General features: G+C 34.8%; 2 protein-coding genes and 1 pseudogene across 2 annotated transcripts in view; 2 read left to right on the forward strand and 1 right to left on the reverse strand.

The window, feature by feature from the left end:
* The first annotated feature begins 15,109 nt into the window (after positions 1–15,109).
* LOC136123028 (U6 spliceosomal RNA) lies at positions 15,110–15,208 on the forward strand (annotated as a pseudogene).
* Positions 15,209–27,432: 12,224 nt separating this feature from the next.
* On the forward strand, positions 27,433–57,799 carry PIK3CA (phosphatidylinositol-4,5-bisphosphate 3-kinase catalytic subunit alpha). The gene is made up of 20 exons (XM_065876112.1): positions 27,433–27,784; positions 28,318–28,527; positions 31,492–31,742; positions 33,467–33,712; positions 34,437–34,522; positions 38,384–38,489; positions 38,970–39,122; positions 39,216–39,350; positions 44,577–44,701; positions 45,602–45,683; positions 46,272–46,436; positions 46,654–46,757; positions 48,139–48,310; positions 50,471–50,577; positions 51,068–51,189; positions 52,023–52,101; positions 55,267–55,437; positions 56,051–56,168; positions 56,566–56,717; positions 57,529–57,799. The coding sequence occupies exons 1-20, from the start codon at positions 27,433–27,435 to the stop codon at positions 57,797–57,799; spliced, it is 3,207 nt and encodes a 1,068-aa protein (XP_065732184.1).
* A 5,722-nt stretch (positions 57,800–63,521) lies between these two features.
* Positions 63,522–72,089, reverse strand: part of KCNMB3 (potassium calcium-activated channel subfamily M regulatory beta subunit 3) — a 21,628-nt gene continuing 13,060 nt past the window's right edge. The window contains 5 exon segments of the mRNA XM_065875822.1: positions 63,522–63,590; positions 67,960–68,090; positions 68,093–68,158; positions 69,939–69,988; positions 71,449–71,690. Coding sequence (XP_065731894.1) covers positions 63,522–63,590; positions 67,960–68,090; positions 68,093–68,158; positions 69,939–69,988; positions 71,449–71,690 — 558 coding nt within the window.

Here is a 72,089-nt window from a genome sequence, read left to right on the forward strand (position 1 = left end):
TAAAGTCAGCAAACTGGGGTGAAGGCAACTTTTTCAACTTGATAAAGAATATCTATGAAAACACAACTAAAATCATACCTCATGATGAATGATTTTGTTTTTCCAATTAAGATCAAGAACAAGGCAAGGATGTTGCTCTCACCACTTTTATTCAACATTATGCTAGAGGTCCTAGCTGATGCAAAAAGAAAAAGAAACGAAAGGACAATACAGAATAGAAAGGAAGAAGTAAAACTGTTTTATTCACAGCTGGCACGTGTGTAGAAAGTTCTAAGGGATCTGCATTAAAAAAATTATAGAACTAATGCATCAATTTAGCAAGGCTGTAGGATACAAGATAATTAACAAGGATTAATTATATTCCTATATACTAGTAACGAACAATCCAAAAGTGAAATTAAAAAATAAAACCACATTAGCATTATGTAATTACTTAGAAATAAATTTAACAAGATATGCAAAGCCTGTGCACTACAAATTTTTGCTGACAGAAATTAAAGAAGATCTAAATTAATTGAGAGTTACATCATGTTCTTGAATTGGAAGACTGAATATTGTTAGGATGGAAGTTCTTATGAAATTGATCTATAGAGTCAATGCAGTTTGAATCAAAATCTTGTCAGTCTTTCATAGAATTGAAAACTGGTTCCAAAATTTATATGGAAGTGCAAGGACATAAAGCAGCCAAAAAAATTTTTTTTTAAGTATGAAATCTGAGGACTTAACAGTACCTGACTTTTTGGACTTGCTGTAAAGCTACAGTAGTCAATATAGTACAGTATCGGCATAAGGATTGACATATAGATGGATGGGGAGAAAATGAGAGTCTAGAAATAGAACCATGCTTAATGTAGTTGATTTTTTACAAAGACACCAAGATAATTCAAGGAGGAAGGAATAATCTTTTCAAAAAACGGTGCTAGGATGACTAGATATCCATATGGAGGAATTTTTTGAATTCTTAACACTATCTTCACACTAAACCCCAAAATTTATTTGAAATGGATCCTAGACCTAAACATAAATGATAAAAAAAAATCATGCTAAGCGAAAGAAGCTAGACACAAAAGATTCCATACTGTATGATTCCATTTATATAAATCTCTAGAATAAGCAAAGCTATTGTGACAGAAGCCAGGTTAGTAGTTACCGAGGACCTGGGGTAGGAGTGGAGATGGACTGTAAAGTAAGAAAACTTTTCGTGATGAATAATTGAAGTGTTTTTAACTTGATTGTGGTGGTAGTTTTCGCAACTGTGTACATTTGCCAAGACTCCTCGAATTGAATTTTAAGTTATACCTCAAATAAAGCTGAAATAAAAATAGTACAATCATGTATTTTTAAAATACTATGAAAAGTTAATAAAAACAGCAGTTTACTACCCCTTGTTTCTCCTGTCCTGTCCCCCTAACCTGTCTTGTCCCATGTCATTCTTCAGAAAAACCATTTTCAACTATTTTATCTACTTTTTCTATTTACCACCTTATAATAATGGGGTACGTATACTCCTGTCTCTTGGTCCACCAATGTTTAACATACATTGATTTCCTCTTATAACATGATTTTAACTCTCAGTGCCTTCCTTCACCTTATCTTGTCATCCTGATGTATTTAACTATTACTGGTTAACCATACTTAGTGCTTTCATTATTATGACCATAAAAGTGTTGTTCAACAGTGAAGCAAACAGCACATATGGTTATGTCTTTTCTTGTACAACTTTTGTTGTTGTTGCTGTTTCAATTAAATAATTACGTCAGTTTAAAATTTTGCTTAGTTAAGGTTGCATCTGAGTCTGTCTTCCCAGAGGCTTCAAACCATCTTTGTAATAATAACTTTCACCTGTGGGATAATTAGTTTGGTTATTTTCCTAAGATACCTTCCTAGAGTCTTCAATTTTTCTGATTTAATCTTCACTGCCCTCTAGGTCTGTTTCACAGCTGTTGTCTTATGACTTCTCTATGCTCTTATCCTGAAAATTCCCTACCCCTGCTTCCTGTGTTGGAGGCTTGATTTCCCATGTCCCATACCTTCATGGTGTACCCTCTCATGTACAGGACCATACCCTCTAGTGGCTTCCTGAAAAGGGATAACTGAGGGGTAAATTGTTTGAGATTTTACATACCTGAATATGTCATAGTCTACTCCTGTAGTTATGTGGATACTTTTGGTGAGTGTAGAATTCTAGATTGAAAATCATTTTTACTCAGAATGTTTAAAGTATCGCTGCTGTAATATATTCTGGCTTCCCGTTTTGCTATTGCATGATCTAGTGCCATTCTGGCTCCTGATCTTTTATTTGGCTTGTGTGGGGGGTTGGGGGGTGGGTGGGTATCTTTAGAAGTTATTATTATCTTCCCTTCAGGCCTGGTGTTCTGAAATTTTATGGCACTGTATCTTGGTGTGGGTCTCTTCCTTTGTTGTGCTATGCACTCAGTAGGTCCTTGCTTTCTGCAGACTTACGTCTTTCAGTTCTTGGACATTTTCTTGCCTTTCTTTTTTGATATTTTCTCTCTTCTGTTTTCATTGTTGTTTCTGGAATTCCTACAAGTCAGATATTAGACTTCCTGAATTGCTCTTTCTAGTTTTTTACCTTTCCCCCCTATTACTCATCTCTTTTTATTCTGCCCTCTGGAAAATTGCCTTGACTTTAAACTGTTATTGAATTTTTTTTCCAGCTCTTATTCTCTGATTCTTTTTTTCTTACTGGTTCTTCTTCTGGTTAATGATGCAATATCTTCTCTTATCTGAGAATATTTTAATTAGTTTCTTTGACATTTTCTTCTGTCCCATCATTCTCTTTGTTTCTCAGCACTCCTGTTTTGTTTTGGTCTCTGTCTTTAATATTGGAGGCTTCCTCAAAAGCATAAAGATCCTTGGCTGTCATTCATATTTAAAAAGTATTAAAAGCTGATAAAAAGCTCTGAGTTTGAGGGCAGAGCTCTTGTCTGTTAGTGGACTGTGCCGTAGGAAATCCTTAAATGTCATGATCTTACTCTATGTTAGTCAGTTTTGGCTTCTTTTCTGGAGAAAAATCTACCGTCTCTTATGTGGGGCTACTTATATGTTCTAGAGATTTACTGAAGAAAGGGGCTTTGAATCTCATTAGACTTTCAGATAATCCTCTGGTTTTAGTCACAACTTTACCCTTAGCTATTTCTGTGTCTATTTAAGTCCAAAGACTTTGGGGTTTAGTTTTTCCAGAAACTATGCCTTCTGATTTCTCAAGGATTGGGAAGCCATTGACTACACTAAGAGGAGTTGGAGACCTGAAGTTCTAATAGTTCCAGGTATTTCCTTGTCCTGAACCTTTCTTTCTTTCTTTTTTTAATAGATCTTTATTGGAGTATAATTGCTTCACAGTACTGTGTTAGTTTCCGTTGTACGACAAAGTGAATCAGCCATATTCATACATATATGCACATATCCCGTCCCTCTTGAGCCTCCCTCCCACCCTCCTTATCCCATCCTTCTAGGTCATCACAAAGCACCAAGCTGATCTCTCTGTGCTATGCTGCTGCTTCGCACTAGCTAACTGTTTTACATTCAGTAGTGTATATATGTCAATGCTACTCTCACTTCACTCCAGCTTCCCCCTCCCACCCCGTGTCCTCAAGTCCATTATCTATGTCTACGTCTTTATTCCTGCCCTGCCACTAGGTTCATCAGTACCTTTTTCTTTTTTTAATTCCATATATATGTGTTAGCGTACATTACTTGTTTTCCTCTTTCTGACTTACTTCACTCTGTGTGACAGTCTCTAAGTCCATCCACCTCACTACAAATAACTCAGTTTTGTTTCTTTTCATGGCTGAGTAATATTCCATTGTATATATGTGCCACATCTTCTTTATCCATTCCTCTGTCGATGGACACTTAGGTTGCTTCCATGTCCTGGCTATTGTAAATAGAGCTGCAGTGAACATTGTGGTACATGACTCCTTTTGAATTATGGTTTTCTCGGGATATATGCCCAGGAGTGGGATTGCTGGGTCGTGTGGTAGTTCTATTTTTAGTTTTTTAAGGAACCTCCACACTATTCTCCTTAGTGGCTGTATCAACTTACATTCCCATCAGCAGTGCAAGAGGGTTCCCTTTTCCCCACATGCTTTCCAGCATTTATTGTTTGTAGATATTTTGATAATGGCCATTCTGACCAGTGTGAGGTGATAACTTATAGTTTTGATTTGCAGTTCTCTCATAATTAGTGATGTTGAGCATCTTTTCATGTGCCTCTTGGCCATCTGTATGGCTTCCTCGGTGAAATGTCTATTTAGGTCTTCTGCCCATTTCTTAATTGAATTGTTTGTTTTTTTTATATTGAGCTCCATGAGCTGTTTGTATATTTTGGAGATTAATCCTTTGTCCATTGTTTCATTTGCAAACATTTTCTCCCATTCTGAGGGTTGTCTTTTTGTCTTGTTTATGGTTTCCTTTGCTGTGCCAAAGCTTTGAAGTTTAATTAGGTCCCATTTGTTTCTTTTTGTTTTATTTCCAGTACTCTAGGAGGTGGGTCAAAAAAGATCTTGCTGTGGTTTATGTCAAAGAGTGTTTTTCCTCTAAGAGTTTTACAGTATCTGGTCTTACATTTAGGTCTTTAATCCATTTTGAGTTTATTTTTGTGTATGGTGTTAGAGAGTCTTCTAATTTCATTCTTTTACATGTAGCTGTCCAGTTTTCCCAGCACCACTTATTGAAGAGGCTCTCTTTTCTCCATTGTATGTCCTTCCCTCTTTTGTCATAAATTACATCACCATATGTGTGTGGGTTTATCTCTGGGTTTTCTATCCTGTACCATTGATCTGTATTTCTGTTTTTGTGCCAGTACCATACTGTCTTGATTACTGTAGCTTTGTAGTATAGTTTGAAGTTGGGGAGCCTGATTCCTCCAGCTCTGTTTTTCTTTCTCAAGATTGCTTTGGCTATTCAGGGTCTTTTGTGTTTCCATACGAATTGTAAAATATTTTCTTCTAATTCTGTGAAGAATGTCATTGGTAGCTTGATAGGGATTGTATTGAATCTGTAGATTGCTTTGGGTAGTATAGTCATTTTCACAGTATTGATTCTTCCAATCCAGTAACATGGTATATTTCTCCACCTGTTTATATCATCTTTGCTTACTTTCATCAGTGTTTTATAGTTTTCTGAGTACAAGTCTTTCGCCTCCTTAGGTAGGTTTATTCCTAGTTATTTTATTCTTTTTGTTGTGATGGTAAATGGGATTGTTTCCTTAATTTCCGTTTCTGATCTTTTGTTGTTAGTGTATAGGAATGCCAGAGATTCCTGGCATTAATTTTGAATCTTGCAACCTTACCAAATTCATTGATTAGGTCTAGTAGTTTTCTGGTGGCATCTTTAGGAATTTCTATGTATAGTATCATGTCATCTGCAAACAGGACAGTTTTACTTCTTCTTTTCCAATTTGTATTCCTTTTATTTATTTTTTTTCTCTGATTGCCATGGCTAATACTTCCCAGAAATATGTTGAATAAGAGTGGCGAGAGTGGACATCCTTGTCTTGTTCCTGATTTTAGTGGAAATGCTTTCAGTTTTTCACCATTGAGTATGATGTTTGCTGTGGGTTTGTCATATATGGCCTTTATTATGTTGAGGTAGGTTCCCTCTATGCACAATTTCTGGAGAGTTTTTATCATAAATTGGTGTTGAATTTTGTCAAAAGCTTTTTCTGTGTCTATTGAGATAATCATATATGGTTTCTATTCCTTAATTTGTTGGCGTGGTGTATCACATTGATTTGCGTATCATGAAGAATCCTTGCACCCCTGGGAGAAATCCCACTTGGTCATGCTATATGATCCTTTTAATATGCTGTTGGATTCTGTTTGCTAGTATTTTGTTTAGGAATTTTGCATCTATGTTCATCAGTGATATTGGTCTATAATTTTCTTTTTTGTGATATTTTTTTCTGGTTTTGGTATCAGGGTGATGCTGGCTTCATAGAATGAATTTGGGAGTGTTCCTTCCTCTGCAATTTTTTGGAAGAGTTTGAGAAGGATGGGTGTTAGCTCTTCTCAGAATGGTTGGTAGAATTTGCCTGTGAAGCCATCTGGTCCTGGACTTCTGTTTGTTGGGAAGATTTTAAATTACAGTTTCAATTTCATTACTTGTGATAGGTCTGTTTATATTTTCTACTTCTTTCTGGTTCAGTCTTGGAAAATTGTAACTTTCCAGGATTTGTCCTTTTCTTTGTGGTTGTCCATTTTATTGGCATATAGTTGTTTGTGGTAGTTTCTTATAATCCTTTGTATTTCTGCAGTGTCAATTGTGATTCCTCCTTTTTTATTTCTAATTTTATTGATTTGTGTCCTCTCCCTTTTTTTCTTGATGAGTCTGGATAAGGGTTTACCAGTTTTGTTTATCTTCTCAAAAAACCAGCTTTTAGTTTTATTGACCTTTGCTATTGTTTCTTCATTACTATTGCATTTATTTCTGCTCTGATCTTTATGATATTTTTCCTTCTACTGACTTTGGGTTTTCTTCTTCTTTCTCTAGTTGCTTTAGGTGTAGGGTTAGATTGCTTATTTGAGGTTTTTCTTGTTTCTTGAGGTGAGATTGATTGCTGTAAACTTCCCTCTTAGAACTGCTTTTGCTGCATCACATATGTTTTGGGTCGTTGTGTTATCATTGTCATTTGTTTCTATGTATTTTTTAATTTCTTTGATTTCTTCAGTGATCTCTTGATTATTTAGTAGCACGCTGTTTAGCCTTCACGTATTTGTGTTTTTTACAGGTTTTTTTCCTGTAATTGATTTCCAGTCTCATAACGTTGTGGTCAGAAAAGATGCTTGATACAATTCCAATTTTCTTAAATTTTCCAAGGCTTGATTTGTGACCCAAGATGTGATCTATCCTGGAGAATGTTCCGTGTGCACTTGAGAAGAAAGTGTATCCTGCCACTTTCAGGTGGAATGTTCTATAAATATCAATTAAATCTGTCTGGTCTATTGTGTCATTTAAAGCTTGTGTTTCCTTATTTATTTTCTGTTTGGATGATCTGTCCATTGGTGTAAGTGGGGTGTTAAAGTCCCCTACTATGATTGTGTTACTGTCGATCTCCCCTTTCATGTTTGTTAGCATTTGCCTTATGTATTGAGGTGCTCCTATGTTGGGTGCATAAACATTTGTAATTGTTATATCTTCTTCTTGTATTGATGCCTTGATCATTATGTAGTGTCCTTCCTTATCTTTTGTAACAATCTTTATTTGAAAGTCTATTTTATCTGATATGACTATTGCTACTCTAGCTCTCTTTTGATTTCCATTTGCATGGAATATCTTTTTCCATCCCTTCATTTCAGTCTGTATGTGTCCCTAGGTCTGAAATGGGTCTCTTGTAGACAGCATATATATGGGTCTTGTTTTTGTATCCATTCCCACAGTCTGTGTCTTTTGGTTGTGGCATTTAATCCATTTACATTCAAGGTTATTATCAACATGTATGTTCCTATTACCATTTTCTTAATTGTTTTTGTTTTGTTTTTTTGGGTCTTTTTCTTCTCTTGTGTTTCTCACCTAGAGAAGTTTCTTTAGCATTTGTTGTAAAGCTGATTTGGTGGTGCTGAATTCTCTTCACTTTTGTTTGTCTGAAAAGCTTTTGATTTCTCCTTCGAATCTGAATGAGCTCCTTGCTAGGTAGAGTAATCTTGGTTGTAGGTTTTTCTCTTTCATCACTTTAAGTATATCCTGCCACTCCCTTCTGGCCTGCAGAGTTTCTGCTGAAAAATCAGTTGATAACCTTATGGGGATTCCTTTGTATGTTATTTTTTGCTTTTCCCTTGCTGCTTTTAATATTTTTTCTTGGAATTTAATTTTTGTTAGTTTGGTTAATATGTGTCTTTGTTTGTTTCTCCTAGGGTTTATCCTGTATGGGACTCTCTATGCTTCCTGGACTTGGATGACTCTTTTCCTTTCCTGTGTTAGAAAAGTTTTCCACTATAATCTCTTCAAATATTTTCTCAGACCCCTTCTTTTTCTCTCCTGCTCCCGGGACCCCTATAATTCGAATGTTGGTGCGTTTAGTGTTGTCCCATAGGTCTCTGAGATTGTCTTCAATTCTTTTCATTCTTTTTTCTTTATTCTGCTATTTTACAGTTATTTCCACCATTTTGTCTTCCAGCTCACTTATTTGTTCTTCTGCCTCATTAATTATGTTACTGATTCCTTCTAGTGTAGTTTTCATTTCAGTTATTGTACTGTTCATCTCTGTCTCTTTGTTCCTTAGTTCTTCTAGATCTTTGTTAAACATTTTTTGTATTTTCTCAATCCGTGCCTCCATTCTATTTCCGAGATTCTGGATCATCTTTACTCTCATTACTCTGAATTCTTTTTCAGGTAGATTGCCTATTTCTTCTTCATTTATTTGGTCTTGTAGGTTTTTACCCTGCTCCTTCATCTGTGACATATTTTTTTGCCATCTCATTTTTTTTTTTCCCTTTTTTTAACGAGTGCGATTGTGTTCCTGTCTTACTGGTTGTTTGGCCTGAGGCTTCCAACACTGCAGTTTGTAGGCTGTTGGGTAGAGCTGGGTCTTGGTACTGAGATGAGGACCTCTGGGAGACCTCACTCCAATGGCTATTCCCTGGGGTCTGAGGTTCTCTGTTAGTCCAGAGATTCAGACTCAGAGCTCCCACTGCAGGAGCTTCGGCCTGACCACTGGCTTGTGAACCAAAATCCCACAAGCCGCGTGGGGTGGTTTGCTTGGGGGTTTTTCCTATCTCCTCGGGCGTCAGGGTCCCCCACCAGCATCTAGCAGGTGCCCTAGTTGTCGGGAGATGTGAACTCTGCGTCTTTCCACACTGCCTTCTTGACTCCTCCCCTCCCTGGTCCTGAACCTTTCTGAGGTTCTGTGAGAATTGGCTTGCTTATTATCTATAGACAGTTAAATTTAATATTCCTTACTTGACTTACCATTGTTTATTCCCCTGTCTGAGCTATTTGTAAATTACAAAAAAAAAAAAAAAAAATTAGCCCTTTGTCATATATGTTGCAAATATATCTTCCCAGTTTGCCAATGGTCTTACAATTTGATTTATGGTGCTTTTGCCAAAAAATCTTTGACTTTTTAGTCATATTTCTCTATCTTTTTCTGTATGACTTTTCAGTATTGTAGCATTAATATATAAATAAACCATAGTTTTCCTTTATATGAACAATAACCAATTATATAATGGAAAAGAAGAACCCATTCACAAAATTAACAAAAAGATCACTTATCTGCAAACAGTTATCTGTTATCTGTAACAGTTACCTGTTAATAAGCCGTAACAGAACTTACATAAAGAAATCTTTTAAAATTCTACTGAGAAGGCAAAAATTTCTTGGACAGGATACAAAAAGCACTAATCATAAAAGAAAATTAGATAAATAGGACTATCAAAGTTAACATTTTTTGCTCATCAAAAGACAACAGGAGGATGAGTAGACATGCCACAGAATCAAAAAAAATATTCTTAGTACTTACAAGTGACAAAAAAACTTATTTCCAGAATATATAAAGAACCTGAAATCAACATTTAAAAAAATCAACTACATGGGGCTTCCCTGGTGGCACAGTGGTTGAGAGTCCACCTGCCAATGCAGGGGACACAGGTTCGTGCCCAGTCTGGGAAGATCCCACATGCCGCGGAGCGGCTAGGCCCGTGAGCCATGGCCGCTGAGCCTATGCGTCCAGAGCCTGTGCTCTGCAACAGGAGAGGCCACAACAGTGAGAGGCCCGCATACCGCAAAAAAAAAAAAAAAAATCAACTACTAAATAAAAATGGGTAAAAGACACAAATAGACATTTCACAGAAGATATACAAATAATAACACATGAAAAGATTTTCAACATTTACTAATGACTAATGATTTTCAACATCATTAGTCATTAGTAAATGCAAATTAAAACAATAGTGTTTTAATTTGTAGAGCTATCACTACCTACCCAGTAGAATAGCTAAAATTAAAAACTGATACCACTAAATAGTTATGAGGATGTAGGGCAGCTGGAACTCTCTTTTATTGCTGGTGGGAATACAAAATGATCAACCACTTTGGAGAACTGGTAGACAGTTTCTTATAAAGTTAAAAATAACATTTACCTTATGTGTCAGGAGTTTACTAAAACCACGTTTGATGGTTTGCTAGGAGGACTCACAGGACTCAGCATGTAGTCATACTCATTGCTGTGATTTATTACAGCAAAGGATAAAAGCTCAATCAGCAAACTGAAAAGGTTCGTTGGGAGAAACCCAGGGGAGACCAGGTGCAAGCTTCCAAGGGTCCTCTCCCAGTATAGTCACGCAAGGTACATTTAATTTCCCCAGCAAGGAGTTGTGACAACATGTGAAATGTAGCCAATCAGGAAAGCTTGTTAGAGATTCAGTGCTGCACAAGTATAGTTTTAGAGACTGATCCCTCTGCCCAGCACATACCCAAATTTCAGAAGGAAAGCAGGCATTAGACGTAAACCATATTGTTTCCAATGAACAGTTCAGGTACAGTGAGCCACTCTTATCAGTTAGGGGGTGGAAATCCTCCCAGTATCCAACATCCAAATTCCCAGACACTAACCAAGGGCTAACTTTGCAAGCAGAACTTTTTAAGGATAAGCAGTCAGTCTATACTCTGTAGAACCCAGCATTTCACTCCTAAGTATTCACCAAGAGAAATAAAAGTATATGTCCACTAAAACAAAAACAATAAAAACTGATGTAAGAACGTCCATAGCCAAAACTGGGAATAGCTCCAACAACTGGAGAACAGATAAACAAGTTGTAGTATATTTTGGAATGCTACTTGATGATTTAAAGGAACTGATTAGTGATACATTAACAACATGGATAAATATCAAAAATAATGATGGAAAAGAAGTCAAATACAAAAGAGTATATATACTGTGTGATTTGATTTACATGAAGTCAAGAACCAGAAATACTAATCTATAATTACAGAAATCAAAATGTGATTGGGGCATAGAGAGAAGTTAACTGGAAAAGAGCATGAGGGGACATTCTGGGGTAATAGAAATGTTCTGTATCTTGTGTGGTGGTTACACAGGTGTAAAAAGCTATTAAAAATCATCAAACAACATTTACGATATAAGCAGTTCATCGTATGTTAATTATAATTCAATTTAAAAATAACTACTGAGGAACATTGAAAAATAGATGTGGAAATACATACTTGAATAGGAAGATTATTTTGTAAACATGTCAGTTCTATCTCAGCATAAATCAGGTGTTCTTAATCAAAATATGACCAGGTTTTGCTTTGAGCTGTTTTTGAACTTAACAAAATGATTTTAAAGTTCATCTGGAATTGAAAGTCAAGTTTAATGAGACTGTGAGGGACTAGAGGGAAGGCATTTGGGTTGAATTTAAAGAATGATTGAAATGGCAATGAATAGGAATGGAGATTGAAGAAAGATCATGGACCCTATTTACAAATGCAAAGAAGACTGAAGAGAAAAGATTGATCCAGTAGGATTAGAGTTTGGAGTGTGGGTCAGGAGGGGGAGAGTAAAGGCAGACCATTGTAATGGTTCATGAGGCTTTGAGTTTGAGCTATGTTTTGTAGATACTAGAGATTCATCATATTATTTTAATTGAGTAATGGTATAATTAGATGTGTGTTTTAGGTAGCCACTTCTAGTGACACTGTGGATAATGAATTGGGAAGGGGAAAAATTAAATAGTGTATGTTTTCAGGGCTTTTTGCCTTATACTGGGCAGTTTATACTGCCCACTTAACCTGCTGTGCCCTCTGTACCTGTCAGAAATTCTTTTCATTTCATCTTATAGAAAGCAATTGCTTAATGAATGCTCGTTGAATTATAACCAAGTCATTGTTCCATGTGAGAACTCTTTAAGGCCTAATAGTGATAGAGAAGATGGCCAAAAAAAAAAAAGATGAATTTGAAGGCAGTTTAGTGGATGGAAGTGACGTCATGCAAGAGGAGTTGAGAATTCCAAAGGTTCTAACCTTGGAGATTGAGAGAGTGGTGATGTCATGAAAAATCCCCACATTTGAGTAATAAGCAGAGTAAGAGGTACCAACAAGAGAAACAATTAAAGGAGTCCAGAAAAATACCACAGAAAGATTATTTTGACTTTTTATTGAGGAAACTTTGGGGAAAAACTTTAAATCATTTATAATATTAATAGTTTCTTACCTTTGTAATTTTAATTTTTTAATTTTGAAGGTATTTTAACATGAGATATAACATATGAACCTGAGAACTTTTTGACATTTACCATTGTAGAAATATCCACTTTTAGCATGTTCTCTATGTATACTGTATTGTAGTGACTTTGTAATAGATGCTCAAATAGCGAGAGAAAAGTAGAGAATGTGTGAGTGAACACATGTGTGTATGTGTCTGTATTTTGTCCTGGGAAAATGACATCCTGACAGGACAGAAGAACAAAAGAACAGTATTGAAAATAGCTAGAGTAAAGGTTGTTTTTCTGTCACCACATAGCAGATATGGAGAGTAGTAAAAGCAGACAGATGGACAGCTGTGCTAGTTTTGGAGTGTTCTAATAGAGAAAAGAAACATTCTGTTCCTTTTATTCAGAAAATGAATTTCTAGGCTAAATTACTAGTTTCAGTAATAAGTTTCATATTCTGACCAAAGAAACATTTTTTTTTACCCTGGGGATAATGACTCATGCTCTTCTCAGAGTTTTGCTTTTGTGGAAACTAAAGTGCAGTCATAAATACAGCACTGTTATTTGGATCTTAGTGTTAATGATACTATTGTGAGTAGACTAGTGATGAGTAAGAACACTAGTATTGTAAGGCCACTTGTAACAAAGGAACCAAGCACAGGCTTTAATTAGCTGATTCCTAGAGATGTAAAAGTCGATTAAAGATAAAAACTAATAAGCTAGTTATCATGATTTTGTTGATTATGCTATAAAAATAGAACATACTTTTATCTTTTTTAAAAAAAATACTTCATTGTTTTAAAGACTTTGTGACAGAAGGTAAATTTCTGACTTCCAGTAGTTACAGTGGAGATACTTTATTTTCTTCTGGACATTCTTTTCTTATATCACTGAAAATTGGTATGAGAGTATCAAATTATAATCACATAGACCATAAAGCAACTATCAAATAATAGAGATTATTAGTATTGACTAGATAAGTTAAAAGTTTATGTTCCAGTTTTAGTTTAACCTTAATCTTGCAATTTAAGAAATAGAGGTTTAAACGTGCTCTTTATGTGCCGTAATAAAAGCTCTCATGCTGAATTTTCACCACATCAGGATTCTCCAATGTGTCCATTCCTGTAATAACCATTATTGAGCACATACACAAAAGTCTCTGTTAATGTCCCCCACAGTGTCTCTCTTCAACCTAGGAACTGTCCTGTATCTCTTCACTTTAATCTTTGCAATCATTCTTTCTTGAGATACTACTCCCTAGTGAAGGTTTAGAATTTTAGCTCTTTAAGTTCCGTTTTTCAAACTTTCTTATGGCTCCCTCTATGCATTTATTTTAATTTCAGCAAAATTAATGAATCATAATGTGTGAAGCAGCTGTTGGGATAATAATTTAATGACTTACATTCAGTAACCAGTTTTAAAGTTTTTGTCAGTTGATACATATTAAAGAAGCACTTTAACTTATTGAATTATAAGGTAATTTATTTAACTTTATGCCTTAGGTGATCAACTGATGACATATTAAGCAGCAGTGGATAAAATGGAAATATTCTACTTACTGATCACTTATTTTGCTGTTTATACACAGTTACACCCATTTCAGTTTGTCATTCTCATTGCTCTCATGTTAAGGTATAGTAACCATGATTTCCCAGATACTTGGTACATTGTACTATATCAAGTATACATGAATAGTGTTTGAAAAGGCAAAGTGAAACCCATCTACTAATATTTCTCTTCCATCATTAAATGGATTCTAAAGTATCTTACCCATATTGTGTTGGCTAAAAAATTGAGTTTTTAAAAAAATATCTATGCTTACATGACTATACATTGTTGTTGTTATCATTCGTAGGACTGCTTCTCTTCACATCTTGACTAGGTGATGTTTGTGCTGCGGTTAAGCTACCCTCTCTCTGATTGCGCTTCTGGGAGATCTGCATTCCTTTGCTTGCCAGACAGCTATCCTGTATTACTCCAAATTTTGCTTTAGTGAAGTAGCCCTTTTTACCAGATATCAAATACTGAAGTATGATAAATCACTATTAAATTTGGTCAATAATTGCTTGCAGGGGAGTTTTTCACTATTACTAGTATAATACTAAAGTATTCTGTTATTGCCAGAAAATGGAGCAGATGGCAAGGAGTTACATCAGAATATAATATTACTGTTTGGTCTTTATCATTGAAAAAGCAAAATTTAAAAATCAAGTTTCTACTGTATTTCATGTCTTTCATCCAGTGTTGTAGCATCCCTCTTGAACTGTATTGTTACCTGTAGATAGACTTGGGTGGCACTCATTGAACAAATAATACAATATCTTACATTTATTAGAGTATAGTTTGAAGAAAATGGAACGTATTTTCAAGTAGCTCTCTATAGGTTTATTTGATTAAGTTCAGTAAAACTAGGAACTGCTTGTTTTGGCCAGTAAATTTGGCATGTGAAATAAGCAGATTAAAAATAGACATTATATGATCATCTTAAGTGAAATTTAATGAAGTAAAATGTGAGTGCCCTATGCATTCTATGCTTTGTATCTATTCGTAGAATGCCAGTAATGTATCAATAGATATGACATAAAAGAAAGAATACTTGAAGAGATTACTATAATGGCCTCTAAGAAAGGTAACCAGTTCAAGGAAAAGTGTGAGATTGTGATATTGGGACTAAAGGTTAATAGCAAGGGCAGATAAATACCTAGACAAAAATGTCAGGGACCTATGTATTGATATGATAACCAAGGTTATGCAGTACATCTTCGGCCAGATTTCCCCAGTCTAATCTAAATTAAAAACTAAAATATATTTTCATGACACTGTATTATACTGATGCTTAATTTTGTAATACAGCCATTGGGGACTATGCCTTAGGATGAATGAAGCTAAAGGTAAGACCCTTCTAGTATTTTTAGTAAAAGTTCATTGGATAGTACCTGTTTCCACAGAAAATATACTAAAATTAGAATGACAGCAGAAGACTAGCATGGTCCCTGTGTAAGGCTGATACACACATTCAAGAAGTACTCCATATTTTTAAGTTAATGTTTTTATTTGACTCACCAGCAGGCTGTTTTCCTGCCATAAAGGAAATTGGTGGAGTCCAGTTGTACTTTCTTCTTAGCCTGTGAGTATTCCCAGAATCACCACCATCATCATTGCAGCACATTCCAGACCTTGTCATTCAATTTTGAAAATATTGGCCTTGCAGCAGCCAGTTACAGCAATGATATATAAATATATGCTTTGTTCATTATTTGTGTGTGGTAGTATGTAATAATAGTTACAGACACCATAGCTTAAGTTTAATGACACTGCATAAAACTCAGGAAGTAGAGAAATCCATTGGAAACTGTAGAACATAATGAAGCTTTATGATTGGCCCCTCATTCTCTCTCCTAGATAAGTTTGGCCTTGTGACAGATAGTACAATCTATAAAATTTGGAATGTTAAGTTGGTAAAAAATGAAAATAATACTACCAAAGTAAAGAGACTTTCTATGAAATATATCTGGATGCAATTAGGTGAATATATTATGTCTGCTAGTACCCCTAGTCAGAGTTGCTAGCTCCAACTTTATTGGATCAAACTAGAGTGAAAATTTACTGTTTTGGTATTTAGGGTGTTTTTTTCCTTTCTCTATGGATTCTAACTACTTGTTCTGTACAAGGAGGATAGAGCAACTCATTTTACTGAGAAATCTGTAGCTGACACAAGTTTCACTTTGTTTATAATGATAGCTTAAGACTTGTTATGCAGGACTCATCTTTTCATCATTGTCAGGAAAGACCATAAGGTTAATCAGTGGGGTGCAGACAAGTTTCAATACATCTAGACACTAGAGAGGTACCACCAGAAGGAATAGTAATTGACTAGAAGTCCCAATAGTGACCAAATTATGTCTTTATCCTCTGACATAAGGAAATAAGGTAGCTGTTCATTCTTGATAAAGAGAAGACAAAGAACAGTGTGAAGCAAATGTTTTCCAAAAGTTCATCTGCCCTCACCCATAGTAGCAGGAGAGCTTGAAAGATGACTGTTGAGATATTCAAAGCCACGGAAAGGCTTATGAGGGCATTATGCTAAACCAGAAAGAAACAAAAATAAAAGAGGAAAAGCCATTTGTAAACTTCAGGAAGAGAAGTTCTCATTCCTGATGACTTACGGAAACATCTTGCCTTCAGCTTATTACAGGTCTTTAAAAGAATCAAGTCAAGTGAGCTAGAAGACACATTGCTATTGTTACCTTTTTCTAGATGTTTTAATTTAATTAAGATGTTTACTGAAGATATTCTTAAACTCTTTAATGAATTTATCTAGATGGGCCCTGGATGATGTACTCTTTTGTCTCTTCAAAGGAGTACATCCAAGTCCCTGATAGGTGTTAGCTTCATTAGCGTAAAAAAGAGTGAAGTTATGTTTTGTGAAGCCCCAGACTTTTGAAAGAAAAAGAGGGAGAATTAATTTTGATACTGACTTTAAGTTGGAAAGTAGATCCCTTTTATACTTTTTTAAATGAACCCATCAATCAAGAAAGGAACAGTGTGTAGTTAGCATCATCTATATAACTCCAAGTAATAAATAGTAATAAATAGACTTTCTTTCTGAAATATATGGGACATGAGTCTCATTTGTAAAGGGGAATTAGAAAGGACTGTGAGGCCTATTTTTTGGTTATCATCAGTAATAAGTTTGGTTATAAACTTTGACTTCTAAGAGATTAAGATTTCAGGACCTTTTCTCTTCATCTTCCATGGGAGCTAAAATTTTTGCTTAGCAGGAAATTGGAGTAACATTTCAAGAACTGCTCCATATTTTGCATTTCTTTGTAGTAGGCCATGCTTCCTTACTGGGCTGTTCTCTTCATTGATCTCACATTGGTTAAATTTTCATGGAGGCAATCAGGTGCATAATTAAGCTTCTGTTTTCACTGTTGTGTTGAAGTATACTCTTGACTCTTAAATGTAAATACAGCTGCTAAACGTAAATATAGAGTTGTTTCTCTCTGTATATAAAAGATACTACTTTGTAACCATTTTTCAAGGAAAGTATCTTTTTTCTCATTAAAAAATTACCCTTTACATTATACCAAATTTTCTTTAAGTATCGCTTCTGTGAACTAAATAGTATCTTACTAAATGTACATGAGCTATGTTGTTGGTTTTTAGCCCCAAAGATCATCGAACATCACTGCTTATTTCCAGTCAATCCAGATATGATTAAAAGGCATTTATTTTAACATGAAGAGAAAGTCGGTAGTATGGTCTATTTCATTCCCCTTTACTTCTTGCTTTCCCTCACTGGTCATTATTTTTTTTCAGTCCAAAGAGCCAAAATTACTTGTTACCATGACTTTGAATTTTTATTTCTATTATTCATTGCAATTTTCCTCCTTTTTCTTTAAATGAGAAAAACCAGTAGAATCTCATGTGTAAACTTAAAGAAGTAGATTTTACAAATTATGTATAGCATAATTCTAAAATAAGAATTTTTGTATTTCCAGCTGCTTTTGTCTTGTGTCTCTTGTGTTTTATCATTATTGAAATATGTTAGATGACCATTTGATGTTTATGCTCTGCTGAAAATGTACGGACTGAGTTAAACAGGCCTCATCCTTTAGGAATTTCATGTTTCAGTGAGAATACAGAGACAAATACAAAGATGGGGACAGAGACATCTGTACAGATATCAAATATATCAATAAAATATTCCGCATCAAAAAATTTTTTTTATCATTAAAACAAATATCTTTCATCTCCTTACAATAGGCCTGAAACAATAAAGTTGTGTCCCTTTCTGGACACATGGATCTAGATAGCATTGATCCAGTAGATAAGAGAGAGGGAACTTTTATTGAATTTTTATGCTCCAAGCACTATACTAAGGATTTTTTTACATGTATTATCTCATTTAATTCTTATAACATCACTATGAGGTAGTAACTTTTTTTTTCACTTTGTGCAAATAAAGAAACTGACTGAAATTTCCTCTCCTGGGGAAGTCTTAATAATTGCAGAGTTCTTCGTAGGGTCAGCAGAGCTGAGGGTGATGGAGTGAGCAGTGATCTGAACCAAAGCAAAACCCTCAGGTTAGACCATTTCTGCTCTGCCATTAAAATAAGACTGTTTTCATATATGCTACTAAATACTGAATAATACCATAATTGAAAAAACGTAGAGGTTTCTAAAACGTTTTCAGGTTCCTTGGTTATTTGTTTGTTACAGGTGTTAAGATGTTAAAGCTTAAGTCACCTGGTTAGATTCTCTTTATGGAATGGTTAGCTTTGTTCGTTTCTTTGGGCAGAAGGAGGCACCCTTAACCGTGTCCACCTGTGTTACCAATGCTTGCTATTAGTCACAAGGTGGCCTGATTAATAAAGAGGAATCAAAGAATTGGAATTTACTACTCTTTTCTACAAATAGAAAAACAAGGCAAGCTATTAATGTATTTTTTATTTGAAGTATTATTCATTAAGTGAATGGGAATTCTAGAGTTACCTGATTTACAGTTTACTTCTGACTGCCTGCTGCCTGTTTTACATGAAGCTGTGATAATCTGTCTTGACTCCCTCACAAAGATGAGAAAAATATTTTCTGGAAAACTGTGTCAGTGTGGAATCATTTGTCCTATTAAATTGTGTGCTACTATGAAATATCTCTTATTGTGTTTTCCACATTGTTTAACTATATTTACTTCATAATCCTATCCTCCCAATTTTCACCTCTATTAATATTTAGGCCCCTTTGAGCTTAAATTTTAAGAAATTTTAATTTATCCTATCACACAGTAAAATTTGAATTTTTATAAGCTCAAACTGGGGAAATTAGTGACTATATTTTGAGATTTGGTATGTTTTCTTTATGTATCTATATAAAATATGAAAATTATAATTATAATTTAATAATCTAAGATCAAATATTTATTAATCTGTATTTCACCTTATTAATGACTTATGTTTGTTTACCACATTTTTTTTAGTTAAGTGCTTTTTTATTAATTTATTTACTTGGCTGCGGCGGGTCTTAGTTGCGGCACATGGGCTCTTCGTTGCGGCGCTCAGGCTTCTCTTCTAGTTGTGGCGCACAGGCTCTAGAGTGCACGGGCTCAGTAGTTGCAGCACAGACTTAGTTGCCCCATGGCATGTGAGATCTTAGTTCCCCGACCAGGGATTGAACCCGTGTCCCCTGCATTGGAAGGTGAATTCTTAACTGTTGGACCACTAAGGAAGTCCCTGTTTACCACATTTGATTCTGCTACACATTTGTTCACATTTATTGATAATCAAAAATCTGTTAGTAGAGGGACTTCCCTGGTGGTGCAGTGGTTAAGAATCTACCTGCCAATGCAGGGGACACGGGTTTGAGCCCTGGTCCGGGAGGATCCCACATGCCGCGGATCAGCTAAGCCCGTGTGCCACAACTACTGAGTCTGAACTCTAAAGCCCACGAGCCACAACTGCTGAGCCCTTGTGCCACAACTACTGAGCCCAAGAGCCACAATTACTGAGGCTGCGTCCCACAACTACTGAAGCCCGCATGCCTAAAGCCCATGCTCTGCAACAAGAGAAGCCACCGCAATGAGAAGCCCATGCACCACAACAAAGAGTACCCCCGCTCTCTGCAACTAGAGAAAGCCTGCGTGCAGCAACGAAAACCCAATGCAGCCAAAAATAAATAAATTTATTTTTTTAAAAAACCCATCAGTATAAACATTGCTGACCTAGACCTTAATTGTCATTATTTTAAAAATCCATTAGCAAGACCCTTCCTAAGCCCATCTATGGACCTCATGTTAGGGAACGCTTATGTTATATAATGCATTAATTAAATCTCTGAAATGTATTTTCATAACACCTTTTTTATAGCACTACAAATTTAATGGTGAAAATGAATTGCATCACCTTCTAAAGGAATTTAAATTTTCTATATCCTGGTCATGAGAACTTGATTTTCCAACCCGAAGTTGTTAAAGTCTGTCTGAATCACTAAAAGAATGAGTTAAATCTGTTTTCTCATGATCTGCTTGTAAAGGTTAGTGAAGGACAGCACTTTGAAAGAAATGGATAATACGCATCCTTCCAGAGCTCCTGTATATTACAGCTGTCTGTTTGGACTCACTCCAACAACAGCTCAGTGACTCTTAAAGGAAGAGAATTTTAGAGGCCCTAACTGGGGCTCAGAATAATTGTACTGAAAGAAACTTGCTTCCCATGCATAACCACTGCAGTGAAATTTGTTTAAAATGGTTTCTTATCCCTTAAATCCAATTGATCTCTCAGTGCTTTTGATTTTCCTTTACAAGGTATCTTCGTCTATCTCTTTTCTTGCTTATTACTGTTGCTACCACTCTTTTGTTCAGGGCCTTATTACATTTTCCCTGGGATAATTTCCTACTTACTCATTTATGCTGTAGGATTATAGTGACCCAAATAAAGACCCTATCCTGGAAAAGTTCACAGTCTATCAGGAAGTCAAACATGGATGTAGATAATATAATAATAATGTATTAAGGTACAGCTATAGAAATACATAAGAGGCTGGGTAACATTAAGAAAGGAAGTAATTAACTCTGGAAATATTAAAGAGATTAATCAAACCATGGAATTACTGAGATTTAAATCATGTTATTTCTGTAGTAAGTGTAGAGGCAAGTTTTTGTTCTCTTGTTCTAAATAAACTAAATGTTCATTTGTAATTTTTTTAAAAAACAGAAAAGTTTATTTTCTAGTTAATGAGCAAATAGATGCAGCTGAGATGCAACAGTGGCAACTGAGTTAGCCACAAAACTACTTTAATGTTTTCCTGTTGACCTATCTGAGAATGAGGGTAGAAAATATCTTGTCAACATATGTCTAAATAGATACACATTTGTAAATGTGTCAGTGAAATCAGATAACATTTGCTAAATGTATCAGTTAAATAAAAAAATGATGTTTGTAAAACCTTTGGTCATTCAACATTTATGCAGCTTCTATATTTTGGGACATATATATCTAGAAAATACAAGGTGCTTATTTTAGCAAATTGTGGCTGTTTGGGGTGATTAAGCTGCAATCGAGTCCGTATAGATATCCCCTAAATTTGCAAGTGTACACTTAAAAATAGCTTTCTTATTTTTAATGACTTTCTGATGCAGATGTAATATATTTTAGAAACAAATAACTATTTTAAACATAATATACTTCTGAAATTAAAATCTGAATTAAAAATATATAAGATATGCTTTATGTATATTTTAAAGTAATCAAGTTAGAAAAGGTCTCTGCTGTCTTAGCCAGTGTTTATAGAGACTCATAATCCACAGTCAACTAATAGTTTTCTGTACTCTGCTTTCGTGATATTGACTCTAGAGTATTGTACTAGATTTTGGTTGCTGCATTTTGAGATGAATATTATTAGCAAAAGAACACATCCAGTGATGGCAAAGAAGATGACAACAAACTGTCTCACCTGAATTATGGTTAAAGGAATTGGGATTAAAAGACCTAGGGAAAATTCTAATCTCTGTCAATATGTGAAGAGATAGAGAAGGCAGAACTGTTGGAATAAAGAAGTTTAGGAATAACAACCTTTAGGAATAACTTTAGAAGTGCTTCACAAAAACTTCTACATCAGTTAGTGAGCTCCTAACACTGAAAATATTTAAGTGACTTATGAGATACTTTAGCATTTCAAGATTTTAACTTCACTGGCTTAAAATTAATGTCTTTGTTTTTGTTTTCAAAGTACTTAGATTGAAAGTATAGGGTTGTGGTTGTAAAGATAGGGTTGGGATGACTTATTAGCCATCGTGCATTTAGAAAATTCTCCAGTTGCTATCAAGTAATTCTGATACCTTTTCAGAGGTAGCAAACTTTTTCTGTAAAAAGCCAGATAGTAAATATTTTAGGTTTTGCAGGCCACATGGTCTCTGTAGCACCTGCTCAACTCTACTGTTGTAGTGCAAAAGCATCGTTGACAATACGTAAACACGGTTTATTCGCTGTGTTCCAATTAAACTTTATTTACAAAAGCAGGTGGTGAGTTGGATTTGGCCTGTGGGCCATAGTTTGACAACCCTTGCCTTAAATGATGAAATCTGGAAATAACATTTTAATATAAATGGAGAAAGGCTTTCAATTTAGGAGTTAAAAACAAATTGTCAAAATGTCATTGTCTTTTTGGGCTGAAAGTGCACACTAAGTATTCAAAATACTGAATTGCCCATTGAAGTAAGAAGCCTAAAAGTCAAGTGACAGTGGAGAGTCTGAGACTATTTTCTACTGTTCATTTCTGCTGCATATTTTGTCCTTAAAGGTGTGTTTACTCCTGCTGAGCAATATCATCCATCCCGCATGGACTGCTAATGCAGACAGACCCAACCCCTACCAAGACATAAATGCAGGTTCAGGCCTTCTAAGAACAAAAAAGACTTTCAGTGCCTCCTGCCCAAGCACAGTAATTTTTAACAGTAATTTTAATACCAGAACAAGGAAGTAAACAGAAGTCCCTGATCAGCAAGTTATCTGTTACATGTTTTGTTCTAACCTCATAAAGTAGAGGTTCTCATATCATCATTTGGTCTGTTGGCCTTTAGCTAATAGACTGTTAGAAAACGATGATCAAATGTGGATGCTGAGTAGAAATGAATAACAGAAGAACAGGAGGCTACTCTCATAAGGCAGTCTGGCCACAGCTGAGAAGTGACCATTGACTGCTAGAAAACCAGGGGATGAGAGTGTTTTTAAATCAATCTCCAATTGGTTTTAGGGTCAGAAATACCCTCAGACTCCTTAGTAATACTGAAAAGCTTTGCTATCTTGTATTTTCATATACCACAGTAGTTCATTTTATAATGAGGACTGTAATTCATCAAGAAAAGGGTAAGTTGTGAAATATATTTATATATACTCTTTTAGGAAAACAGAACTGCCCCAGTTGAAATAACTCATTATGAGATATATTTAAAAATTAGGATAGGGCTTCCCTGGTGGCGCAGTGGTTGAGAATCTGCCTGCCAATGCAGGGGACACGGGTTCGAGTTCTGGTCTGGGAGGATCCCACGTGCCGCGGAGCAACTAGGCCCGTGAGCCACAACTGCTGAGCCTGCGCGTCTGGAGCTTGTGCTCTGCAACAAGAGAGGCCGCGACAGTGAGAGGCCTGCGCACCGCGATGAAGGGTGGCCCCTGCTTGCAGCAACTACAGAAAGTCCACGCACAGAAACGAAGACCCAACACAGCCAAAAATAAATAAATAAAATTAAATTTTAAAAATTAGGATAAGCAAAACCAATTTATTTCCTAACAGTTCTGAATAATTGCGATTTGTCAGTATGTGACTATTTAGTCCTGGCATTCTGAGCTCCAAAGCCCAATAGAGTAGTTCCTTGACTCTTAAAGTGTTTTCTTTTTAGCAAATACATTTTTGTCACCTCAGACCTCCAAATTGTATAGATTCATATTTTAAATATTAATCTTAGAGTGATTTATCCCTCTCTACTGCTTTTCAAATAAGTTTTTCTTTGTAAATAGGTTATGCCCATACGTTTGGATAATTCCACCTTCTTTATCAACATTTAATTTTTTCTGTAGTGTAAAGGCCATTTATTTAAAACATTACGTACTCTGATTTCTTAACTTTAGGGATTTTCCTCCAAATTTGGGAAATTGAGAAAATTAAGTTTTTACACCTTGGTTTAATGTTTATTTGGTTATATCCTATATTTAAAAACAATTTTCTTAAGAAATCTGAATTTAAAAATCATGAAAAAAATGTCATGCCATTCTTGTGTTCAAAATACTTCAGAGAGTCCGTTTTACTTAGAGTGTACTATATAAAATTCAAACTCCTTAAAATGGAGTCTGCTCACCTTTCTGGCCCCTGCCTACCTCTCACCCCTCCTTCTTTATCACATATCCTACCTATTCTCATGCACTTCATACTCAAGTAATAAAAACAGCTTGTATTGCTGGTAAAAGGTGCATTCTTTCATGGTCTGTGACTTTGCACAATACTCTTGTGGCAATCTAAAACACCCTCCTCATCTAGCTCTCCCATGTCCAAGCCACCTCTTCTCTGCAAAGTCCCTACTAATCTGTAATACTCAGACTTTACCTCTGTGATGCCTTCCCTAGCCTCCTCAGGCAGTTGGAGATTTCCTGTGACTTTTCCAAAGTTCATATTCTGTCTTATAACAATTTTCCATTGTTAAAGTTGTTCCTGTGTCTTGTCTTTCCCCAGTAAACTAAACAACCAAAGAGAAAGCATCTATTTACCATTGTTTTCATACTATTTAACCTAGAACCTGGCACAAGCAAGTATTTCTCCAAAAAGGAGGATTCCTCACACCTAAGCCATAAATAGCTGTACCAATTAAATGGGGATACTAGGAGTTTGGGGAACTAGAAGCAGCTGCAAAAGTACCAGCATCTGAGCCACATTCTAAACTCATCTGTGAGCCTTGCAATACCAGTGCTACCTTCAAGTTTCAGCACTTGACATTGGTGCTGCTTTATGAAGCTGAAGCTCCTTATTTACTTGCTTCCCTCTGTAAAAGAACCCAAGCCCCTTTTTCCCATCCCTAACTGATGCTAGTCCTGAATAGTTCATAATAGCTTGAAAAGATAATATGGGTATACTTAACAGGTTTATTAATAATATTTAACATTTTTGAGTGCTTACAGTGTGCCAGTCTCTTTGCCTACATGTTTTTCACATGTTACCTCATCTAATACCACAGTCTGATGAAGTATATGCCATTATCCCAACATAACAAATTGGGGCAGTGGGTGGCAGGGGTGGGGAGTGATATTAGGTGCCGTGAGATGAATTAAACTGTTCAAGGCCGTACAACTATTAACTAAGGCAGACAGAATGTGAATCCAGTGTAACTTCAGAGCCCATTCTCTTATTTACCACCAGTGCACATTCCTGCCATAACTGAAGCCCAAATAGCAGCATGGTCATAACGTACACTTTGAAATCATCTAGACCTGGACTCAAAATCCATATCTAACATTTACTGGTGGCGAATAACTTTACTTTTCTGACCTTCGGTTTTCTCATATGTAAAATGGTTATTACCTACACCAAAAGGGTTATTGCCTGCATAAGTGCAAGATGCATACTAAATACTAAGTGTTAGCTCCATTTGCCTCTTCTACACTTCTGTTCTTGTGAGCTCTGAGGTAATGGTTTGAACAGAATAAGGCCTGGCAGAAGACAAATAAAGTTAGCTTCCTCTCTCTTCTGTATAGTACTACCAGAGTGTCGACCAGTGCCTGCCTTCCAGGATCGCCAAGTGTTTTATAGCTGTGATTGCATTTATTCTCTTAATGAGAAGGGCATGTCTTGAGTATTTACTAGTTGTTAATTGCCCATAAATATACTATAGTAGAATAAGGATTAGAATCAGTGATCTCCTGTTGTACTAGACTTCTCTTTTGCTAATTCTTAGGAAACATATGGGACTCTGGGGGTTGTTATTTATTATATATAAAATAGTTGCCCGCATGATTCCATAACATAGATCAGTTAGTGCCATTCAACAAAGAAAACTATAAACACAGCTGCTGTTTTAGTGTGGTTTGTGGTTTGGTTTTGTTTCTGTTTGAACTTTTTTGTGCAGGCAGATCATCATTTAAAAGTAGTCATTTGGCATTTTCCCTTGCATTCTTCAAATTTTTTTGTATGTTTTTAAAAAGCTTAGCTTAAGTCAGTTTATAATTATGCACTCAGATTGATCCATCTGGTCTTTTTGCTAGCCAATGAATTTTCTTTTAAAAGTATAGAAAATAGGATAATTATATTTTAAATCCTATAACTTCAGTGAGTCCCTTTTATAAATTTGAAGAAAATATTTTCAGGTATTAAAAAATAATTTTTTATTCCTTATTATCTTTCAATTGATTTCTGTATTTCCAGAGGTAGGGAGAGGGCTTGAAATTTCTCCTATTTCCACTCCTCACCTCCTTCATATGTTATAACTCTGAAGCATACCATAAACACTTGTTTGCAACTGAGAATGGGTACAGCAGAAATGTCTGATCAAAATAGGTTCTATTGTTCTCTCTAGGTTGCACTGGCTGTGAGGAGAAAAATGGATTGTAGGGGGCAAATGTAGATGTAGTAAGACCATTTAGGCCTTTGCAGTGGTCCAGACAAGAAATAGTAGTGGCCCGACCCAAGGTATTAAGAGATTCAGGATATAGAATTAACAGAATTGGTTGATGGATTAGCTGTTGGCGAGCATGACATAAAGGAGTCAGAGATAGGTTTCTGGATTAGATATATCGTGCTCCTCACCTCTTTCTCACTGTGTTTGTTCAGCTCCAGCTTATCCCTAAAGAATTTAGTTTATATGTTACCTCCTATGGAAAACTTTCCCACTCCAACTTCCATTAAGTTAGGTGACCACTTTATGTGCTTTTATAGCACTTGGCACTTCATGAGAACATTTTTTTCTGTTTTGTACCTGTGAATTTATTACCCCACACCCATATACACATAACCTTCACACCCTTGACTTTGTCTTGTGAGGGCAAGGGCCATGCCTGTATTACTTATCATCATATTCCCAGCACCTAACGTGGTCCTGGGGACAACATCAATACATTTTTGGTGAATAAACAAAGTGTCATTTATAGCTATTGTCTACAGTGCCTGATAGAGTAATTGAATGCGTAAGCTATCTGGGCTCTTTTTTGATTCATTCCTCCTGCTTAACTTTTATTTCTTCTTTTATTTCTTAATATCTCAGACCTTATTTTTTCTTATATCTTTACAGTTTAGCTTACTGAATAAAAGAAAATATAAACAGCAAGAAATAAAATTTTGTTTTGTGGGTTTTGACAGTATCTTCCAAAGGAACCCCTAAGGTTGTTGACATCTAAAATAAATGAGGGCAACTTACTATTTATTCTCTCCATAGCCCCAGCTCTGTCTTGTTAAGAACTGACTTTAAAAGTCCATTCAAATAAAACTTTTGTTATTGAATGAATTTATTAAATACAAGTGATTTTTTTTCTAATTTCTGCTTTGGAATCAGTTCTTCTAGCCTAATTAGGAGCAACAATCTAAGATGAATTGTAATTACTTACCCTAATCATTTCAAACCACAGAAAATGAATTTTTGCATTTAGTAATACCATAAATGTATTCTTTAATGGTTGTTTCTCTTTTAACATATGTTTTCTTTCTTTGGTTTAGATTTCTGCTTTGGGACAGCCACGCATCTAATTCCTTAAAGTACTTTTATATGTAAAACTTGTAAAGGATCAGAACAATGCCTCCAAGACCATCATCAGGTGAACTGTGGGGCATCCACTTGATGCCCCCAAGAATCCTAGTAGAATGTTTACTACCAAATGGGATGATAGTGACTTTAGAATGCCTCCGTGAGGCTACATTAATAACTATAAAGCATGAACTATTTAAAGAAGCAAGAAAATACCCTCTCCATCAACTTCTTCAAGATGAATCTTCTTACATTTTCGTAAGTGTTACCCAAGAAGCAGAAAGGGAAGAATTTTTTGATGAAACAAGACGACTTTGTGACCTTCGGCTTTTTCAACCCTTTTTAAAAGTAATTGAACCAGTAGGCAACCGTGAAGAAAAGATCCTCAATCGAGAAATTGGTATGATAAAATTTTGAAATGGCCTTGTCATTCTATTCCAAATGCAAATAACTATGAAGCTTAACTATTTTCTCATTAGTAAAATATTTTGTCTGAACTGGTTAATTACCTTTGTAATCTTAAATAAATAGATTTCAAAATAAAAATCATTACACATCTAAAGTTTTTTTGACTGTTAGGCTGAGGAACTGTTTTTAACACCTTGGTATTATTCTGTAAAGTTTTCTTTAAGAAGTATCATTTGTAGGGATGATTTATATTTGTTATATCCCAGTTTTGTTTTGTCTTTTAAAAAATAATTGATATGAATAATGTTTGCTACCTTTGCTCCAAATTGCTGAACAGATGTTTTATATATTAAAAGTATTTGTGATCTTGTTAATTCTTACTATATGTATTCATCAAAAATTTTATTAACAAAGAGAAACTTCTTTATTGTGATCTTCCATATCTACCAAGTTCCCTATTTACAATAAACATGGTCTTACTGTGTGTTTAACAGAATGTTATATTCTCTATATAATTTTTTTAAGGTTTTGCTATTGGCATGCCAGTGTGTGAATTCGATATGGTTAAAGATCCAGAAGTACAGGACTTCCGAAGAAATATTCTCAATGTTTGTAAAGAAGCTGTGGATCTTAGGGATCTCAATTCACCGCATAGTAGAGCAATGTACGTCTATCCTCCAAATGTAGAATCTTCACCAGAACTGCCAAAGCACATATATAATAAATTGGATAAAGGTAAGAAAATTGTAAATCTACCATAATTGGTCACTGTAGTGAAAACTTTTATCTGTGCATATATCTTTGTACAATCTTTTTTTGGGGGGGGCCCAGCCGCTCCGCGGCATGTGGGATCCTCCCGGACCAGGGCACGAACCCATGTCCCCTGCTTGGGCAGGCGGACTCTCAACCACTGCGCCACCAGGGAATCCCTGTAGTCTTTTTATCCTAGCTAGATGATAAGCTTCTTGAAGGCAGGGAATGCTTTACTGACAAGATATAGCTGAGTGCCAAGTACACAACTTTTTTTTTTTTAATCTTGAATTATTTTATTTGTGTGTGTCCTCATGAAATATGTAATACTTTGTGTGATGTATTTTCTTTATAATTGAATTTATTTACTTATTTATTTTTTATTGGGGTATAGTTGTTTTACAATGTTGTGTTAGTTTGTGCTGTACAGCGAAGTGGAGTTCCCTGTGCTATACAGCAGGATCTTATTAGTTACCTATTTTATACATATTAGTGTATATATGTCAATCCCAATCTCCCAGTTCATCCCACCCTCATCCCCCACTTTCCCCCCTTGGCATCCATACATTTGTTCTCTACATCTGTGTCTCTATTTCTGTCTTGCAAACTGGTTCTTCGGTACCATTTTTCTAGATTCTGCATATATGCATTAATATACAATATTTGTTTTTCTCTTTCTGACTTACTTCACCCTGTGTGACAGTCTCTAGGTCCATCCAGCTCTCTACAAATGACCCAATTTCATTCCTTTTTATGGCTGAGTAATATTCCATTGTATATATATACCACATCTTCTTTATCCATTCGTCTGTCGATGGACATTTAGGTTGCTTCCATGACCTGGCTATTGTAAATAGTGCTGCTATGAACATTGGGGCACGTGTGTCTTTTTGAATTATTGTTTTCTCTGGGTATATGCCCAGTAGTGGGATTGCTGGGTTAGTTTTTTAAGGAACCTCCATACTGTTCTCCATAGTAGCTGTATCAACAGTGCAAGAGGATCCCTTTTCTCTGCACCCTCTCCAGCATTTATTGTTTGTTGATTTTCTGATGATGCCCATTCTAACTGGTGTGAGGTGATACCTCATTGTAGTTTTGATTTGCATTTCTCTAATAATTAGTGATGTTGAGCATCTTTTCATGTGCCTCTTGGCCATCTATATGTCTTCTTTGGTGAAATGTCTATTTAGGTCTTCCACCCATTTTTAGATTGGGTTGTTTGCTTTTTTGATATTGAGCTACATGAGCTGTTTGTATATTTTGGAGATTAATCCTTTGTCCGTTGATTCATTTGCAAATATTTTCTCCCATTCTGAGGGTTGTCTTTTTTTTCAGGTACACAACTTGTGTGCAGTAAGTAGTGATTGATTGAATGAATGTGTGCATATGGTGCTGATCCCTTGGTGAATTGTTTATCTCAGAATAAAACTGAAAGAAAAAAAAGCATTGAGTTAGAAATTCACTGTTACAGAATTATAGCTGATTATCTTTTTACAAATAAAAATAAGTATAAATAGAAATATTTTATGAAATTTTGGGGAAACGTCACACATTCTTACTATATGCAAAGAAAAAGTAAATTTCCTAATCTTAATGTTAGATGCAGTATTTAACTCTGATCATAGTGAGTGATAATATATAAGTCGACTTTTGACAATATATCAATTTCTAGAATTAAGTGTACATGAGAATATATAAACTAATTGTTTTAGAAATGAAAATATCATTGTGTCAGATAAATACTTGTATTTTTCAGAATAACAAAGTGAAGTTTTTAATTGAAAGTTATAGAATAGGTTAACTTAATACACTATTAAATATAATATTCTCTCAGTAGAATAAATTAAGACATCTTATTACTATTTTAGACATATTTTTCAAAGTAGTTTAATGCTTATATAACATAAGGTCTTCATTAAAAGTTCATTTCTGGGCTTCCTTGGTGGTGCAGTGGTTGAGAATCCGCCTGCCAATGCAGGGGACACGGGTTCAAGCCCTGGTCCGGGAAGATCCCACATGCTGCAGAGTGGCTGGGCCCACGTGCCACAACTGCTGAGCCTGCGCTCTGGAGCCCACAGGCCACAACTGCTGAGCCCCACGGGCTGCAAGTGCTGAAGCCTGTGTGCCTGGAGTCTGTGCTTCATGAGAGGGGCCACTGCAGTGAGAGGCCCGCGCACCGCAATGAAGAGTGGCCCCCACTCGCCGCAACTAGAGAAAGCCTGCGCACAGAGCAAAGACCCAACGCAGCCAAAAATAAATAAAGAAAATAAAGAAATTTTTTTAAAAATTCATTTCTACTTTAGCATACTTTTTTAAATGGAATGCTCTTTTTATTTTTCCCCACTATTTATGAAATATGTCCAACATACAGAAAGTTTGAAAGAATTTTACTCTGGATACCTACACCACTCTAACATAGTTTTAATCTTTTCATTTTCATTATTTTTTTTTTGGTCCCCCAGCTTAAAGCTTAATTATTCTTCTTAAAAGGAAAAAAAATAGAAAATTTATTTTTTTCCCCTTCCTCCCCCATCTTTTCTCTCATTCTGATTCAGCATCTTTCTTTAAATCTCCATGATTCTTGCCCACAGTTCCCAGAAACTCTTCTACTTAAGGTACTATTGAACCTTTGATGCCATCATGAGTCACTCTTCACAGGGGTTGTATCTGTGAAGTATGTCATGTAGTTTAGAATGGAAATTAGCTTGGTCTCAGGTAATTGAGACACACAGTAGTCACAGTTTTGTGTGCTTGCCTTAAAACATGAGGTTTGGGCATGGTTTGGCAGCCCTATCAGATTTGAAGATTTGGTCGTTCTACCTGATATTTACCTGTATTTAATTAAGGTTGATTATAAGTCATTATGGTTAGTGCATACTTTTGGAAATTTGTCTCTTGAAAAATGAAATATATGTGGTGACTGCATCTAATATTATTTTCCTATTATAGGGCAAATAATAGTGGTGATTTGGGTAATAGTTTCTCCAAATAATGACAAGCAGAAGTATACTCTGAAAATCAACCATGACTGTGTGCCAGAACAAGTAATTGCTGAAGCAATCAGGAAGAAAACTCGAAGTATGTTGCTATCATCTGAACAACTAAAACTCTGTGTTTTAGAATATCAGGGCAAGTATATTTTAAAAGTGTGTGGATGTGACGAATACTTCCTAGAAAAATATCCTCTGAGTCAGTATAAGGTGAGTAACAAGTTTCAAAGATCTCACTTTTAAATTTAAAAGGTAATCACATTGGGAACTGGTATCTGTATTTAGGACATAGTTTTTGAAAATTAAAAACAAATATTTTTGGCTGTGCTGCACAGCTTACGGGATCTTAGTTCCCCCATCAGGGACTGAACCCACACTCCTGCGGTGAAAGTGCCAAGTCCTAACCGCTGGGCTGCCAGGGAATTCCCAAAATTAAATAATTAATATTAGTAAATAGTTTAATAAGTTTATTTTTTACACTATATTTAATTTGAGAGACTGATGAATTTGAGACGACAGATGCTATTCTTTTAGATTTTATATAATTAATATTTGGGGACCTGACTACATATATGGGTAAGCTGATTAATGTTTTACAGTTGTAACAATAGTTATATCATTATTCAGATACAAACATTTGATTTGGTGACTGTTTAATTGTGCCATGAGGTAAGATATAATAATGCTTCAGGTATTCCACATGCAAAAAATGCATCGTGTGCTTTTCTGGATAGGTCCAGTTCTATAGTGGAAATACTTTTATAGCCAATAGGAATTTTAAATAACATGGAACTTGCCCAAAAGGCTTTTCATGTGCCTTACTTTTTTTAAAAAGGGTTTGTTGTGTTCATTTGAATAGGCAGTGTAAGCAATAAGGTAAATGTGTTCTTTGTCAAAAAAAAAAAAAGTTGGCAGTTATACTAATCCCCAAATATGGGGTATTTAATGATTTTTATCCCCTCCCAAGCAGTGGCACTAGAAGGAATTAAAATAAACATTTCAAAAAATCCATGATCTATAGTTAATTAAGGTGTACTATAAATGCTTCCCTACTCTCTATTTCTATTCATTAAATAAATACCTATAAGAAGCAACTGTATTTGTACCAAGCATATGTCAAGTGCTGATTTACAGTACCAAGCAAGACATGGTTCTGGCTTTTAGGTTGCTTACAGTATAGTAGGGCTTATGGGTAAGAAAATAGGTTTTTGTAATATGTGTACAATTGCTTGAAAATCTATCCTAACTACCATTTCAGAGTTCAAACCAATGCATTTTAATATTTTTTAAAACATATTCCATAATTTTATTAGTCTCCTCTCTTTGTGGCTTTTGGGGTTTTTTGTTCTGTTGTTTTTTTTTAACAAAACAAATATTTCTCAAGAAATGTTGGGACTGAAGAACAAGTGGGCAGCAGCTCTTGGATTTGACATCAGTATGACTTAATAGATTGAATGGCAGAGGCTTCCTAAATGATGTTGCTTTTCCTTTAACAAGCACCTGCCGTATGTTTTCAGTTGGCTAGAAAACATCTACCTCAGCTTATAGTCCTTTTCTGTAATTCTAATATCTAGTGTTTTCATAATGAGTATCTTCTTATCCTTATTTTTAATTCCTTTTTTCTTTTCTTTCTTTTTCCTTCCAGTTAAAGGTAGAACTACAGTCTAAAAAGCTGACCTTTGTTTTTCTTTTCTTTTATACAATTTATATTCCAAGATGTGTTTGGTTTATCTGTGCTAAAACCTAACTCCCAAATGTTAGTTTTTTAAATGTTATAAATATAGCAACTGCTAAGAAATGTGTCTATAATGTTTGATTTTTTAATTACCTTTGCAGATTAGTATGTAAATTCTCATAGTACTCTTATATGTTGCCTTTAAAATGAAAAACCTTACAAGAAATGCCTTCTCTCCTCCCACCTTAATCTCTTACAGTATATAAGAAGCTGTATAATGCTTGGGAGGATGCCCAATTTGATGCTGATGGCTAAAGAAAGCCTCTACTCTCAACTGCCAATGGACTGTTTTACAATGCCATCTTATTCCAGACGCATCTCCACAGCTACACCATATATGAATGGAGAAACATCTACAAAATCCCTTTGGGTTATAAATAGTGCACTTAGAATAAAAATTCTTTGTGCAACCTATGTGAATGTAAATATTCGAGACATTGACAAGGTAAGGTCAAGTGTTGATGTTTATTATTCTATAAATTATTTTATATAAATCTTTTTTATTGAAGTATATAATAATCTGTTGACCTGCAGTATGTTTTCAGCTGGCTAGAAAACATCTACCTCAGCTTATAATCATTTTCTGTAATTCTAATATCCCTAATTCTAATAATTCTAATACCCATAATTCTAAGCTCTTAAAACCAAACTTTTACAGAATTCATTTGGCAGGAAAACCTGACCTAACCTGAAGCGAGGTTTTTTACAGTCCTTATTTATCCCACTTAGTGTAAATATCCAAATGTTTTATTGCAGAAATATTAATTTCTTTACGGAGTGCTGCTTTAACTGCTAAGGGTACTAAGTAATATTTAGTATATGTACCAATTTATCTTTCTAAAATATGAAAAACTCTGAATTACATACCTGCCCTAAAGGGATTGTGGGCCTATCTTGATTTTTAATAGTGTAATGTCCGCCTGAAGGCAGCAGTACATTTTGGTGAAGAATCTGCATCAGTATTAGTTTACTATACATGTGAAGAAAAAGAGAACAGAGAAGCTACATCTGAACAGAAACTTTAGTTGATTCTCTCATTCATATCAGTTACATTGTTTTGATAATGTTTAATATTGGTCTGGTCTAGTATGTATGTGTGCATGTGTATATATACATATATATATATATATATTTGTACGTGTATACACATAACTTTTTATTTTCCTTAGATCTATGTTCGAACAGGTATCTACCATGGAGGAGAACCCTTATGTGATAATGTGAACACTCAAAGAGTACCTTGTTCCAATCCCAGGTAAGGAAGTATATATGAGTTTATATTTCCAAAAGTCATATTAGTGTTTAGCAGGATAATAAATAAAAGTAGTATAGTTTACATCATTAGTTTTATACAAGTCATATATAATTACCAGACATTTACATATAGAACATGAGGACATTCCGTCTAATGAGTATCAATCACAGGATCACTTTATTGATTCTCCCTAAAACGTTATCGGAAGGGTTTTTCTGATCCTCTCTTCTCATTGTGTCAAGGAGAGAACAGAATGTGGTTATAGTTTTGTGCTGATTATTCCTTACATTAGATCCATAAACCTAGCATTTTATTCCTTTTTTATCTCCATTTGCATTTCCATTAAGAAGTGAGACTTGGCAAACAACTTTAGAGCTGGACTACTCTGAGGCAGTTTTCTTTACAGTACTCCCAAGAATACATATTTATGACATTCAAATAAAGAATCTTGGGGAACAAACCAGTTTCTTAGTGGGAGGGGGTGTTATTGGGAACATTTTTAAATGATTACTGCCTAGATAAAATGAAGAAATAGGTAGTATAATTCAACAGCTTGACATCCTGCCATTTCTTTGCTTCTCTGTATAGAATCATTTGGGGATAAAAGTTTATTCTTGAAATTAATAGTAATATTTTAAGAGAACTCAAATTGGAATTAAATGTTAAAGATGGATTTTTTAGACTAGCAATAGAGCTAACTAGTGGATCTTCCAGAAGTAAATTTCATAATCAATTCAGACTGAGTTCTAGGAGAGTCAAGAAAAAGTTATGGTGTTGTAATTAAATTGATAGAGGTGAGAAAGCCTACGTAAAGTTCAAAGAGATGGTAGCCTTCTCTACCAGGAGGAAGGGAAATAGTTCCCCGCCCTGCCTGAACCATCATAGGTCAGAAAGTATCAATACATCATTCAGGTTAGAAGTTATGCTGTGGCAACAGACCACACCAGAATCTTCTGAATTTTTTGTTAGAACAACAAATGTTTATTTCTCACTCACACAGCATATCTGTCACAGGTTAGGTGGGTGGTTGTACAAGGAGCAGAAAAACAATATTTGAGGAAATTATAGCCAAAATTTTCCAAATTTGGTGAAAACTATAAAACCAACAATCTAAGGAATTCAACAAGCCCCAAGCAAAGACCCCAAAACAATGTTGGATAGATTTATCCTAGTTCTTTCAAGTACCAAGAATAAACAGGCTTTAGAAAAATAAATGGTAAATTTATTTAATAATATAAGATTAGACTGTCAAAATTTTAATATCTTAAAATAGCTATTCATAAACGACTTATATTTTATTGTCTTTCCTTTAAGAATATCTGTAAGGTAAAATCCCTGTGGTAGTAGTATAAAGATTTAAGTAAATTTTAAAACTTCTCTGCATTTACAGAAAAGATCAGAGGTAAAAGTGTATTAAGTTATTAGAAAGATAGAATCTTAAAAATTCTTACTGAGATTAAGTGATTGTTCTAAATCTGTTCTTTCTATATGCTAAATAAATTTCTTATAAATGTTACCAGTTATCTCCCAATGTCAAAATCAATTTGGAATATATATATAAAACCATTGCCAAAATAAAGAACTTAATTGGGTATGGGTGGGGTGTGTGTGTGAAAGGAACATGCTTTATTCAGTTAGCATAATACTGAACTACATTAATAAGACACAGTTCTCTTAGAAAATGTGTAGAAAATTTCTCACTAATTATGAGCAATTCTAAAAATTTCAGAGTAGTACAAAGTACTAGGTACGTTTGAGATACATCTTCTAATTTTTCTTGAATTACTGTGGACTTATCAAATCTCACAGTATTTCTTTTCCCTGCATTTGTTGTCTCCTTTCCCTTTCGATTTCCTTCTAGCTAAGTTCCCGCATTTTAAATGTCTTCTCTGTATAAAAGGACAATATATTTCTTTTTATCTTTGCCCACACTCAAGCAAAGATACTAGAATAAATAGAACTTATTTTACTGATGGTTTTATAACTTAGTCTGACTAATTAAAAGTAGAATTCTTATACTGTTTTGTTAAGTAAGTCTTCTTTTATTTATAATCAGAAAACAGAACAGAATTATAAAGAAGCCATTTGAAAAGTTTTCAGAGTTAATATCTAGCACTTGAGCTTTTAACATGGACCAGTTGCTGTTCTAAGTGCTTTACTTATGTTCTATTATTAGTCCCATTTCACACATGAGAAAACAGACAAAGCGAGTGTTACACATATAATAAAATAGTAGAAACAAGACTTTACTCCAGGTAGTCTGACTTCTGAGTCCAAGCTTTTAGCCATTACTATAATGATTTTAATTAAAAAAAAAAAAAACTACTACTTATTATACTTCGCTCTTTACCAGTATGTTTACCAAATATAGACATAATTTTGCATGTAACATCCAATAAATTGAAGGGAATTTATCATAAAAATTTGAATAATTTTTATCATCACTTGTTGTAGGAGCTTCTTATGCTTTCCTTATTATGAATGTCAAGTTTTATTACCTCTTGTGAAGTACTCTAAAATTTACATACTTTCTCCTTACGTATCCTTTATTTTATTTACATACTGACTTATTTAAATTAATGGGCTCTTCTGGATGAAACTACATCATATATAAAAGTAATTAAATACAATTTTAATCATAATAGGAAATCTAATTTTATCTTACTTAGTTTCCCTTTTCTCTTTGCCTCTTCTATAAGCTAATTTGTTTTTTATTTTTACTGAAATATAGCACAAATGCATAAATCATAAGTGCACAGTTCAGTGAATTATCACAAGGTGAGAATACCTATATAGCCACTATGCTGGTCAAGAATTAGAACATTTACCAGCATTCCAAAAACCCCTCCTCACACTACTTCCCAATCCATTAATCTTCTCTCCTCCCCAAAGATAACTACTATCTTGATTTCTAACACTATTGGTTAGTTTTGGTTATTCCTGAATTTTATATAAATGGACTGAAGGAGTAGATATTCTTTTGTGTCTAGCTTCTTACACTCAATATTATGTTTGTAAGATTTCATCCATATTGTAAATAACTGGTGTTCATTTCTTTTGATATATAGTGTGCCATTATATGAATATACTACCATTTATTCTACTGTTGGTCATTTGAATTTTTTTGAAGTTTGGGGATACTGTAAATAATTCTATTAACATTCTGTGCAAAAATGCATACATTTCTGTGGTTTTATACCTAGAGGTGGAGCTGAGTCATGGTTCAGTTTTAATAGATTATGCTTTCCAAATTGGTTGTACAAATTACACCTCCCCTAGCATGTATGAGATTTCCTGTTACTGCACCTCCTTACCACCCCTTAGTATCATCAGTATTTATAGTTTTAGCCATTCTTTTTTATAGTGATATCTTTTATTTTGCATTTTTTGAATGACATATTGACTACTTTCTTTTTTTTAAACATTTATTTATTTATTTATTTTTGGCTGCGTCAGGTCTTAGTTGTAGCCCGCAGGCTTCTCTCTAGTTGTGTCGTGAGGGTTTTTCTCTTCTCTAATTGTGGCGCGCAGCCTCCAGGGCACGTGAGCTCAGTAGTTGTGGCCGCAGGCTTAGTTGCCCTGCGGCATGTGGGATCTTAGTTCCCTGACCAGGGTTCAAACCCACGTCCCCTGCATTGTAAGGCAGATTCTTTACCACTGGACCACCAGGGAAGTCCTGATATTGGCTACTTTTTCATGTGTATTAGCCATTTAAATATGACCTTGTGAAGTCTTTGTTCCAGTCAATCTCTGGCTTGGTTTTCATTTGATTTATCTTTTTCTTGATGATTTGTAGGAGTCATTTATATACTCTAGAAAAAGTCTTTTTTGGTAAATTATTTTTTTCTTAATTTTTCATAGGTGGAATGAATGGCTGAATTACGATATATACATTCCTGATCTTCCTCGTGCTGCTCGACTTTGCCTTTCTATTTGTTCTGTTAAAGGCCGAAAGGGTGCTAAAGAGGTAAAGTATTTCAAAATGAACAATCATTCACCTCTAAAAACTCCTAATTATACTACTGATTGAATTTTTTCAAGAAATGGATATTATTTTTCTTTGTTTAAAAAATTAATAGCATTTTAAAATAATATATTTATTTAAAGAAGAATAGCTTGATAGAGCTTCCAGAATTTATTTTATGATGAATATGTCCTGAGTTCATACTGATAAAATTTTTAAACTTGCAGAGTGACTACATACAAATATCTGTCTTGCTTGCTTTGGTTCATATTTCCTATTTATAATTAAAAAATACATGTAATTTCAAATGGAAAAAAGGAAAGAAACTATTTATACTTTGAAAAAATTAATGTGACTTGTTATAGATACCATGAAAAAGACAGTTGTTGATTTCTCTTTTCTGGGAAAGAAGAGTATCAATATTTTGAAATGCATTTTATAATTTAATCTACAGAGTAGTGAACATTTTTCTGTTTTGTTAAGGAACACTGTCCATTGGCCTGGGGAAATATAAACTTGTTTGATTACACAGATACTCTAGTATCTGGAAAAATGGCTTTGAATCTTTGGCCAGTACCTCATGGACTAGAAGATTTGCTGAACCCTATTGGTGTTACTGGATCAAATCCAAATAAAGTAAGCTTTTTATTATCATAAATAAGATTTTTTTTCTTTTTTGTGTGTGTGACAGTCAAGTGTAATATGTATAACTTTTATTCCATCTCTTAGGAAACTCCATGTTTGGAGTTGGAGTTTGACTGGTTCAGCAGTGTGGTAAAGTTTCCAGATATGTCAGTGATTGAAGAGCATGCCAATTGGTCTGTATCCCGAGAAGCAGGATTTAGTTATTCCCATGCAGGACTGGTAAGGCAAATCACTGAGTCTTCCTTAAGTATCAGTCATAATCAGTGCTTTTGGCTGCATACTGTTACTCTTTGTATAGAGAAGGTTTCATGTGTTTTAGTCACACTCGAATAGATACTTCAGGCTCTAGAACAGCATTGCAATAAAATAAAATTCTGTATGCTAATATTTTTACTGCAGCTCTGCCTTTTCTTAGTTTAGCCTGCCTCATTTGACAAATATTTATTGAATACTGACTATATGTATATATTTATTATACGATAGGTACCAGGTAATAAAGTTGTGACCTAAAGAGACCTCCACTGATTATACAGTCTAATGGTGAAAATAGGCCTGAAACTGGTAAACACAGAAATATAAGATCATAAATCATGGTGAGTGCCATGAAGGAAACAATAGTGTGTCAAGAATGACTAACATAGGGTTTTGGGGAGAAAGGCTAATGTATTTTGGGTTCAGGAAAGACCTCTCTGGGATAATAACCTTGAACTTGAAATCAAGGTATACGTATGTTGTTAGTTGAGCAAGGGAGCAGAGGAAATAGCATACCAGTATAGTCCAGACATGCTAGAAAAGAATATATATAAAATGGAGTTTAAATATTGATCTATTTGTCTGATCTTGGCTGTAACTTTTGAACCGCAGTATAACTGCGTTCAAAGATCATAAACTCTCCTTGGTGCTTTGTGTCCACCTAGAGGGCTGGGATAGGGAGGGTGGGAGGGAGACACAAGAGGGAGGAGATATGGGGATATATGTTTATGTATAGCTGATTCACTTTGTTATACAGCAGAAACTAACACACCATTGTAAAGCAATGTTACTCCAATAAAGATGTTAAAAAAATAAATAAGATCATAAACTCTCCCTTATTTCTCAAGGGCAAAAGTGTCAGTACTGAGAGAAGAAGGTATTTTTGTTCTTTGCTGTCTCTTTCCCCAGTTTTCTAATTTATCACCATTTTCTTTGGCCTAATTAAAGGTTATAGATAGACCATTCAATGAATGTGGGTCCTGAGATAGGCCTACCCCCAGTAACAGTAATAGTAGCACCCTGGGTAGCCTGGAATCCTATGCTTAGGAACTTCATTAGTTTAACTTTATTAGTTGTATTCTCAGTAAAGAGTTTACCAATCCCTTTTGTAAACAGAATAATAATAATAGTAATAATAATCTTCCTGCCTGTGTACTTTCAGAACTATGTAGAAGATATTTTGTTAAGTAGAAATTAATTTAAAATCATTACTGAATTCTGTCATTTACGGAAGGAACAATTAGCTTTTTTGAAGTTAAAAAGGGATTCTCTTTCTTGAAAAACCCTACTCCGTAAGTTTAATTCTTTGAATATACCTAACATTTATTAAGTGCTTACCATATACCAAATGCCATACCAATTACTTTTCACGTATTACCTCATTTAATCTTAAAAGCAGTCTCTATGAGGGTAGGTGCTATTATAATTCGTATTTTACCAGTAAGGAATAGGCTTAAGGAGTTTAAATAAGTTATCCAGTGTCACTGTTTAATTAGTATTAAGTCTTTTACTCTTAACCATTCTAACTAGACAGGAATTCCTTACTTTTGAAATTGGGGGTAAAATACTGATGAGCGTTTCCATAAAATGTCCATAACGCTATCCAATTTGTTATACCTTTAAACTAACTGAATTACAAGAGTCAAGTCACATACTTGGAAACTCATTTATTTCCTATTTTATTCATACATTCAGCCATTGAACTCAGTTTGCCATCAGGGCTTGTTGGAGCCAATTTTAGCTTTTGCGTTTCCTTTTTGAGCAGTTCTAACTCTGTAAGGATTGATACTTTATGACTTTTTCTTCCTTAGAAGAATTTTTTTTTATTTCAAAAAGAAAAAAGAAAAACTTTTTTTTTTTAAATAACAGGTGTTGGTGAGGATGTGGAGAAATTGGAACCCTTATCCATTGTTTTTGTTTTTTTTAATTCTATTTATATTTAGGCTGCGTTGGGTCTTTGTTGCTGCGTGCTGGCTTTCTCTAGTTGCGGTGAGCGGGGGCTACTCTTCGTTGCGGTGCGTGGGCTTCTCATTGCAGTGGCTTCTCTTGTGGAGCACGGGCTCTAGGCACGTGGGTTTCAGTAGGTGTGGTGTGCGGGCTCAGTAGTTGTGGCACACAGGCTTAGTTGCTCCACGGCATGTGGGATCTTCCCGGACCAGTGCTCGAACCTGTGTCCCCTGCATTGGCAGGCAGATTCATAACCACTGCACCACCAGGGAAGTCCCTGTTTTTTTTTATAATAGAATAAAACTGACTCTATCTTTCAGTTACCTTTGGATCTATTGAAAACTTTTATAACTCTTAGAAACAATAATAGGATCTTAGTTTTCCAATATCTTAAAACATTTTACTATTTCATCATTATTCATTAATTAATTCCAACTATGCTAAAAAAAAAGACTAAAATAATATAAAAATATAAAAGGATAAAATAGCCTAGAAGGATGATACAGTAGTGAGATAAATCATCACTAGTACATCATCCTTCAGTCTTCTCATTGCATAGCCCAGTGTTTTGTATCATCTTTCCAGATGTATAAAGAAGTCTACAAACACCATCTTTGTAGTGTTTTGTTGCTGTTATTTTTTAGGCTTTAATTGAACACTGTTAATAATTCAGAATTTTTCCCTTTCCACTGATAATGTCGAAGAGAAGAAAATTGACAGAGGAAAATATTTCATAATTATTAGCAAATCAGAGTATGAATACAAAGAGACAGATAATAGCACTTTAAAGCAAAGTTTCTCAGCCTTGACATTGCTGACATTTGGGGCCAAAAACTCCTTTGTTATAGGGGCTGTTGTGTGCATTACAGGATGTTTAGCAGCATCCCTGGCCTCCACCCTCTAGATGCCAGCACCACCACTGCCACAAGCTGTGATGATCAAAAATGTGTCCAAACAGTATCAGAGGTTCCTCTTAGAAGGGACAGAATCACCCCAGTTGAGAACCACTATTCCAGGCCTGAATGATGATGTTAAAATTGATCATGTAAGTGAAATATCAGATGACAATATCCTAGATGAATTTTTCTCAAACTCAGGAAATGATGAGTGAACAGTATATCTCCAAGGACAAAAAATGACTAACATCAGTTAGTCATTCTGCAGGAATGACTTTATCACACAGTATTTCTTAACAAGAACCCAGCCCACACCTCATCTTTTTCAGTATTCTTTCCATCTTTTATGATGTTGTGCATCAGAATTTACTTAGTAAGTAAATAAATGCTGCAGGCAGTTATGTATAAAAATGACTGGAAGGAAAAAGGTGATGTAGAAATTTTTTAAATCCTTGGATTGATTATTCTGATATCCGTAAGTATAAAAAATAGAAATGTTTTGCAGTTATGAAGCAAAGAAGATGGTTTCCTTTCTTCAATAAAATTATGAGTCATCAAAGTTTTCAAAAGTATTTTGACAATGCAAGTGTGAGAAGAAAAACCAGAAGTAATGATAAACTAGAACTTACTAGATATGTATTTGAAATCTGGAATCAGTATTCACAAGATGGATATATTCAGGCTCACACATGACAGTTGATGAGCAAGTTTGTTGCATTCAACGTATGTTGCCCGTTTTGGATTATAAATTTGGTTTTACTGTGTTTATATTCTTATTAAGATGTCTAATAAAATTGTTTCTCACCATCACTTTATTCTTCTTTAAATTATTTTGTATTAAAAATATAAACAAAAATCAGTAAGTAAAAGAACTAAGAGTCCATTGGAACCCAGATGATAAGTTCTAATGACTACTTTTTCTGATGAGTTGAGGGTTAAGTATTCTCTTACCTGGACTATTGCAGTAGCCTCCTAACTGGTCTCCTGCTTTCCCCAAAGCAACCAGAATAATATTTATAAAAGGTAAATCAAGTAATAGTATTCATCCTTTAAATAGCTTCGCTAAAAGTAAAATCCAGACCTTTTACCCTGACCTGCAAATTTTACGTGCTCTGAACATGACCTCCTGTCACTCCTCTCCCTCATCTACTGGACTTCAGACGCCCTGGTCTTCTTCCTGTTCCTCCTTCACACCAAACTCATTCTTTACTTGGGGCACTTTCACTGTTTCCTTCATCTGCAGTAGTCTTTCCCTGGTCTTAGTGTGGCTGGTTCTTTCTTGTCATTTGGATCACAAATTAATACTACCTTCTCAAAGGCCATTCCTGAACACCCAGTCTAAAGTAGCCACTCAGTCCTTCTCTGTCACAGCACCCAGAGTATCTTATCTATATCTACTCCAGTATTTTTATTTATTCATTTAATTTCCCACTGTAATAGAGGCTCTGTTAATACAGGGTGTTTACTATTTTCTGAGCCCAACAGTAAGAACAGGACAAGGTACACAGTACATGTATTAATAAAGATTTGTTGAGTGAATATGTGCCAGTAATATTTCTTTATGCTGTTGGATAAATTAACAATATTTAAATGTATAAAAACCAAGTAGCATGGATGTCTGCTTTCATTTTTAGCCAATCGGAATATGTGTAACTCATCCTAAGGGGTGTGTGTTTTGCATGATACATTAATATGCATTCATAATTATTCACTATGCGGTTAATACATTTGTATTTAAAGGGAATAAATATATTACCTGGAATATTGGAATTACACCAAAAGTTATGGTATTTTCTTTTTCGTTTCCAAACATTCAATGTGCAGTGTTTTAATGTGGATGGGTTTTTTTCTCCTTTTTTCCCTTATTTTTACTTTTAAAATTAGAAAGCCTTGCAAGTGATTATAAGGATATTTTCAGGGAAGGATTATGAAAGAATTTATATTTTTATTTTATTATTTTACTTTTTAATTTTCTTATTCCAGAAACATTAGCAGATTAGTTAATAGGATACTAGGAAGGGTCCTCATCAGGAAGAGAAGTAAATTGTTCACTACCACCCCCTAGTATCCAAATCTAGCCTTATCCCTGACTGATTTTGGCACTTAACTGTTCTTTGGTTGGTGGTAATGTTAACCAAGTAAATTATTGGATTTGTTCCACAAATAACTGTCTTAAGTTTGTTCTCCCCATCCCTGAAAATAAAGTCTTGCAATGAGAATAAACTGTTCTTTAACAGTTAATAAGCAATGTAAAGTTTATTGAAAATTAATTTTCTTTTTTTGCAGATCACTCATGAATCGAGGAGGGTATGGCAAAGAAAATTATATAAGATATTACTTTATTTTACAGAGTAACAGACTAGCTAGAGACAATGAATTAAGAGAAAATGATAAAGAACAGCTCCGAGCAATTTGTACACGAGATCCTCTATCTGAAATCACTGAGCAAGAGAAAGATTTTCTGTGGAGCCACAGGTAAGTGCTAAGATAGAGAGTCTCTGTTCCTTCTATTTCAGAAGAAAGAACTGACTTTGGCTGATCTTGCCATGCTTCTGCCATTACCTATTAGAGTAAATAAAGCGTAATTTACATGATTTTAAATTACAAACATTATCCTTTTTTGAACTGTGGGTATCAATCAGTATTTCTAGAAAATCATGCTGCATTGGTAATAACCTTGCAGATTGAAGGCTTTTTTAAAATTCTGAATCCTTAACATGACATTTTTTAGGATTTGTTTTTTTGGTTTGTTTTCAAATAAAATTTAAGATCCAGAAAAAAAAAAAAAAAACCTTAGTTTTAGATCAATTTAGTTGTGATTTAATTGGTCTAGATATTTTCATTTTTAGGAGTTCCTTCCATTTTTCATTTTTTCTTACACTTCCTTAAAGTAATACTGTAATGCCTTATTTTCACTTCTAAAGAAATTATCCTGCAACTTGGTAAGTGTACCCTGGTTTATTTAAATAAGGCAGTTGCAGTGCATTCTGCAGAAAGTTCATTTAAATATAAATTTTGTCCAGTGACCACAGTAGAAGTGATAACTCTTCTCATGGTTCATGCCGAATAAGTAGATGAGTAATAGGAGCTATATAGTGTTATAACATAAATTCATAATTTTCCCTAAGTACCTGTCCTCCATTTGGGTTTTCCTTTAGTCTTCCATGCCATTATAACTGTATCTATGTACATATATGTGCAGCTATAGTGTTAAACACAGGTTTGTTTTGATTTTAAAGAAGGCTAGTAATGGTAAGAAGTTTTAAAAGTGTTTGGAACTTCTTAAAGATTGCATAGTCACAAATTTAGACATCTAGGCCTTTTGAATAATATGTAAGAATTTTTGTTTTGTTTTGTTTTGTCTTTTCCACACAGACACTATTGTGTAACTATCCCTGAAATTCTACCCAAATTGCTTCTGTCTGTTAAATGGAATTCTAGAGATGAAGTAGCTCAGGTAAATGCATGTTTGAGATTACTGAATAACTGTTGCACAAATTTGGTATGTCATTCAAATTGTTTTTTCTCAGAAAGTCTGTATAAGTATAAGAAATGAAATAGACTATGTTTTAAATTAATTAATAATGATAATACAGATGGTCCTCGACTTACCATGGTTCACCTTAAGATATTATTACTTTACAATGGTGAGAAAGTGAGATGCATTCAGTAGAAACTATACTTCAAATTTCAAATTTTGATCTTTTCTCAGGCTAGCAATATGTGGTAAAATAGTCTCTCCTGATACTGGGCAGCAGTAGCAAGCCACAGCTCCCAGTCAGCCGGATGATCGTGAGGGTAAACAGCCAGTATCCTTACAACTATTCTGTACCCATATAGCCATTCTCCTTTTCACTTTCAGTACAGTGTTCAACAAATTGCGTGGGATATTCAACACTTTATTATAAAATAGGCTTTGTGTTAAATGATTTTGCCCAGCTGTGGGCTAAAGTAAGTGTTCTGAGCATGTTTAAAGTAGTCTAGGCTAAGTTATGATGTTCAGTAGATTATGTGTATTATGATCTATTATCTCACTCATACACAGATGTACTGCTTGGTAAAAGATTGGCCTCCAATCAAACCTGAACAGGCTATGGAGCTACTGGACTGCAATTACCCAGATCCTATGGTTCGAGGTTTTGCTGTTCGATGCTTAGAAAAATATTTAACAGATGACAAACTTTCTCAGTACCTAATTCAGCTAGTACAGGTAAAATAGAAAAATAATGTTTTATTCTAAATCCATGCACCTTCCAACACCTACTGTATTAGCTGGGTTTATGCACTTTTAAAAGTCAGTTTTATTACCAGTAGTATCTATTTTCTTCCTAAAAAATTTTTCTTTAAATCCAACCATGCAGAAACTGACCTTGATTGATGTAGAGTTGTTTTTATTTTTGTTTGTTTGTTTGTTTTTAATCACATAGGTCCTAAAATATGAACAGTATTTGGATAACCTACTTGTGAGGTTTTTACTCAAAAAAGCATTGACTAATCAAAGGATTGGGCACTTTTTCTTTTGGCATTTAAAGTAAGTCAAATTATTTTCCCATTTAATTCTTTATATATATATTACTTGTATTCTCAGTTGATGTATAAATATGTATTGCTTATATACTGTTGTTTTTGTTTGTCTAGAAGAGTTTTCCATACTGAAAGTATATTGTACCAGTGATGAACTTCCCTCAGCCTTTTCTCTTTAACATTAAGTAAGCAGTAAAATTAAAACTAAATTTTATACAAGAATGAGAGCTGAAATATTTTTGATTCTACTTTAAGCAAAGTAAAATTTGCTAGGTCCAGATTAATGTTGCAATTGATTTCACCATATGTGTGGATTAAGATATCCCCGCACCCCCAAAAAACCTTGCCTTGGAATTCAGAACAATAATGACAAAAATCCCAAGTTTCTTACTAGAAAATAAGCTAATTAAGAATAAAAAATATTTTGCAGAATATGCTATATCTAATACACAAAGTGAGAGGTCATAAACCATGCACTTTTTTATAAATTTAGAAACAGATTTGTAATTAACATGATTTTTTAAATTTTAAAATAAATTTAAAATGGAATCTAGAAACTAGGTTTAAAATAACTTAAATTCAGGGACTTCCCTGGTGGCACAGTGATTAAGAATCCGCCTGCCAATGCAGGGGACACCAGTTCGATCCCTGCTCCGGGAAGATCCCACATGCCATGCAGCAACTAAGCCTGTGTGCCACAACTATTGAGCCTGCGCTCTAGAGCCCGAGAGCCCTCGTGCCACAACTACTGAACTCTCGTGCCACAACTACTGAAACCCATGCGTTTAGAGCCCGTGCTCTGCAACAAGAGAAGCCACCTCAACGAGAAGCATGCCTACTGCAATGAAGAGTAGCCCCCGCTCTCCACAACTAGAGAAAGCCTGTGCACAGCAACAAAGACCCAATGCAGCCAAAAATAAATAAATAAAATAAATGTAAGAGTAACTTAAATTCAGACACAGTACAGAAAAGGGACATGTATGCCAGAAGAGTCAAATAGTGTTCACTGAGCTCTTCACTCCCTCTCTATTCATTGTATTATTTTTGTGCCTAATTTCCTTTTTTCATGTTTATGTATTTTGTGCTAAGATTAGTAAATGAAAAGTAGTTGAAATAAACCTAAAATCTAGTTTTTTTTTAATTTATATTTCCAGGAACTACCTGAAACTCTTAATTGTTTTGCTTCTAAATGATAGGTTTTAAATGATTTAAAACCTATCATTCGTTAGTATGATTGTATTAGTTAGTATTAGTTACATGATTATATCATTTTTTGAATTTAGAAAATGGGTTTCTTAAAAAAGGTTATGTGTATACTCATTAAAATCAATCTCTCTCTCTCTCTCTCTCTCCCTCTCTCTCCCCCCTCCCCCCCACTGACCTTTTAGATCTGAGATGCACAATAAAACAGTTAGTCAGAGGTTTGGCCTGCTTTTGGAGTCCTATTGCCGTGCATGTGGGATGTATTTGAAGCACCTGAATAGGCAGGTTGAGGCTATGGAAAAGCTCATTAACTTAACTGACATTCTCAAACAAGAGAAGAAGGATGAAACACAAAAGGTATGTGACTCTTCAGTTTGTTTTTCAGACTCCTTCATTGCAGTGGGGCAGGGTTATTTGAGAGCCCAGTATATATGCAGATCATGGGCCTTAGAATTAGGCAGATTAAGATTTGGATCCAAGCAATGTAATGTTAAACACATTATTTAGTCTCTTGAGATTCATTTTCCTCATCTGTAAAATGGGAATAATACTTTCCTCATAGGGTTGATGTGAGAATTAAATCATACAAGATATGCAAAGCACCTCTCATAGTCCCTAGAACATGGGAGGTGCCCAGTAAATGTTAGTTCCCTCCTCTTTCCCTTCATTTCTCTTTTATATAGCCCTAAGTCTTTTTTAAAAATTTTTTTATTGAAGTATAGTTGATTTACAATATTGTGCTAATCTCTGCTGTATACCAAAGTGACTCAGTTATATATATTCTTTTTTTATATTCTTTTCCATTATGGTTTATCACAGGATATTGAACATAGTTCCCGTGCTATACATTAGGATCTTGTTGTTTAGCCCTAAGTCTTTTTTTTGGCTGTGTTGGGTCTTTGTTGCTGCGCACGGGCTTTCTCTAGTTGTGGCGAGCAGGGGCTACTCTTAGTTGTGGTGTGTGGGCTTCTCATTGCAGTGGCTTCTCCTGTTGCGGAGCATGGGCTCTAGGCACGCAGGCTCAGTAGTTGTGGCTCGCGAGCTCTAGAGTGCAGGCTCAGTAGTCGTGGCACATGGGCTTAGTTGCACCGCGGCATGTGGGATCTTTCTGGACCAGGGCTCGAACCTGTGACCCTTGCATTGGCAGGCAGATTCTTAACCACTGCGCTACCAGGGAAGTCCCAGCCCTAAGTCTTAAAAATGATTTTTCCTTACTCTGTGTCATTTCTTTTCTTTTAATAATGACCCTGAAAATGAGTGGAAAGAAATTAGTTTCTATATTTCTAAGTTTAAAATGGACTCTTAGTCACACAGTAAATATATCACACACTTGAGTCACCTGCAGTCTTGCTTGGTGTACCTGAGAAACATGAAACATAAAGGTTTTCATGACCTTTTCCTACTCCTTATCCTTTATTCAGTCCAACACACCCTACAGTAAAAAGTGAGATCATTCCTCACCTCTAGTGAAATGAAAAAAGAAAATCCCAGTTTATTAGTGAGTCCCCAAAGGACAGGCAATGTAAATTAGTAGTACTGAATACAGTTTTTCAACATTTTCATTAATGTTGCTTGAAGAAAAAAACAACTTTAAAAGAAAGTTACTGTATTAATCTAAATGTCATACAGTATGTGACTGAGTTGATTTTATTGAAATTGTGGTATGTAAGTTCAAATATAGGTTATTAGAAAATAATTGTTTCTGCTGCTGGAATTGTGAGCAAGAAGAAATTAGACTGCTTTGAAATAATAAAATTTATTATATTGTAACTAAGGTAAGAAAAAAGAAATTAGATATTAGTTAAATTTGTAAATAATAAGCATTTCTTCTAAAGTGAAGTTTTCATATCACAGATTGGCTGTGATACAGTGGATTAAAAAAGGATGTTTCTTTCCACTTATGTACTAGAACCTTGAGTATAGTATGAGACTTTTCCCAACAATTTCTTTTAGACTCACTAGACCTTTTTTATTGAACAGAGAATGTGGTGTTTTCTGAAAAGCTTAAAAGTAAGGTTATTAAGCTAATGTGATATCTCCACAGTTTTTCCTCTAGAACAAAGGTCAGCGAACTTTTTCTTAAAAAGCTAGATAGTAAATATTTTAGACTTGGTAGGCCATGCAGTTTGTTGTAACTACTCAGCTCTGCTATTCTAGTGTGAAAGCACCAGTATCTAAGTGAATGGGCATGACTATATTCCAAGGCAATTTGACTTACAAAAACTGGCGACTGACTTACAAGCCATAGTTGACCAAGCCCTGCTCTAGAGCCAGAACACTGCCTCTGTCAGCATGCAGAGCTTTTGTCACAGGAAGGTGCACAGTACTGTCACTCTCACCTCTCTGTCTGAGTTGTGCAGCTCTGTGTTATAGAAACCCTTCTAATTAGAATGCAGCCAATCCAGGATATGGATTCAAAGACTACACAGTAATGAGGTTCCAGTGTATAAAAGAGATTAGCAATTAGTTTTACCTTTATCAAATTAACTTCTAACCATGATTATGCTCATTTATCAGGTACAGATGAAATTTTTAGTTGAGCAAATGCGGCGACCAGATTTCATGGATGCTCTACAGGGCTTTCTGTCGCCTCTAAACCCTGCTCATCAGCTGGGAAATCTCAGGTAAGGTACTTTATTGGAAGTTTTACTGATACATTTAAACAAGTACTTTCTCTGGAGGAAAGTCTTGAAAAAGTCAAAATGTCATTGTGTTCAATAATATATGCTTGTCTCTCCCCTTTTCCTACCCTGCAAAATAAGAGTAGTAAAATTTTCTTAAGTTCAGACCTGCATTTATTCAGAATGAGTTTTTACTACTTTAATAATAGAATTTAAAACTTTTTATGGCCAGAATTTCTGGTATCATTGGATAAGAAATGGAATGTAATATCTGTAAAACAAATGAGATGTCCCTATATTTGTGGAAAATTCACATTCCATTTATAAGAAATTTTTAAGCTTAATATGTATTTTTTCTTTATACTACCTCAGAAATTAATTCATAAATAAAACTGAGGAGAAAGTTTAAAATTGTTATAACACTTCAAAAAGCTGTATAGTATATATATTTTTAAATAAATTGAGGCTAGTAAATTTTTCAACTATTTTAAAGGCTTGAAGAGTGTCGAATTATGTCCTCTGCAAAAAGGCCACTGTGGTTGAATTGGGAGAACCCAGACATCATGTCAGAATTACTCTTTCAGAACAATGAGATCATCTTTAAAAATGGGGATGGTAAGGAAGAATATGAATGGACTTACGATGCATGAATTTAGTTATATTTTTATACACAGGATATCATGAACCCTGAAGATTATTGAAAGCCATTTAAGGAATATGCATGTGGTAAAATATATAATATTAAGCAAATGTCTTAACCTTTAGAATATGTATTTATAATTATTGAAAAGGAAGGAAGTACTAGGTTTAGAATCAGAAGGCCTGAAAATCATTTTGTTCAGCTGTGTATCCATTCACTCCATAAATATTTGACATGCTAGGCCCTGAAGTTGTAAGAATACACAAAACAGAATCCCTGCGCTCTTATAGAGTTTACAGTCTAGCAGGGAAAAGAGACATTAAACAAATAACTACAAAAACAAAATTACAACCCTGGTACAAAGGAAAAGTGTAGTCTGCTAAGGAATCATAAAAGAAGGTCCTAATTTATTTGGAGAACAGGCTGTGGGGGAATACATATTTATATACTAAACAAATGTATCATTGATGGGTTTTCATTAGGAAATGACCTTTCAGCACTGAATTCTGTTAATCCAAATATTTTAATATAAACATGTTCAAGTTTAAGGATTCAGAAAAATAAGTAATTTAAATATTTTAATTTTTTTGTGAAATACATGCCACGTTATCCTACATTGTTATACATATGTGTTTATGCAGATACTTTAGAAATGGGTTAAAGACTAAGATTATTGCTTCCTTACAGATTTATTTTGAAGAGCAAACATAGTTCTGTATATTTTCTGTTTGAAAACATTGTGATGATGTGATTCTCAAATTTGTGCTTGTGGCATTAAGTGTTGGTATACATATTCTTTGAATTTCAGATTTACGACAAGATATGCTAACACTTCAGATTATTCGTATTATGGAAAATATATGGCAAAATCAAGGTCTTGATCTTCGGTAGGTAACCAATAAGACAACATGTAGGCTGAAAGTTATCCTGAAAAAGTAAACCATTAGTAAATTTTAATTGTAAAATATATTAATTATAAACAATATAGAGGCATATACCTATAAATAAATGTATGGAGTAATAATTAACACTAGTTGATTACACTGTGGTACTTTCTATTTGTACTCTTCTTCCTTGGCTTAGAATAGCTAATGAGATTCAGCTAGGTAAGAAGAGCTATCTCCAATAAGCTGATAAAGACTCTGCAACTGGTCACTAACAATCTTTCCTTGGTATCTGCAGGGGATTGGTTCCAGGACCCCCGCCAATGCCAGAGTCCATGGATGCTCAAGTCCCTTATATAAAATGGCATAGTATTTGCATATAAGCTATGCACATCCTCCTGTATACTTTGTCATCTCTAGGTTACTTATAATGCCTAGTGCAATGTAAAGGCTATGTAAATAGTTGCCAGGGCACAGCAAATTCAAGTTTTTCTTTTTGGAACTTTCTGGATATTTTTCCCCAAATATTTTCCATCTGCAGTTGGTTGAATCCGAGTATCCAGAATCCTCAGTTATAGAGGGCCAACTGTATTTAGGAGCAGGACATAGGAGACAAGAGACACAAAAGGCCCCATTTTTTATTCAGAAGTTAAAGAGTTTAAAAGAAGGTTTCTTTCATTATATAAGTTTTCTAATTCTAAAACTTTATAAATTCTCTAATCTTGAGTCAGTTTTTCAGCAAAATTTATGAAAGCAACTAATCTTAAAGTTTTTGCCATTTTGTTGGTTTCTGCCCAACCTTCCCAGTTATCAGCATCATCTCCAAGTTTTCTATCCTGCCACATCTTCTCCTAGTCATTTTTGTGTCTAATATTTTATCCTTCTTTTACTTGTCCCTTTGCAAATTCAGGCAAAGTCCACCCTCTTCAAAAGTACTTTTGTCTGTAACTCTGGTAATTACAATATTTAATTGTAAATTAGTAGCTATGCAAAAGAGCATCTAAAGTTAAATGAGCTAGATCGTTGGAAGGTAAGTTGTATCTTTGGAAAGTTGTTACGTTTTTTAACTTAGTAAATTTAAATTAAAATTTTTATAAAGTTTAATATCTTTAATAATAAGCTTGTAGGACTATGTAACGCTTTAAACTATGAGCATGTTCAACAGTAATAAAATTAAGAGAAAATGCTCAGGAGTACCACCTTAAGAAATTCCTTTATTTACCAGAGCAGATAGAAGAAAAGATTCCACAAGGAAAATGGTCAAAAGGGTAGGAAGACCAGAGTAAGTGATTCACAGAACCCAGAAAAGGGGAGAGATTCACAAACAGTTTACAGTATCAGGTGCTTCAGGAGTTATAAGAACTATGAAAAAGGCCTTGGATTTGATGATTCATGATTAGCTTTAAGAAGAGTTGAGTCAGTAGAGTGATAGAAACTAAGCTACAAGGAATTAAGTGAGAAAATAAAAATAAGTTTAGACTGTTACTTTTTTAGGAATTTAGGAAGTAAAGGAAAGGTGGAAAGAATGGACAGTAGCATATGAGAACAGGAGAGCAAGAAAAACCATACTTCAGTACTTATGTGCCAATGGGCATATTAGGTGCTTTTTTTTCATTGTCTCTTTAAATCCTCACATCTCTACCCTTGACTACATGTCCTTTTTAATATTACATGTGATGAATGGGAAATACCCATAAAGCACTTCAACTGCACACCAAAGTATGGTTGTATCAAGGAAAAATCATTGGTGGGTTATTTGAGTTGTGGGCTAAACTAACTGCTTTTATCATGGAACATCATTTTTACTTAAAGAATAACTAACAGACAGGCTATGATTATTCAGACATGGATATTTGGTAAACATTTTCTTGAAAATGAACAATATGAGACTCTTCAGGGAGAACAACTGACAGTATTTGTTGTCAAAAATCAAATTTAAGCTTTCAAGTAAAAATTAGAATTTTGAAAACCTTGTATCTACTGCTCTGAGCCTCCCCCAAATTAAAGAATTTTCTGATGAGATCAGTGATAATGTTAACAATTGTGATTTTTTTTTAGTTGGTATAATGAAAAGGCGATCAACATTTGGAAGATCTCCATAACTCAGTGAACTAATATCTTCCAAATGACCAATATAGGATATTATAAAGTCATATAAGGGTAGAAATTCCATTCAGAGGCAAGATAAACAAATGGGTCTTCATGTAACAGAGTATGAAAAGTTTACTGTTATGGTTTCACATTCCACATTGCAACTTAAGAAACTATCTCTTGTCAAGTTTTGGAACAGTAGGAAAGAAAAATATGTACAATTATCTGAAAAAGGCTGTTACTCCCTTTTCCAAATACATATCTGTGCGAGGCCAGATTTTCTTCATATGCTTCGGTCAAAACATTGCATTAGATTGGATACAAAAGCATTCATGAGAAGCCAGCTGCATACTATTAAGCCAGACATTAAAGAAATTTGAAAAAATGGGAAACAGTGTCACTCTTCTAAGTTTTTTTTTGTTTGTTTTTAGGGTTTTTGTTTTGTAAAAGATAGTATTTTTTATGTAAATGAGTATAAATATTACTTTAAATGAATTGAATATTTTAATTTTAAAATTTTCTCCATTTTAATGTCTAATATCAATAGATATAACCCACATAAATAAAAGCTCTTTGGTATCCTTGATAATTTTTAAGAGTTTAAAGGAGTCCTGAAACCAAAAACTTGAGAACTGCTCCCCTAAGGTATTGTTTAGATGTCAGTTAAACATCTTTAAATTCACCCATTATTTTTAAAGTCATAAATGTTTGTAAACTTTGAATAGCCACAATAATTTTCTTCATGCTTTTCTCATATACAATTAAATGCTTTCACAGTTGGAGGTTATAATAAATGATGGCAGATAATTTGATTTTTCTAGGAATATTTGTCATGTTGTAATAAAAGAAAAGTAAAACTAGGTTAAAGGAGTAAAGGTCATGCATGAAAAATTTGCAAATAGAATATTCCTGTACTAGCCTTGCTATTTTAGGGAGCACCCTTCGAGTTGCTACATGGAATGATGCTTGATTCATGAATCTCCTAATAAAACCAATTAGATCTTCACATTAAAAAAAGATAAAATATTTGCTGTTTTAAAATCCCATCATTTAACTGCAGTCTTGTTCCTTTTTCAGAATGTTACCTTATGGTTGTCTGTCCATTGGTGACTGTGTGGGACTTATTGAGGTGGTGAGAAATTCTCACACTATTATGCAAATTCAGTGTAAAGGAGGCCTGAAAGGTGCCCTGCAGTTCAACAGCCACACACTACATCAGTGGCTCAAAGACAAGAACAAGGGAGAAATGTGAGTTTATTATTCTTTTCTTTCTATGCTAGTAGAAGTTTGTATCTGATAGACAAGATTTTTAATGGTTGTGTATATTTCTCTGAGTTAGACCAGAAAAGAAAAAAAAAAAAAAAACTGTATTTACATTGGAAAAAGATATGTTCAACCTTTGAAACATTTGAGATTATTGAGTTTAAATGATCAGAATTGCTTATAATTTGGTGAAATCCTGTACATTCACCTTAAAAATCTAATATGTGTTTTTCTTAATGCTTATTCTTTTTTTAAAAGTTAAGGTTAAATTAATTAAAATTAAAAATTTTACTCCTAATTCATTGTTAAAATGATGAGAAAAAATTTATTTTAATGACATAAGTATTTTTTCACTATAATAAGAATTATGCTTTGGTCAGAGAATATCTAGAAATTTTCTTAGAAACCTTTGAACACTTGAGAATCCCAGAGTTCCTCAGATCTTCAAACATAATTACTTCCTCCCCCTAATGTCAGTGATTGTTTTCATTGTTTTAATACAGACTTTACTAAAAGACTTTGACCATCTTTTCCCAGTTTGGACTGGATCATTCTGTATTTCCATACTAACTCAAAGGTGTTTATTTATTCTTTGTAGATATGATGCAGCCATCGATCTATTTACACGTTCATGTGCTGGATATTGTGTTGCTACCTTCATTTTGGGAATTGGAGATCGTCACAATAGTAACATCATGGTTAAAGATGATGGACAAGTAATAGCTTCCTCTTTTAAATGTGTCAACATTCTTTTTTTTTAATTTTTTTTACTTATTTATTTGGCTGCACTGGGTCTTAGTTGTGGCATGCGGGATCTTCGTTGCGGCATGTGGGATCTTTTAGTTGCGGCATGCAGGATCTTCAGTTGCGGCATGTGGGATCCTTTAGTTGTGGCATGCAGGATCTTTAGTTGCAGCATAAGGGATCTTTTAGTTGTGGCATGTGGGATCTAGTTCCTTGACCAGGGATCGAACCCGAGTCCCCTGCATTAGGAGCACAGAGTCTTAGCCACTGGACCACCAGGGAAGTCCCTCGACATTCTTAAATTTACTAATTCAGGACATTGTATTTCTGCATTTGTCAAACTATAACATAATTTCTTATTTTTGAAAGCTGTTTCATATAGATTTTGGACACTTTTTGGATCACAAGAAGAAAAAATTTGGTTATAAACGAGAGCGTGTGCCATTTGTTTTGACACAAGATTTCTTAATAGTGATTAGTAAAGGAGCCCAAGAATGCACAAAGACAAGAGAATTTGAGAGGTAAGTTCAAGACATCAAAAGCACAAAATAAAGAATTCTTGCTGCTCTACCAAAACAATCGATATTTTTCAAGCAATTTAAAAATAAATGTTTTATTAACATTGTAGCATAAACTGGATATTTTAATGTGTTTATTTTTATTTATTTATTGTGTAATGCTGTGAAGGAAATGGAAAGAAAAACCAGTTTAATTTATTGAGTTAGTTAAGGCCTAAAAAGAAAGTGATCCTTAAACTTCATAGTACATTAAAAGTTTTTGTTCACTGCCGTTTAAAAATTGGATTCCACCTTCTCTTTATTAACAAATCATGTATAGTGCTTCAAACAACACTTTTTAGTCATACAATCTGAGGAATTCAGTCAACCATCAATACCATGTTTATTCATAATTTTTCTTAGCCACCATATGGGGTATCATTAGTCTATCTTAAACCTTAAAGTACTTTTAAATACCTTTTATAAAATTCTCTTTTATCTATAACTCAGTCCTGGCCCTAACCTAATCCCTAGAGGCTTTAGTATGGACCAGTTCATACATTTAATAAGTCCTTATTAAATTGCTAATGTGCCAGGCATTCTTTTAGGGGCTGATGATAGAGCAGTAAACAAAGTGCTTATGGACTCACAGAGTTCACATTCTGGTGTCAGGTAAAGGGAATAGAAAGTGTTGGTAAGAGGAGTAGGGAGAAGAATGCTGTATTTTATAGTTTTGTCCAAGAAGGCCTCTCTAACTTTGTGACATTTGAGCAGAGACCCAAAGGTATTAACACGTTTTACTCCATACTAACCAAACTGTTCTTATTACTTGTAGGTTTCAGGAGATGTGTTACAAGGCTTATCTAGCTATTCGGCAGCATGCCAATCTCTTCATAAATCTTTTCTCAATGATGCTTGGCTCTGGAATGCCAGAACTACAGTCTTTTGATGATATTGCATACATTCGAAAGACCCTAGCTTTAGATAAAACTGAGCAGGAGGCTTTGGAATATTTCATGAAACAAATGAATGATGCACATCATGGTGGCTGGACAACAAAAATGGATTGGATCTTCCACACAATTAAGCAGCATGCTTTGAACTGAAATGATTAAGAAACTGAAAGCTCAGTATCTGGATTCTATACTGCACTGTTAATAACTGTCAACAGGCAAAGACTGATTGCATAGGAATTGCACAATCCATGAACAGCATTAGAATTTACAACAGGAACAGAAATAAAATACTATATAATTTAAATAATGTAAACGCAAACAGGGTTCGATAGCACTAAAATAGTTCATTTCAAAATTAAGCTTTAGAATAATGCGCAATTTCATGTTATGCCTTAAGTCCAAAAAAGGTAAACTTTAAAGATTGTTTGTATCTTTTTTTAAAAAACAAAACAAAACAAAAAAAAACCCAAAATATATAGAAATGATGGAGAAGGAAAAAGAATGATGTTCTTTTTTTGTCTTGCAAATGTTTTATGTTTTGAAATGTGGACACAACAAAATCTATTATTGCATTAGGTCCAAGTAAACTGGAGTTTGATGTTAAATTACACTAAGATTGGAAAATAATGAAATTTTTTATTTTTCCATTGCTGTTCAATTTATAGTTTGAAGTGGGTTTTTGACTCCTTGTTTGATGAAGAAAAATGCTTGGGGTGTAAGGGACTCTTGAGATTTCATCAGAGACTTTTCCTTTTTAATAAATCAAACCTTTTGATGATTTGGGGTCTTATCTGCAAAGTTTGGGAAGCAGTCACAAATGAGACCTGTTGTAAGGTGGTGTTTTGGGGTTTTTTTTCTGGACAGTATTTACAAGAATCTGATTCTTATTTCCCAGGGAAATTCTGGGCTCCCACAAAGTAAATAATCATCATAGAGAAAGAACGAGCAGGAATAATTCTTGCTCCAGAATTGTACAGTATTCACCTTAGATTTTTTTTCTCCTTTTGCAATGAATTGAATACATTTTTCATGCATGTTTTCCAGAAAATAGAAGTGAGTATTAATGTTATTAAAAAGATTATTTTTTTTATTAAAGGCTATTTATATTATAGAAACTATCATTAATATATATTCTTTATTTACATGATCTGTCCCATAGTCATGCATTGTTTTGCACCCCAAATTTTTTATTGTTTGTAGCAGCATGGTCAGCTTTTCTCTTGATCTGTGGGTGAGGCTCAGGCACTATCCCATTTATACCAATGACTAGTGTATAACTACTTAAGGAAAACAGGTGAAAGTTCCTCCTCTTTCCTTTTATTTTCTTCTGTTTTCACTTGAATCCCCCATCTTCCATCCTCTTTTATAGTTGAGAATGCCTCAACCATATGAAATTAGTTACCAAAATTAACACAATTTAGACTATCTTCCTGATTGCTTAACCCCTCTAGCAAGGTATGTTCATGAATAGTACTTTATAATAGGGGGAATAGAAACCATGAACTTTTTACCTTTTTAGCCTATTTATTCAGTATCTCCATAATAAAATTAGGGCCTTAAACCATCTTAAGATCATGTCCCATTTCCGAGTCGTCAGGGCTCACTCTCCAACTTTATTAAATTGCATTTGAGCACAGGATACATTCTTAAACATTTTGAAAAACATTAACCCAAGATGTAGGGGCTAAGGCTAGTTATCACTCTACAATCTGATATTTTACTCAGTATTTCAAATGAATGATTAATGCCCTAGGACATAGCTTTAGCAAATGTCCAGGTGCCACACCAGAAAGAGTGCAATAATTTACTGACAGTTTCCTAGACTAGGCATATTATTGGAGTACAACTTTATGAAGACTGCACATTTTATACAGCATCACTTAAAAAATATTCATTTATGAAATCAGTTACCTATAGTAGAAGTCTTGAATAGTGAACGGGACTCTAATACAAATACTCTTAATATTTGACTATTTTAGAACCCTTAAAGGGCATAATTACTGGAGATTTAGGTACCTCACTAAAGCATGTACATAATATTGCCAGCAAGAAAAATAAATTTGGGAACTTATTTAGGGAACTTACTTCCCTAAACTGTCTTAGAATAGTTAAGAAGAATTTAAACTTTGTTCTAAGCAGGAAACCAGATAGATTCTTTTGCAGATATAGATTTCATAACATTAAAATTTCATGATTAACAATTAGTGTCTTTTAGATTTATTCAGTTAATACATACTAACATCCCAGTATTTTCTATATCAGGGATTAATTACAGGAAAACTCAGTGAAATGGTACAGATCTGAAGCTTTGATGGTGGAAACTGAAGTTTTTAACAGAGAACTGTGTTTTACTGAGTGCCAAAAAAGCTTTGAGCTTCCTTGCACAAAGTTTATACAATTTTTGCATTTTTCACATCAGTCCAGATAGTTCCCCTTCCCCTAGGACCTCTCCACCATTAAAACACAAGCCACATAACTTTTATCATTTACGTTTATTTTTAAGTTATTACAACCAAATTAATTCCATTTGAAGAAATGTAGACAAATTCTATAAAGAATATACATTAAATGAACTAGCTAAATGCAAACTACATTTCAAACAAATCCAAGCAGAGTTTATGTAAACAACCTTAAAAATAAGGGAAAAGGGATAGGTAGTACTCAGAAGGCAAGGAACCAGAAATTGAATTAAATGCTACATGGGGTGACTAGGATATGTTTCAAGTCAGTGATAATATAGCTACTTCCAGGTACTTGAGTATCAGAGATCAATTCCAGTTGGTCAGTTTCTATGGCTGACCATCCTTGTCATTGAATGTGGTATAACTGAGCATTGGCTCAACAATTTCATTTGGTCACTTGAGCAATATTTCCTTCAATGACTATTTTGGAGAAAAGAAGAAAATCAGGTTTAAAGAAAATAAAACTAATTTAAACACATTCTAGCAAGAAATAATCAGCTATTTGAAAATCATGCTTTAACTTTTTATCATTTTCAGCTATATAAAATCATTTATTTTGAAGATTTTTAGAATGCTGTTAATTTAAAATCTGTTACTCATGTTGTGGAATTTGGTTTTTTAAAAAGATGTTTCTAATTGGGTTTTTTAAAGAAGAATGGAATTTGGTCACTATTTTACGATAGAACCTAAGCTTTTTGTGGTTCTTAGTGTCCTCTGTAAAACTTAGTGTCAAAGTAATCAACTTTGAGGTTTTTCCCTTCCAATCTGCTTTATATTACAAGCCCTTTAGGAAATGGGAACCTGGTGAATATACAATGAATTGTAAAATATTTTAATGTGTAACTTTTTCAACTGTGAAACTATGACTATTGGTTTTTTGAAGAAAACAGCTGCTGATAAAGTATTTTGTGTAAAGTGTAGTTCTTATTAATCAGGAAAATAATCAATTACTTGATTAGAATGTATATACCCTCTTGGATTTTATTTTAAATGGATTGGTGATTTTCAAATAGGTAAAACACAGTCCATCTGTATTTTTTTTCCATCAAAAATCTAGTGATTTGGCATTTATTAAAAAAATTATGAGCAGTCTATTTTAAAGGCACCATGGAAATTTCACAGTACATAAACTTGGGTTTCTTAATGATTTGTAAATCCATTTAATTCATATCATGACCAGTAGCTCATGCTTGCCAACTTTTGAAGAAATTTAATTTCCAGCATTATTTTAAAATCAGCAAGTTAACTTTTTCTGAATGTTATAAGTTCCTTTTGTTTCTATATCTGCACAAACTGCAGACCTGGGCTGGACCCACACATTCAAAATCCACCTTAAAAGTTGATTTTGATGTCCAAGACATCACTAAAATACTTCAGTTTAAAGACCATATGTGGTGTTATGGATTGTGGTGCTTCTACCATTTAAAAACAACTTTCATACTTCAGATGTTTTTGAGAAGAGGGGAATGTGGAGGGAGGAGTTGCTTGAATGAATTACATCCTTCATATCCATCCTGCTCAGATCGGGCACTAAGAGATGGCTGCAAGTTGTGAGAGTATATTGTGTGTACCATGAGGGAATTAACTCTTCATGAAGGATGGGATTGTGAAGGCTGAACTATATAATTTAGCACTGATAGAATCCTCAGACAATATCAATAATTCTTGGTGACAGAATAATACAGCTGGGCTGTTTTTTAAAATATAAAGACAAACCATTTTTATTTTTAATTATTACATTAAAAATTATAAATGTATCTTATGTGCCATGGCCTGGGAAGCCTTTTTTCTTTTCTCTTCAAAGTTATTTTCACTTTCTGAAAAGAATATAGTGTTTAGCTCAAGATAACTCTGGTCCTGATAAAATTGGATGGGTAACTCTACCTCAGAAGGTTAATAAGGAAAAAAAATAGATGAGTCAATAATTCAGTACTTCCGGCTCTGATACGACAGAAATTTGCAGGGCACTGTATTTTAGATTTATAAAGTCAGAGTTGGCATGCCTTGTTTTTAATGGCATTGGAGACATTAAGAAAAAATTTGTGTTAAAATTTAATCTTTGCTCCAACCATTAGGAAAAGGCAGTAGTGCCAGGAGGTTCATGGTACTGGCTTCTTGAATTCGGCATTTGAAATTAGTTTTGTTTTCTTTATTATTTGTGAAATTGGTGTGTGTATATTTGCAGACATTTCTATTTGTATACGCAGTGCTTGCTAGCCCTAGTCAAGAGGTATTCTTTATAAAAGGTGTAAACATCAAGGTTCTAAAATTCAGAAGAGTTTAAAATTGATTAGGAGTTTCCCAAGTTGGGATGTTAGTTTTTAAACAAGCTTATTTCCTTCAAGTACTCCACTTGAGTAAGGTTTTGCACTTTTTATCAATGCAGCGCCATTCCTTTTGCTTGGTTTTAGATATGTTCATATTTCAGCCATGCTAGTTAGCATAAAGTGATAGATACGAGCCATAAGAAAATCTTACGACTTAATTTTTACACAACTACATTTAAGAGTTTTAGCAGGGAAGAAAAAAGTAAAATCAGTCCACTGTACATATTAGTGTAGTTTGGTAGCTGATTTTCACACCAACAGTAGACTCCAGTCCTCATGTTGGTAAGTATGGGGAGTGTAATGCATTTTGTAAGCATTAAATTAAGTTTATGAATCTATCTAAAACATTATTTAATCTCTCACTACAATAATTTTGTGGTTATGCTAAGAGCCATGTATACTTTTAGGTGATCCTTTTGTTAATCCTTCTAGGATAGCAAGGAGGCAGAAAACCTTCACTGTTTTATTATTTTCTCAGAATATCTTTAATAAGACTAAACTCCTTAATTCTAGTATAAATTTCCAAATGTGGTCACTATCCACTGATTTCATAAGAAAAATCCTCTTATCAGATTTATGTTCCTAAGAGTACTGGACAGCTTGGCCTTCATCTGATTTGTAGAAATGTTTTTGGCTATGGAACCAAAGTTTCTAATGCAGTTAATGGTTTCAATGTGACTCAGTCCTCAGACTTTATTGGATTGAATAAAATCTAAAGGAATGTATGCTTTTAGAACATAACATCTTGGGAGTGCGGCACTACCAAAATTAGAATACTGATACATCAACTGTTGACTTTGGAAGCTTCAAAAAGGAGTTCCCATCACCCTCTTTAGCCCGATTTATCGTAGCAAATCTATTTCACTATATTTTGTCATTCAATGAGTTGGAGTCCTGTGGTATACTGCATTAGTTAGGAGGAAAATGTTTTTAAATGTTCTTTTAATGATGGCCCAAAAAGTATTTGACACAGCAAGTGCATGTGTTATTGTACTGAGAATATAGAATAATACAGTGTCACTAAATTTAAGACCTCTCCCCAGTCTTGCTGTTCCTGGCAAGAAGTTTGGCCTGTGACTGCACTTACTGTTTATGCTCATCAGAAACTGTCAATGTCTGCTTTACTTTAACTTTGCAGTCTGTAACGTCACGCTGTTTATTAAAAAAAATATTACTTTGACTTGTGTCCAAACAATCCTTAGTGTACTATATGTTAAACAAAAAACTGTGATAATTATATTTTGCCATTTCTTTTTAATACTTAACAGCACACCAGTGTTGCTAATAATCAAAATTTAGCTGAATTTGAGTTCTTGTCAATAATGACTAAGTATAGTTGACTAAAAACCTGAAACTATTATGCCTTAAAAGCCAATTTTTCTGTCCCAGTAAAGTGATGAATATTAGAGAAATACCTGTTTAAATATTAACTTCCTTTAAGCATGAAGAATTATGTGCTTGTATTTTAAGCAGAAATATATGTGTACACATACATGTATGAATGTGTTTCTATGTGTGGACAGACTTTTTCCAAAGTCAGTTGATGACTAGAACCTAAAAGTGAAGTTCAGCTAGAAGCAAACTGGTTTTGCATTCAGCTATCATAAACCTTGCAAAAGGTAAGTCTGGGCTTTTCTTGGACCAGTAATTCACATGGGCATTGATATTTAGTACTTCTAAGCAATTCACAGCAAATAATTGCTAAAATTTTGTTTATTTTCCAAATGGTTAGAGTGACTTTGAGTTAACATTGTTGTAAACTGACTTTGTTCTTCAAGCATAATGTCTCTCCTGAGATGGACCAAGTAGCCACTAAATAAATGGAAAATTATAGTATTTGAAACACTTTAGGTTTCACACTTTCATGCACTTCAGGTTTCAGACTGTTTTGAATTTGTTAGAAGAAAAATCCAAAGAACTGCATATTGATAGATGGGTGTCAAACTTACTAAGAAATGGAATAGATATGTGCCCTTAATTTAAGAAATCTAGAGAATCTCAATTTGCAGAATGATTTAAAGTGTGTATGCATACATATATTTTATTATGGGGAAGTCTTTGGCATACAAAATAATTTATTATGACCTTTTAAACATCATGTTCTGGACCTTAAATGCATATGATATTTAGCCAAGAGAAGGTGGGGAGGAATCCTTTCCTGCAGCTCCCTACCCCAGCCCCTATACCCAGCTGTCCAACAAAAGGTACCAAGACCGCTTGAATTTATTTTTAATAAGAATTGTGTATACTTAAGGTTTACAATATGAGGACTTGATATACATAGTGAAATGATTGCTACAGTCAAGCCAATTAACGTATCATCTCCTCACATAGTTACCTTTTGTGTGTGTGCGTGATGAGAGCACCTAAACTCTATTCTCTTAGCAAATTTCCAGTATTCGATACAGTATTATTAACTATAGTCATCATGCTGTACATTAGATCTCGAGATTTATTCATCTTATAACAAAGTTTGTACCCTTTAACCAACATCTCCCCAATTTCCCCCACCTCCCCGCCCCTGGTAACCAGCATTCTGCTCTCTGCTTTCTATGTATTTGACTTTTTTAGATTCTACATATAAGTGAAATGCAGTTTTTTCTTTTCTGTGTCTGAATTATTTTACTTAGCACAAGCCCTCCAGGTTCATCCATGTTGTTGCAAATGGCAGGATCTCCTTTTTTTTAAGGCTGAAAAATATTCCATTGCATGTATTTATACACACACACACACACACACACACACACACATATATACATATATATATATATATCACAATTTATTCATCTGTTGATGGACACTTAGGTTGTTTCCATATCTTGGCTCTTGTGAATAGAGCTGCAGTGAACATGGGAATGCAGATATTTCTTGGAGATCCTGATTTCATTTCCTTTGGGTATATACCCAGAAGAGGGATAAGGCTGACTGAAAACTGAAACTTAGCAAAAGTTTTGTTATCTACTAACAAACATTTTTGAGCACCTCTGCTACGTACCAGAAACTAAGCTAGGTGTTTTACATACTCTTCCTTGTTTCTTCCCTAAAAATAACCTCATGAAAGAAGAGATCATCCCCATTTTATAGATAAGAGTGGCTCAAACAGTTCAGCTGAATTGCCCAAGGATACATATCTGAAAAGTTGTAATTATGGCCTACAAATTCAAAAAAATTGTACTTTGAGATACATGTTCTCGCCATTATTCCACACTAGAAAGAGGAGAAAACACCAAAATTGTTCACTGCTGGTGAAGTCAATAGTGCTCGGTTATTCATTTTATTTAATAATGTGTGACTTGCACTTATTTGCTAAAAAGAATTAAATTGGCTTAGAGTCAAAGTTTCTGTTTTGATTATATCTACGTATAAAAGTTGTTTCAAAAGTCATTCTTTCTATTGTCCATGATGTACAATTTTTTTAGTAAAATTGTAAAGCTACTTTGAGGAACACTGGTTTCAAAACGAACTCTGTTTTCAACTCATATTCACCTTAACCTGGAAAGCACTTGTTCGGAGAGTCTTGTGGCAGTATTTAATAACCATGGTTGATTCATTAATTAAAGTACGGACAATTGTTGACTATCCATGTGGGACTTTTCTATGATGCGGATTACCTGAGATGAATGTTAAATTCCATCCAGTACAGCTTCTCCCTACTTCATAACACATTTCTAGCTATCTCTCACTCCCTCCAGAATGTACACAAAGAACAAAATGCGCTTATGGAAAGCATAATTAGAAAAACTTGTCGCTCAAAGAAAAATCACATGGTACACGGCAAGGTTAAGTACAAATACGGCTAAGCTTAGTGAACTTCCTAGGCAGCGGCTTTCCTCCTTTCTCATGGATGGTGAGGTAAAACAGTAGGTCCACATTTTCTGAAATTATCAGATTATTATCTTCTATAGTGAATGAACTGCTCTTCACTAAGACTTGAGAAATGTTTTAATGTGAACTATGTTGCATAGAACTAGACTGGCTGTTCAGTGCTCAATAGCTTAGAAACCCTCCTCATTTATTTCCACAATGACAAGTTCTAGCTAGAGCTGATATTAGATGAAGCACAATGACTGTGAGCTCATTTTGCCCTGTGGAAACAAAAATTGCTTCCCGGCTGATGTGGAGAGATTTGGAGTAAAAAAAGATGGTGAATTTATATGTATTTATAGAATAAATAAATACCTAATGAGATTTTTCTTTCCCACATGAAATGTTATACCTTGCTTCTATGCGGTTAGTTTGCAAGCAGGCATAATTCGGTCCTCAAGTGCAGAAATTGCAGGTATCTGAAGGCCCGGACTTTGGCCACCATCTTAAGATTTCTCTGCTCCTTCCTTTGCTCCTCCCAACACTCCACAGTTTGAACTGATGCTGTGCCATGTAAGGAACTTTGTACTTACCTCGTCTCGGAGTGCAGTGCTATATTTTTCACATAAGAGGGACAGGTATTGTGTTAATCTCACCATGCCAACTATCAGGGCGCCATCTATCAGTCATGAAGGCCAAAATAAACGGTGGAAGATAACCATTTGGTCATATTTTTTATGAGAATGACGTCTTCGGATCGGCTGTCTGGAGTGCGGAAGCATGAAAAGGGGGTCCCATTTTGTGATCAAAGAATTCCTTTATGTTCAGAGCACTGTAGAGCAAATCATTTCTATCCCAGTAGCACTTAGGTGTATAGAAGCACTAGGAATATGGAGGAGGAAGAAAGGTGAGGGCACTGTCTCTGAAAACAAGCACTTAAACAAAAGCTTTAATTCTGAAATCGCTTCAGACTGAAGCTATGAGGAGTTTTAATCTCAGAAGGTGATGAAACCTATTACATAGCTCATGGGGAAGGGTTGCCAGGAGGGCAAATATTGAAATGGCCATTTCTGAGCGCTAAACAGGATGTGGGAATAAAGACATTGAGGTTTATCATCATATCCACCAAGCACTCACGACACTGTGCCAAGGGCCCACAAAACTGTTTCAGACCTTAAAGATTACTGCATCCAAAATACAAAACCAAACTCATCAGATTGAAATTAGTGCTTAAGTAAACACAACAAAGTGTAAAATGTCAACTAATCTAATACAGCTCAACTTTTATAGTTATGTGAAAATGTTCCCTTTAAATCATATGAACCTGTTCAGTATCCTTTAAAGGATAATCTTTAAATTTCTTTGATAAGAAAAATTGTTTGATTTAAGGTGGACTGTAAGTACATTTTAATGTTTTCGATATGATGGGAAATGGGACCTCTAAAAATAAGACTGCCAAAAATAAGAATGATGAATAATTCTGTTCATTGGCCCAGTCTTTAAATTCTAGACACCAATATGACCTCTCTTTTCTATATACCCCATTTTTCCTCCAAGAATGCTTTTAGCTTCATTTATCCTTATTGGGTCATTGTCCCAATGTTCACTGGAAGAAAACAGATTTATCTAGAGTTGGCTACTGCACCTTGCTAGGGACAGTCTGCCATGGAAAAGTTGCTGTAATTAGAACTGTTTCATTACATGAACTTTACACTACCTTGGAATTTATCTGGACAGCCTCTTCATTATAATGTAGGAGCACTTTCTGACCTGAATGGGTGAGCTTCACAAACACCTGCAGACACGGGTACTTGCCCTGACATCGGCAGTCCACACCACAGGTGAAAGACAGTCCATCCAGTCATCCAAGATGTGCGTGTGGATGATAGTGCAGTTAGATTCTTCTCTCTTGAGTGCTTCAATTTGGAAAAAAATAAATGATTTTCACCCCTAGAAAATTTAGTCCTATATTTCTAATGTGGTAACCCAAGGCATCTATTTCAAAGCAATGTAGGATGATTACAGAAGGCATCTAATGATTTGGGAGCATGGAGAAGCTTGCAATGGGACAAACAGCAGCAAAGTGCCAAGTTCCATCTCAATTATGACCCTCCTTGTGTATTTCTCACTATAGATCAATGGTTTTCAAACTTCAGAATCACCTGAGTGGGTTTCTTAGAATGAAGAATTTGTTAAAACGTGGGTTCTATGACTTCACTCCCAGGATTCGGGTTCAGTTGATCCAAGTTGAGACCCATGCATCTGTATATTTAATAGTATTTAAGTTGCAGGTATTTGGAGAACCACACTTTGTGCAATATTATCCTAAATACCGTAACCACAAAGATTCACACTCAGAAATCTTATCTCTCCTGCCTCATCATCTCAAGATGCACCCACTGGCTTGTCCTGGTGAAAACGTGCCTTTGGAAGAAGTCCAACCACAGGGCTCTTAGACAACATAGCCTCCGAAAGTTGTGGTAACAAGGTACAATTCCACTCTACTTCCAAAGAGGCAAATGCAAATCATATGAGGAATCTCTCATTAGAAAACTTGCCATGTTTTTACTATTAGTAATTTCCTTAAGGTCAAGAACTATATCCTATTCGTCTTTGTGTTCCTCAAAGCATAAAGCACAATGCCTCTCACACAGTAGAAGCTCAATACGTGTTGTACTGAATTGAATTTTACTTGGAAAACATTCCTTGAGAATTTACACATGCACTGCATATACAGAATGTCACAGGTGCAATGAGACGGGGCAGACAAAATTCCTGCCCATGAAGACTTTGCGGTGGTGTTGAAGAGAAAGGACACTTGTGTATAAAATAATTAGAGAACAGGTCCAAGATAAAGTAAACGAGAGAGGAAAGGCTCCGATTGAATGCACAGGTCCACCTCCTCATGTATCCTCACACTCACATCTAGGTGAGTCTTTGTGTTTATTTCCCTGTGCCTTAAACACAAGAAGTTAGATTAGCAAATTCTAAAGCCAGAATGTTTGAAAAGCATTGTTTAGCTAGGTTCAGACTGCACTCTCATTAAGATCTTGGACTGTATGTAATCATTTTTCTTTATTAACATAACAAACTGAGACACACTGCATTTTAATATGATCTAAGGCCCAGGGCATAAAAAAAAAATCACTAGATATGGCCTTAGAGGAATAAAATACTGGGCAAGTGAAAATGCAAAAATGGAAAATAAGGTTCCTTCACAGGTTTAGCACTGGCCTGATTTTCACAAAATTAATTTCTCTACTTATTTAGACCAGGCATCTTAAAGTATTTAGAGTTGTCTGCCTTTCTGTGTTAGAAGTTAAAACTCTCTAAATCCTAACCAAGTACCAAACAGAGTTTGATTTGAACCTTCCTTGAAGATTTCAGGAAGCTCCAATATAGAAAGTGGGATATTCTTTCCTATGTACAAGGGCCAGACCAGAGGCTTTCAGGTAGAACCAGGAATGTATTCAAGGCTGAAACATTCAGCATGTTCTTTCAATAGTATTGTGTGTCTATTTGTCTACAAATAGACAAGTTCCATCGTTTGATTGAGAAATGAGGGCATAAGGGAGTGGGGATAGGTATGAGCTACCCAAGCCTCTCAACTGTTACGAAGCAAAACCTTCATCTTTTATGAAGCAAAACTATTCTCTGGTGGCACAAGATCACAAGGCAAGAGAGATGAGAACTCACCACTCTTAAACATTTCCTTAATTACTTCCAGCAAACTATTTCCAGAAATGCTTAGAAAAGTAAGTTTTAAATATGAGTAACAGTTTGGTACTAGCTTACAGAAGGTAACTTCAAACCATCTCCCAAATATATCACATTTAAAAAAAATAATCTGACCTGCACACACATGCACACACACATTTATTGAACTTATGTAGATGTATGTAATGCAGATACAGATATATAGATGGAAAATGGAGTAACAGGAAAAGGAAGGTAGAAAGCTAGAATGAAGGCAAGAGTAAGGTACAAACATGTAGCCTCCAGACCATAAGATCCCCTATAGTTATAAAAGCTGGGCCACAAATTTGGCTCTGAGCTTCCTAGCAGCCAAAGTAATGAAGGAAACACAACCAGATAAAAGATTCCTGGTGTCCACTGAATAAAAGCAAACTGGTTGATCAGGAGCAGAACAGATTCTCCTGCTGCTAATATCAGAGAGACAATTCCCCTGGAATCCTTCCAATGGTGGCACTGTGTGCTATAGTGGAGGATAACCTCCATATTATTGCCCTAACAATGGTAACTCAGGAATGGTGGGAGATGAATCTGATATCAGAATAACAAAAGCAGGCCATACAGTTCCTTTCCTATGACCTTTTTCTTCACTGAACTCCTAGGCCTCCCTCTTCCCCTACCCCCTGGGCCTTCTGTTGCTCTTCGGCTAGCCAAAGGGGAGGTATACCTTGCTTACCCCTTACCCAGTGCCACCCTCCTCCAAAGTACCCCATGTTGTGTGATCCTGTCTCCAAAATGAAACAGCTCCTCTACAACCCTAATCAACACTCCCATCCTCCTCACTGCAGCAAACTTCAGTTAAGTATCAGGAGGCAAAGAGTCTTATATCAGAATGAATAGGCAGATTCTTTACTGGCTATATGACCTTGGGTATTCTACTTGGCCTTTCTGAGCCTCAGCTTTCTCATTCATAAAATGAAAGTTAAGTAACAAAATAATACTTCCATCATGGACTTGCTATAGGTTTAAATAGGATAAAATATAATATATATTTGACATATATATTTAATAAATGGTAACTTATTACATGTATTTACTAAGGAAACTACTTAAAAGGAAGAAAACTAATATTTATTGAGCAACTACTATGTGCCAGGTAGCTATTAGCAAACTCAAAAAACTCAGACTCAAAAAACTTTTGTTATGCTCATGCAAAAGCTCACGCTCATCCCCTTCCCTGGGATCTACATGTTAAAGAAAGACTTTACTACCTACAGAAATATCTAATATGTGGACCATTGTTGAAAGAATTTTGAGATTGGAGGAGGGGAGTGGCAAAGAAGTATCTTCCACTTTCTTACTACCTCTTCCTCCACACCCAGTTGCCTCCCAGCACTGAGAGAGGAACAGGGATTCTGGAGAAACCAAAGCCAGCCTCCCCTCCCCTCCTCTACCACTGTGCTTGCACCTGATTTGAACTGGAAATTCTAGGTCTCCTCTCTCTGTTTCTTACCTGAGCATGAAGGGCTTTAGGATGGTTATTCCAAGCAAGAAGAACATTAGGACAGAGAAGCCTATCATTGCAAACCCTAGCAGCATGGCTCAGTCCTCTGCAGCACTGGATGGCAGCTTCCTGTGCACATCTGGCGGTTCTCTGTCATTGTAGTCTATGTTTCTCTTCCTCCCCAAGGTAGAAAAGGCTGTCCTTTGTGGGAAGAGGGAAGGAGATATTTCAGTAAGCTCATAAAGAACTGGGAACAGTGGTGATTATTCTGTGGAATATAGAAATATTGAATCACTATGTTGTACACCTGGAACTAGCATAGTGTTGTAGGTCAATTATACTTCAATTTTAAAAATTAAACAAATAAACTATTTGTTTTTAAAAGCCTAAGTTTAAATTCTAACATTTCTAGAAGAAAACATAAACCAAATCCTTTATGATCTTGGTGTAGGCAAATATTTCTTAGATACAACACACAAGCACAATCTGAAAGAAAACAAACTGGTAAATTGGACTTCATCAAAATTTTAAATTTCTGCTCTTCAAAAGACACTGTTAAAAGAATGAAAATCAAGCCCAGACTGGAAGAAAATACTGGGAAATCATTTATCTGATAAAGGACTTGAATCCAGAACACATAAAAAACTCTC

This window comes from Phocoena phocoena, chromosome 4 (assembly GCF_963924675.1).
Source record: "Phocoena phocoena chromosome 4, mPhoPho1.1, whole genome shotgun sequence".
Taxonomy (NCBI): domain Eukaryota; kingdom Metazoa; phylum Chordata; class Mammalia; order Artiodactyla; family Phocoenidae; genus Phocoena; species Phocoena phocoena.

Bases quoted from the DNA above. Each gene is read 5' to 3' on its own strand.
- PIK3CA (XM_065876112.1), top strand. From the start codon at position 27,433: ATGCCTCCAAGACCATCATCAGGTGAACTGTGGGGCATCCACTTGATG. The intron at 31,743-33,466 runs GTGAGTAACAAG...AATCTCTTACAG, and splicing joins ATCCTCTGAGTCAGTATAAG to TATATAAGAAGCTGTATAAT. The intron at 39,351-44,576 runs GTAAGGCAAATC...TTTATTTTACAG, and splicing joins GTTATTCCCATGCAGGACTG to AGTAACAGACTAGCTAGAGA.